Below are 72089 nucleotides of genomic sequence, written 5' to 3'. Positions count from 1 at the left end.
TACCTTTTCCTTCCAGTTTTTGAGAATCTTTTCCCTGAGTTCTGTTTCATGATGAAGGAGTTCCTCTTTCCTCCTTTTCTTGCTCTCTATTTTCCTTCGCTTCATTTCCTCCTTGAGCCTTGTTTCCTCCTCTAACTGTTTACGTCGTTCCTCCTCTAGTTCAATCTCCCTCTGAGCTAAGTCATTGGAAACCTTTATATTCTGAAAAATTAACAGCATATATGATAGGATTATTCTTTTAGAACTCATATAACTTTAACAAAATGTTTTGGTTTTTTTTAATGATTTTTTAACTCTGAGGACCACAGAAATCCTGTTACAACTTGTTCAAATTGTGTGAAATTTCAACATTATATAATTATACCTACATTCTACATTATTCCTTTTAGTAATACATATTTGCAAAAGCAGAAAAGCAGTAATTTCTGAAACATCAGGCTTATTTTAACCTATAAATCACTGTTTTGAAATAATGTAAAAAACAAAATTCCTTCCATCCATATACCCATTATTGCTACATACTTCAGCTCAAATATCTGTTTTTGAAACTTAATACATGTACATTTGAGAAAATGAAAGGACAGACTTATAACAGCTGATCACCTTAATTCTAGTAAAAAGTTCTCCTAGTAGGCGGATAGACTCCAGTTTCCTCTGAGCAAGGAGGAAGCGCCTTTCCTCTGTTTGAATTTTGATCTGATATTTCCTCTCTTCCTCCAGCCTTTTCCTCTCCAGAGCTTTCTGCCTCCTCTTTTCCTCTCTCTCTTTTCTTCTGTTCTCCCTCTTCTCCATTTTCTCTAAATGTTTCCTCCTCTTTTCTTTTTCCTCATCTTCTTTTTTTCTCCTGAAGGAACAACATACACATCTAGAAAATAATTGCAGCTTGGCCTTTGATACATAGAGAAAATCAAGTCACTTTTATTCAGTTTCTTAACTGTACAAATACAATTACACATTATGCACTAGTCAGACAGAGAACTTTTTCTGTGGTGGGAATGAGAATGTTGGTCACTGTGCAACTGAATGCTGGAAGTTAATGAAGAAAAAGTAGAAACATGGATATTTTTAGTCTTAAGACTTTTATGTATCTTTTAAGAAAAATATGTACATGCATATACACGTCTCATTAAAATTTTCACTAAATCCAAATAAAGTGTAAACAAACTTTTCTTCCTGTACTCTCCTTTCTTCCTCTTCTCTCTCCTTCCGAACTTTCTCTTCTCTCTCTCTTTCCAGTTGTTCTAACTTTTCACGTTCTATCCTACGTTTCTTTATTGATTTGTCTGACAAATGCTTTGTTTTGTCAAAGTCCACCTGCAAAGATAAAAAGAAGATATACAGTGCTGACATCCATATTTTGAAGAATACTCACAAAATACCTCTAGCTAGTCCTTGAAATGCAACATACAATTTAAAATAAAACACAGCTAAGTTTGGGTTCCCTTTAAAAACATGATTGAAACCGTTTTCTAACCTTAATGTTGGCTGTATATGCTTTCTTTTCATCATCTTCCATTATATACAATAACTTCATTCCTCGTAATGAATCCATGGCTTTCATAAAGCTGATGTAGTCTTTATACTGAACATAAACGTCAAAAGTAATGCCCGTGTTAAAACTGAAAGTCTGCAGTCCACTAGACTTCAGAGTGGTCATCTCTTTCCTATAGGGGTCCAACATGGGAATATCCATGCAGCGCACCTCACCAAAGTTTTCAAACACTCTCTTCACGATTTGTTCACTAGGTTTGTCCTTCTGTCTGTTTGTGAACCACTTTGTAGGCAAGTCTCTCAAATGCACTGTGTCAGGTCTCTCTCCAGGTTTCATTTCATTCATGTTTTTGGCATCCCTGAAAAATGAGTCCCAGTCATGCTGACATGGGTGACTGACCTTGGCCTCAGCAGCCTTGACCTTGAGCACCTCTGGGAAGCCACTGAGTTTAATTGTCTTGGAGTCGAGACATTGTACTATAGCTTTGATTTGTAATTTTGTATCTGCTTCTCCTTCCATCCTCACGAACTCCATGGTGCTCTTGATAATCTTTAGTGATATGAAAGTATGGGGTTTGGCCATGTGTTTGATTTTTTCCATCACTTCCCAATTTGATATAGATTTTCCTGTGAAAACAAAGGATTGTAAATTCATTAAAGGCATTTCATCATCAATTTATATAGTACTGTGTGTGTGTGTGTGGTGTCTTTAATTATTTTATTATATACTAATTTCAGCACCTTGTGTGCAGTCTAAAAAGTACTATGATTCCACAGTACAAGAACTACCATACTTCAGTCATTCCTCTATATAAAGAATTGATTTATGCATAGGGCTGTATCAATATATCGATATATCGATACGTATCGATATTCAAGAAAAATATCGTATCGAAAAATGACTTCCAATACGTATCGGACAGACAGTTTTTCTTCTAACTATATTAAAAAGATGGGAATTTCAATCACCAAAGATTATATTTCACCTTTTTGAATTAAAACTGTTCAATAATTATATAATTTGTAAGGAAATAAGTTCACATAACACAGTTTTTATAATTATTACAAAATACAAAGAGAACTTTATTTGAACATGTTGATTTTTCTGTCATTAAAAGTTTAATTTGAAGTGTTATTTGTAATGACAATGAGACAAGAACATTAAAATGGAAAATAAAACACTTAGTTTTTATGAAATTCATGCATTAAAATGATTTAGAAGCCTTTTCTGATGGACTTGTTTTAGAATCCAATATATCGCATATCGCTTTAAAAAATATTGTATCGTATCGTATCGAAATTTTTGGCTCAATACACAGCCGTATTTATGCAATACATGTGTCCTATTAATGCACTGGTGATATATTTTGGAAATAAACTTAAGTCATTCACATTCACATATTATATTTCTAGTTTATGACCTACCCATCTCTTTCAGTTTTGGCAGCTGTACACATACTGTCAGTTTAGAGATGGGCTTTAAGTACAGTCCCTGGGCTTTAAACAGCTCTACAGCTTCTGAGGTATCACTGCATAAAGTTGTTGTCCCAGCCATTGTTAGGAAATTATTCTGCAACAGTTACATGATATATTATTACATGTATGTTTCATTTGCTTCTTTTGCAAATACAGTTCTGTTTTTTCTGGATAAATAGTGTATTCACAAATTTTGGCAAATTCTGGAAACTGGTACTGTATAATCTTTAATAATTGTATCATTTACAAGTTTACTTCAATATATATAAAAAAGATGAGTCTGGGCGTACAAAGATTTATTTGCAATGCACAGTGAATAGCTCAACTTAAAGTAGAATAAAAACACAAAGAACATACATGTGAATGTACATGTAACCTCCCATATGTGCTAAATTATACAAAGTATACAGACTGCAGTAATACTACTGGTGGGGGTGGGTGGGTTTTGCGAATAGCACAAGTAGCTCGTAGTTATCAATTGCTCAAAGGCGTACTAAAAAAGGCGCTCAAGTTAACATAATGACGTAACAGCATAACATAACTGCCTGAGTAAAAAAGGCGGAAAAACTATTTCCGTAAACCTCATTCATTTACAAGAATTAACATTTTACTTCAATATATATAAAAAAGATGAGTCTGGGCGTACAAAGATTTATTTGCAATGCACAGTGAATAGCTCAACTTAAAGTAGAATAAAAACACAAAGAACATACATGTGAATGTACATGTAACCTCCCAGACCCATGTAAATAATGTGTGAAAGAGGAGAGGGGGACTAAAACCTCAAAAAAAACCCCCAAAACCCCCCTAAAGACTGAAAGGTAGTCCTCTACCAAACTGGTACATTTTTTCGAACTTTTGGTCAGTGGTAGACTCTAAGTAGCGCAGATAGGCGTTGCTCTTCCAGAAGCCCAGTTCCTGTATCAACTCGCCTTGTAATCCTTGCTGGAAGGCCCAAGTGGCCCCTCCCCTTCGAAAGGAGTGCCCAGTTATATCCACTCCAGGCAAGACTCTCCGCAGTCGCGACAGAAACCAACTATAAGACAGGGGTTCGCCGTTTGCCTTCTGTAGGAGGGGTGAGGTGTCAGACGTTAAAGGGTCAATGAAGAGCAGATGAAATAAGCTGCGCAAGGCACTGGCTGGGCACAGTGGGTGACCATGCAAGTCAGGAAGTGTAACTTGAAGTTGGTGCTCTCGGAATTGCAGGGTCTTGGTCCAATTCAGGGATAACAAGAAGCCCTTGGCATGTGGGCTTATATTTTGAATACACAAATCACGGTCTGGAACACAGATAGGTCCCTGAGATAAGAAGTTTCCAGGCCGCAGAAGTCCAAAGAAGGCGATAAGGCATGCCGTCCAAAAGGACAAGTCCTCCTTCAGATCTAAACATAGGGAACTCCTAATCAGTAAGAGATGTCTAGGCTGAATAGGTGTCGCTGCTCCCTGGGCATCACCAAGTTCACGTTTTGCTCCCTTCAGGGTTTGCTGAATGGACCACACTCCATGAATAGGGTCATCTAAATCATTAGCACAATGTAAATGTTTCACAATGTTCAGGTAATTCTTGATGGTACTATACTTAAAGGACTTCACATCCACCAAGTATGCAATGTATAAGATAATCTGCTCAGGTGCTGCTGGTACTCCAGGTAAGTTAACTTTAGCACAAAAGTCCAGATAGCAGGTAAGTTGGGCTTGGTAAGTTTTCTTGGTGCTAACCGCCCATCCCTGGGTCCTCAGGCGACTGGCTGCCATGCGCAGTGCTTGACGAAGCTCGGCCCCATCTGCAATAAATAAAAGCAGATGACATGTGTGAGACCAGTGCTTTTACTGTGAAAGGTACAATGTATGACCCATCAAATGGTAATATTTCATAGAGCTTAGTGAGCATGTAAGGTTCACTTAAACGCGAAATCACATCTGCTATTGTGTTCAGTTTACCCTTTACATAGGATGCATAGACACTAAAGTTATAAAATGCTTGAGTCCAGAATAAGCTTCTGAGCCATTCCATAATAAAAGTATTTCTGCTGGAACCTTTGTTTATGTATGCTTTAGCAGTAGTATTGTCCGTGTACACTATAACTTTTTTGTTCGCAAGCAGAGGTGCCCAACGTTGTAATGCTAGGATTATAGCCACAGTTTCCTTGGTATTAATATGCTTGTCTGCGACTTCTGGCACGTCCAGTGTCCAGTTCACATAAAAGTAATCACCGCTAAAGTAGCCGCCGCCTCCTGCATTGCAAGCATCCGTCATCAAGGAACGAACAGGACGTGTCTCTAAAAAATGCACTGTTCCGTTGAATATGGGGAGGAACGCTATCCACCACTCCAAGTCTTTTCGAAAACAATCCAAAAGTACTTTGTCCGATTGGCGGTGTAAGACATTTTTAGCGTTGATCACACGACGTAGAAAGGTGCGGCCACCTTGTATCACCTGACAAGCCCAGTTTAGTTTACCTATCAAGGACTCAAGTTGACGTTTACTTGCTCGCTTCTTGGTTTGAAAGGTCATCAGGAGGTCTTGAAGCGCTTCCATTTTGTCCTGAGGAAGTGAGAGGGTAAGATCACAAGTGTCTATCTTCACACCAAGAAAAGTCAGTTGTTGGCACGGTCCTTCCACTTTGTTCCAATTGATACAGAACCCTAATTGTCTCAATGTTTTGATTAAAACTTGTAAAGCAAACAAACATTTCTCAAAAGTTTCTTCGATAACTAAAAAATCGTCAATGTACACAATCACTGTAACACCATACTGAAATTTCAAAATTCTACAAACACAGCTAGACAATCTTTGAAAAATGCTAGGACTCTTAGCAGCCCCGAAGGGTAATTTTGCATCATATATATACGTTGCATAACTTTCATTTGAAAATTGCCACTTTAAACCTGTAAATCTGTAATTACTAGGGTGAATGTTGACTGACCTGTAAGCACTTTTAAGGTCAACTTTGGCTAAAAAACAGTTTCTAGAGATCAGTTTACAAGCATGGGTAAGGTCCATATATGTACATGAAGTATCTGAAGTATAGTCATTTAAGCTTTTGCCAATAGGTCGACTAGCATCGTGAATGAGCCTAACCTTGTTAGAGGACTTAGGAATAGCGCCAAGCGCACTAACAATATTCATAGGTTTACCGCATACAACATAATTTCCATGCAAAATCTCATAATTAATTTGTGACTCAACCTGATCATGAAAAACTAAAGAAGATTTATAATTGCTACATTCAACATAAGTATCAAGGTCTATAACATTGTCAACAATATGAAAACCCTCCTTTACGCCCTGCAAGATGAATTCTCTATCAAAGTCATCAGGGGGGATAAGTTTTTCCCAGGCCGATAGCTGCAGGTCGTGGGATGGAGGGTTGCCTATGCGTTTTTGAGTTGGCTTGCGTAGCAAGCTAATCCCTGTTGACATAGCCGTTTCAGAGCTGTAAAATTTTTCACACATTCATAAAGGTGATCCATACGCCAAATATGATAGTTCTAGCAAAAAATGCTCTTGTTTGAGTGATTTTATAAAATTAGGAGGTAAAAACTGCATAAGATATCAGACTGTTACATTTTTTATGTCTTCATGCTTTTAAAGAGATTATTGTTTAAATATCTGTAAGATGTACAATTACTGCGTATGAATATGTTCAAGCATGTTAGGCGGATCTAATCTTCTCATCTGAAGTTTGTTTATAATTGACCTAGAATACCCCCTAACACAAACACCTGATGCTCTCATTAATTGCAGCTAGTGTGCTTGAAAAATCTATTTTTAGAATCCAGATTTGCTGTGGGAATCTTTAAACTAATTACCCCATAACACTGACCACTGCAGCTAGTGTGCTTAAATAATACATTATGGAATCCAAGATTTGCAGTGCTGCTTATCACAATAATATGTACGGAAGCCCATTAGTGCCAACCTGTACAAAGGAAAAGCAATTTTGTAATACACTTTATTTTTTAACCGAACATGGAGACATATAATAATCAATCTCTTAAGATGCAAAATAAACTGAATATAAGGTATGGTGTCCAGATGTATGAAAAAGCTCAATGAACTCGAGCAAGTCAACTCACAGGCCCTTCAGGCCTTTGATTTGGATCTGTCGTTGTTTTTCCTGCCAAGCCATGCTTCACTGCTGGATGATTAGGCCCATAGCAAATAAAACAATTGTGGGCTAGCCTACAGTCTGAACGCACACAGTTGTCTTGGTTAAAACGACGGCATATTTCTCGTCCATTCGGTAAGAATGGTCCTCGTCCGCGTTTGTTGGGTGCTAACGTTGTTGGCTGGTGAACTGGCTTCTCCGCTGTAGCTGTTTTGTCCACTTGCTGTCTATACATGTGCGAAACTGTCTGTGTGGTAGAGTTGTCCCGCTTAGGTATTAGATTAAACTCTCGAAGTTGAGCGCACGGAGTGTTCCATAAGTAAGAGTACTTTGACTGATTTTCACGGTATTCTCTATCATACAGCAAAACGCTTGGCCACACATAATTAGCAGCTAATCTGAAGACAGACTGGGTGTAGCGTAAGTAGTCTTGAGACTGTCTTAAAGTACAGGTACCATCTGCTATCATCTCAAATAGAATTTGGAGGCTTGCGTACCCCCACTGCTCTACCGTTACATCTCCTAGGGATAGCTTTTTCTCTCCTACGTTCAATTTGACTCCATTGCCCATATCAATCGTTTTCGATTCGTCTAACAAGTCTCTCGTTCCAGTCCAAACGTAATCTTGAATTTTCCTAGCTTTCTTAGACGTAATAGAATTACCTTGAAATTCCTGTGGAACTTCCCGAGTCCAAGTCCTCGTTTCCGTTTCTAGTGGGGCTTGCAGCAGTGCCTCTACGGGACGGGGGGTTGCAGCACGCATCTCGGTTTCCTTTTGTATTTGAGTCTGCAAGTCGCGGTATTTATTCTCCAGTTTCATCTGCTGTAGCTTTCTCTCGAGATCTTGGCACTTTGATTCGAGGTCCGCTATATCACGCGGGGAAGCAATTTTTTCGTGTTGACCGTCCTGACCTTTTGCTGCTGGCGAGGGTCGAACTGGCGTGGTATCGATATCGGTCGTTTCGTTTTCCTTCAAGGACTTCATGATTTCTAACATTTTAGCCCCTGCGTTTGCCCTTCGTTCTCTGTCTACCATTTCACTCTGTATGAAAACGCAACTGCGATGTTTTTGCGAATAGCACAAGTAGCTCGTAGTTATCAATTGCTCAAAGGCGTACTAAAAAAGGCGCTCAAGTTAACATAATGACGTAACAGCATAACATAACTGCCTGAGTAAAAAAGGCGGAAAAACTATTTCCGTAAACCTCATTCATTTACAAGAATTAACATATAAAATTTATGTGAGCAGCGGGTGGTCTTGCTGTTTAAGATGAAAATGAAACATTTTACAAAATAAAATGGATTAACAGTAAGCATATCCATCTTCAACTCATCTTTCCTCAACCTCAATCCATCATTTAAAATATTTAAACAATCTAGGGAAATGATACCCAGAGTACTGTATGTATTAACATGATTAAGAAGAATATTCTATGGTCAAAATGTTAATCGCCTTGACAAATAATTCATTCCCTGTGTTAGCGTTGTCGCAAAATAATAAGCTCCAAATAATTCTAATCCAATTTAGATTAAATAAATATATATATTTCATATATGGCAAGTGCAATTCGCCATATGATAGAACTTAAATAGAATGTTATTCACTCATTTTTGAAGCTAGATCTCACCCGACACCAGTAGGAAAAGTGAGTGTCATCTTGAAATTAAACACCTATAATAAAAATCTGCAACATTGTTCCACTTCACCAAAAAGATTTTTTTCTTCAAAACACCACAGACTTGCAAGTAAATTTCATTGTCTACATTCGGCCTGCTGGTGATTTTAGTATATACCAAATGGAAAGAAAAGAAAATATTTTAATCCGTACATACATTATTTTATCGAACTTCCATCAGATCTCTTTCTGGCATCTTGTTTTTTAAATTATTCTTAGAAGTAATTTAAAATCTTTGAGTCCTTGGTCAATCTGCAATCAAACCGGACACAATAATAGCACTGTAAATAGAAAGACTGCAGGTAGACCTATAATATTCCGGAAAAATTAAGTGAAAGATTGGCAGTCTCTGAAACATAACAAAAACCGGAAAATGATATCAGAAATTGATATATATGTATGTTAAACTCGGAATTCATGTATTTTTATATACCCGTAATGGAAGATTTTTACCCTGTCCGTCTGTTTGTGTTTGTCCGAAAAAAAACTTTGAACTCTGTTCATAACTTTTGAGTAGATGGATATAAATGTTCATGTCTAATAAAAATTCTTCGAAGGAGTTCAACAATTTGGAACAATTTTTGGAATCATTTTATTAGATGTGATGACTCAATTAATACATTTATAGAACCAAGAATTTCCATTATCTCTGAAAAATACAAAAAATCGTGTAAAATGTTTATAGAATTATATTTAAAACAGACACTCTATAGATATATTAGGAAAAAAAATGTTATGATTGAACCCTCTTGAATATTAAATTTTGCATGAAGTTCTCCTCCTTCTTTTTCTTCGTTTTCTTCTTATAACTATTAATGTACATGACACCATTGTTAAAGCACATGTTCAAAAGGTTAAAATCATGCTAATGAAGGCCTCGTTAAAATCTGGATAAAATCATTAATTTCTAAAAGGAGTAGGAGCTGAGGGTAAGATGAAAATGTTCACCTAAAAACATCGTTTATCAAAGTGTGACACATCTGTTTCATATTTGGATATCTAACAACCAAGCTCTATGATAAACGCGATGACTTTATATCTTTTTTTATCGTCAACTTCCCTTACTTATGCAGCACTATATCTTCATTACCTGCATACGGACTTTATATATCTCAGTTGCACCTCGATACGCAATATCATGTTCTACGTATGAAAAATTTCTAAAACGAGGTAAATTATTGACAAACAAATTGATGAAACAAGACTATTAGCAGTCTCGGTTAAAGGCATCATTTCGTGAGTTCTATTGTCGATCAGTACAATGACCTTGTCAGCAAATACAATTTATCATTGAGTAAATGCTGACTGACGTTTAATTGTTAGTCCATTATTAATACACTGAATTGACGAACGGATTTTTCCGCTATTTCCCGTTCATGACAAGGAGCACACGGCGGGTGTGACCGGATCCCACTTCTGGTGTTTTGGAGGTCCGTGTTTGCTCTGCTCCAATTTTGTATTGTTTTATGGACTTTTGATCTTGAATATTGTTCTTTTAAATTTTCTATATACATACCGGGTATGTTATGCGCATCAAGGCGCATCTTCGCTAGCCAAGAAGCCTCAAGGGCTTGTGAAGAGAAGTGAATCATTCAGCAACATTACAAACTCTTTGCTAGCTAAGATGACCGAGGCGCAGCATTTTTTATTGTATTTTTTGATATTTATTATTAATGTTTTGCCCTGTCCGTCCATTTGTTTGTTTGTCTGGCCGCAAAAATTTTAATCTTGCCAATAAATTCTGAGTGGTGGGGCTGTGGCTTTCATATTCCACAAGTGTAACAATTTGTGAAAGACCTGTATACTTAAGGTAGGATTCTTCTCATACAAAACTGTATTTCTTGTACTTAAAAATTAATGAAATTTTCACAGAATCAAGAAGACAGTCTTACTAAGTGATGGTATTAGTTAGATTAGTTTTGACCTTTTTATATTAGAGTCAAGGTCAGATCAAGGTCATAACCTTTTTTCCCTGGTCATAAGAATAAAAATAACTACACCCAATCAAGAGATAGGGTCTTCTATTGCAAAAGATTAATTTTTTTTCTTTTTGCATAAAAAGATATTACCATATAGGGTCTATAAGATGATGTTACCAAATTGACACAAATAGTTTAACAAACATGGATTTTGGCCATTCCGACATTCTCTATTTTTCTTAAATGTTTAGGACATTTAAGTTATTTTTATACACGTTATATGCGCACTATATTTAACTTTTTCTTATTTTAACATATGGCCATGGTAAAGCAGTCATATAGAGATACAAAATGATACAAAAACAGAAAGTTTTGACCGTTTAGTAAGAGAGTAAAAACACTTCCCATGGATTTTTGGCTCATATCTGTACTTAGAGTCGAAATTTTTAAAAGCTAACATAATTGTAGTTTGTATTGAAATTCATATTCATTTGATATATTTTAAAACTTTAGTTCCTTATTATTTATTTAGCTAACATTTGACAAATTCTTCTAGTCTTTGATTGTGTAAAAATTATAACTAAATTAGCAGTTCTATAATAATTTCGAGAGACAGAAAAGAAGATAATTTCATACACCACCATTCCGCCAAAAATATAGTCCCTGCTAGTTTTCAAACACAATTGACCATTTCTATTTAAAGTTGTACAATTGTGATGAGGAAAGAAAAATATGGTCTTTTAAATCTCTTTCACCTAAATATATAAGACATATAAGCAAATATACATTAAATATTTCATCTACTCAGAAACCAGAGAAGAATCCTACCTTAATTCACATGTGCATACATTGTGACAGGATCTGTTAATGGTTATAGATATGTTTTACCTTTTGACCTTGCTTTTAGAGTTTGACCCACAAACTTAAACCTTGGCCATACGTTTGGAACAGTAAGGTCTAGGGCTTTAATTCGTATTTTACAGGTGTAGTCCTTGTGACAAGACTTTTCTTTTGGGTATCAACAATTTTGACCTTGAAATTTGACCTTCTGTTGAAAAAAAATTCCCCTTAGCCATAGCTTTTGAACAGTTGGTTTTAGGGCGTTTATATTTCACTTGAATAATTTATTATAAGGTCTTTCCTTGGGTACCAAAAGTCCCCCCCCCTTCCACACCGCTAATTTTTACCCTGTGACCTTGAAGTTTGACCCACTTTAACGAAACTTAATTTTGGTCATAACTTTTTTAAGATTGGCTCTTGGGCTTTCATATTTTAAATATATGTTTATTGACACCTCATATGTTTTGGTAACAACATTTTAATTTAATGTTAGACTTGCATTTGAGAAACTTCAACACTTGCCGAAAGCTGCCATACGGGGCATCGGTGTTTCACAAGCACATCTGGTTCTATATGGAAGAGAGACAGGTGAATGGCAAGAAGGATAGATTTATATGTTTTGACCCCAAAAAAATCATTGTACAGTTGGACGATAAAATGTTAATATTCCCGAGATTAATCAGTGTGCAAAACGGACCTTTTAGATTATATAACTGTTCACAATTGATTTATCATGATATTTAATTTTTCATGTCCCCGTAATTATAACTTTTGAGTGGGTTGGGCTATGGCTTTGATATTTCACGTATTCCTTGTATTCACTGCTTTAAAATGGCAAATTACATTTCAAATTTTTTGCTTGCAGCTAAAATACCTAAGAATTTGGATCAAATATTTTATCTTGACATTAAAGTTTGACTTGCTTTAAATAAAATTCAGAATTCGGTGAATTAATTCGATCATTGGTTCCAGAATTTTTTTGTTTAGAAAAAGGAAAGGCAGCTAAAATACCTAAGAATTTGGAAGACACTGCTAAAACTGTATTAAGGTAGATCGATACTACGTTTACTGCACTCTGCTACTTCTTTTGTGCCTATTATGACGTCACGTTGTGTCTGTGACGAAATACATCGACCGGGTATAGATTACAACTGACCGGGTATAGATTTGCAACTGTCCCCGCCTTCACGTGACAGACTTTAACCAATCGTAAGCCAGGATTTCACGGAAAAATCAACAGAGGTATATAGCTCCCCGAGACCGAAGATTTTACCCTTTTAGTCCTTCTGTCTGTCTTTGGCATATTTACTGTAGCTTTTGTTGATTTAAGAGAGAGAGAGAGAGATTCAGAATTGTTTTCCCAGTTTTATACATGGAATGACTTCAAATGTTATACAAACAGTAAAGTGTTCAAATCATACGGTATAATTAATACATAATCTATATGCAGCAATAAATCATAACATACTTAGTAACAATAAATAAATATACCTCAAATCAGAAAACGATCCCAAAGAATATGAAATATAAGGTTCCTATTTCTTCTGCATGGAAATAGTTTCCTGATAAATTGATATATATCACAACCTTTTGTATGCAATTCTATTTTGTGAAATCAAACAAGTAAAATAAGGCCAAAAAAATTAATCAATAGTTACTCAGGCCAAAAAAAAAATCAGAATTCAATGCAGCTGGCAGGCTTTTTTTTTTTTTTTTTTTTTTTTTTTTCAGGTTTAACACCTTTTTTAAAACCATTTGTTCAATAAAATAATATCTACCAATTCTTAATTTTGTTCTCTGAAATTGGTTGTAATATGTATTCAACTTTAAATAATGTTACTCCAAACATTTATTTAAAAGTTAATTAATAAAATCCTGAAAATTCGGAAGAAATGTATTGTTTTTCTAATAAAAACGTCTATCTTAGCATTTATGAAAAGGGGAATAACTAGATTTTCTTTTTCAACTTGGAAAAATAGAAAATTGATTTATTTCCCTTTTCAAACTGTTGATTAATTTTTTTTTTTTTGGCCTAAGATAACAGATACCTTAATTTGTGTGATCTAATGTACAGATCCTGAAATGCAGAACAAATTAAGGTGAAATATCCCTCTGCTCCAAATTTCACAATTTTTTTTATTTCAAACTTGATTTTCGTCATCAGTAGCACTTGATTCCAGTGAAAAATTGTTTGAAGTATGAAGCATCGCTTACTTTTTCAGAAATTAATATTATTTCTAATCATGATGTGAAGAATAATATGGTAAATAGATAGATCAATATTTTCTTTTATCTCAAGATAAAATATTAATTATGAGGTATGTATGAAAACAATAATGTCATACCTATCTAATTCACCTTAGTTAGAGTACATAATGAAGTGTTACTTTTAAGTCAAAATATCACATTATTTTCTGTGCTTGCAAATAAAATGCATCTATTTACAAGAGTTTTCTTTCCTTCATCGTTCTTGAAAATATTTTTAGTAAAAAAAAGAACTAATAAATTGATGATAAAAAATTCTGCATCTGAAATTTCTGTAACAATTGAAAGATTATATGTAAAAAGATAGAAATATCTCAATTGTCACAGCTTAAAGGTATTGAGTATAAATGTTTTAGGTACAATATTAAAGGTAATTACTAAAAATGTTGGAAACAGAAAATAGAAATCATCATTTGTACCATAGATCAGAATTGAATGAGTTGACTTTGAACTAGTCCTGATTTATAAACTCTGACAAGAAAATTCCTTGAATAACAGAATTACATGGAATAAATTCCTCCGAAAGTTATCTCTCTTATCAGAGGGATATTGCACCTTAAAGAGTAATGTGTGAGATCAAGAAGCATGCATCCTCCCCGTTTTACGATACCTGCTGTAAGGAAAAGATAATTTGTGTTAAGAAAGATAACTCAAGTTTACAGGATGGGAGAATTCATCTCCATATTACACGTCCCTTCATCAGGAGACTAATAAATGCAGGTACATTGGTTCATTGTTCCATTATGTTAAGTCCAAAATATTCTTAAAAATTCATCCTGGATATACATATTTCACTAGATGAATGCAGTATCTATGTAGGAAAAAAATATGATCATGGATCCAATTTAAATGCAAAATTTGTGGCAATAATCATCTAAACACTTTAAAAAAAATTTGAAATTACATTTATTAAATATTAATGTCTTGAAAATCATATTAGGATTAACGAAATTTAACTACATATATTGTATCAACTTGTAGAAACAATAATTTCACTATCTGTTATTCTTTTGTTTTTCAACATGGATTAAATCCAAATCAGAATTATTTTCATGCATGATTTATACATGTATATATATAAATTTTATTTAATAAACATCTATAATAATTATTTTCTTCTCTGTACATGTAATATACATGTAGTCATTAACTTCAACATAAAGTTTGAATCATGTTTGATAGAGCCTTTTGCATAGTAAATCATTTCCAGACAAAACTTCTACATTCAATACAAACAGCAGATCTTTGATACCACTGCATGTTTATCACTTAAAGTACAATTTGGTAAACCTTACTTCTACCACATACACCCATTTTCAGTAGGAATGACTTTGTAGAAATACAAGTATTTTTAAACATGATAAAGTGAGAAAAACTGATTACATACACTAATGAATAAAACAAAATGTATGTAACACAGTTACACATATACCTTAAATCTTAAAGTAAAAAATTCTAGAAAATGTTTAACAAATAACGTTATACTTATTATTTTATCCACAAATTATGAATTTCATAGCTAAACAAGTTATACGGTATAATGTAGGTTGGGTCAGTTAACGCTAAATACAAACTTCACAGCGATTTATAAAAATGAGTTTACTGTTCCAAACCAGGTTATACCATATACTAGTAACTTAGCTATTAAAAAATTCATTCCTTATAATTCAATTTTCTACCATTCAGTTTTACTGTGTAACAAAAAAAAGAAGACAATTTCACATCAAATCTGACATAAAATTATGCAAAATTTGAACATGTTAAATGTTACATCAAGCAGATTAATACAATTTTGACAAAAGTCATTGTAACATCTCCAACACATATTATACAATACATGTATAAACTAATTTTTCAGCCAATCAAAAAGTGTGTTACAACCAGAAAAAAATTATTTACATGTAACAGTATGATCATGCTTGTGAGCAGTGAAATTGAGGTAGATGAAACTGGTGTGCATTTGGTTATCTATGGAAAAAGAACTACCGGTATACTCTGAAAGAAAAAATGTGTTGCAATAAACATTATAGAGATCCTATTGCAGCTGCAGCTTTTAGACATTTTACATGTGTATCAGTAAGACACACAAAAGTATTTTCACAGTAATTTTAGAGTAACATGATATTTTAATTTCAATAGGATTAGGAAGAGAAAGTGATGCACAGATGTTAAAATATGTAATATTTGTAAATGGAAAAATCATCTCTACTCAAGAGGTATGTGGTTAAAAAAATCTCTGATAGTCATAAACAATAAAGCAAACTTTGTGACAGTCACTGGGAAGTGATAAACAGCTTTTAACATTGAAAGAAATCATCTGACATTTTTTGCTTAATAAAACAACTAACAACATGAACAAATTTTGTGTTGCATAAATTATGGAAATTCCAGAGGGTTGTTTTTATCAGGGGTGGAAATTTTGATGCCATGTATTTTCCACAAGTGCCTTGTTTTACTGTCTGCTCTTGAATAGAATTTGCCACAGACATTGCACTCAAAATGAGGAATGTCTCCACAGTTGTAGCGTTCGTGTCTCATCTGAGATTTCTTGCTGCTGAATCCTGAACCACATTTACTGCACCGGAATACCTTGCCCTTGCTGTGAAGCAGATTCGGAGAAATCTTTTTATTCCTATGTTTACCAGCGGAAACTTTTTCTGTTATTGGACTTTCTGAGACTTCTAGAGGATCTATTTCTTCCGTTTCTTGGAGAATGGAATCTGTTTCAGCAGTGCCGTCTCTCTCCGCTTCTGTTTCAGCAAAGCTGTGTACTGGCTTATAATCCGAGGCGTACATAGCTTGGAATTCATCTGTATCCTCACTGTCCCCATCCAAATTAAACTGATTTTGATCCACAGAATTTCCTTCATTTTCATTTGAATGGGGAAAACAAACTTGTGTGTCATTCTCAATACCACTTACATCTTTTTCAAACTCATTTTGCAGATCTTGCAAGTGAACAATTCTCCTCGGATTTTGCTTTCTCTTTGGTCGACTTGAGTACCTTGGTGGGTTTGTATCTACTTTTTCACACGGTTCCTCTTTACACACATATATCACTTCAGGAGCAGGGAATTCCTCGTCTTGCAGTGATATGAAGGAATTTTGATCCATCTCACTGGGTATCGGATCATTGTTAAAATGGTGGTCATCGGAGGTATCAAGACCATTAAATTCCTCTCCACCTTCTGACTTCAATTCATCTCTGTCTGAATGACTGCTATTTGTATTTTGTAGAGAAATAAATTCTATCTCTTCCTCTTTTTCTTGAGAATGGGTAGAAAGACTGGCTTCAGCTTCTTGGTCAATTTCATTTGAGGGATAAATAGGAATGTAGTTTTGCTGTCTAGGAAACCTTGGTACAGTAGAAGAATTTCTATGGTGCTGTTTCCTTAAAAGCTTTTGTCTTTTGGAATGCCTAAACTTTGCTTTTTGCTCCAGAGGTATATTAGCTGTTCTTTTCTGTCTGTGTTTGAAATTATGTGAAGGCAAAACTTTGTGGATTTTAACGACTTCCTGATTGTCAGAATTAAGAGTGGACAAACATATAATGGCGTCTACTTCCACATCCCCACAAGCCTGGTAATGCTCCTCACATATCTGTAAGATCACAGACTGCAGTAGATGACACACATCCTCTTTAGGACGTTCTTTGTAATCATCCATGGTCAGACTTTGAGCATTTATCTATAAAGAAAAAAAAGATTTCTTTATATAAGAATATGGCTAAGGAATCGAAGTATTTATGAAAATTTAGCTCGAATTTCCTCAGCATATTTCTAGATTATCTCGTTTATTTCAAGTGAATGACTTCAAAATCCTATATAAAATTCAGCTGAATTTACGACAATAGTTTATTGTGTTAAAATAACAAAAACAATTATCATATTATTTGCCATTAAAACGTAGTATCATAAAAAGTACCTTGGTCAGTTACTTTACCATGAACGCCTTCATCTTGAAATTCCCCGGATGAGCAGATGAGCAAGTAATCGATTACTATTGCGTGCTCGCAATGAAAGATATTTATACGCTGCGTGGCGTCAACATGTCCGCAAAAATTCAAGCCTCGTGTTTCACATAATTTTCCCGAAAGAATTTTGCGCCACGTGCATGAATACATGTATTTGCTTGTTGATTTATCATTTTTCTTCATTATTACATGTGTGCGTTTCTGTAAGAAAATGTACATTGTAAGTCTGTATAACAAGTATTTGAGGACAGAAAATACCAAAACATGAAAATTGAAGAAAATTGTCAAAACGCCTTGAACAAAAATTAATCCTTAATTTTTCACGTGTGTATACATGGTGTATAGGCGTGCCTTTATACATATGTTACAGTAAATATTCAAACTTATTTAGTGAAAAAAAAGGTTTTTCTATTTTGAACCATTAAAATTGTGTAGGTGGGAAATTCTAAAAGTAAAGTTTCATCTTGAATTACCAATTTCAATATGAAAATTTTTCAAGAGACAGCGTGGGATAAATAAATGCAAAGAAGCGTTTTATGAATATCTAATAAAATAAGAAATAAAATTAAGCGATTTAAGTTTTTTAAAATAAAAAGTACCGTATTTAAATAACAAAAATTCCAGAAAATGTAAGCAGTGTAATTTTTTTTTGGTCATGTGTGTAAAAATTTATAAATATATAAAAGTTTATTTCAAATATTATTTATTCACATGTGACGTGCTAACTGATGTAAGCATTGAATGTACTGTGCATCTGTTCATATTTATGATTCATGTTTTAAATTATCTCACCAAAACACAGTCAGTAAATATGTGTAAAAAGTATTGCAAAATTCAGTGAATACGTATATAAATCAGTAAATACATTTCCTAAGCTTGTATATATGTACATAAATGTCCTGATTACAAAGATTTACTGTAACATATATATACAATGTGTATATATGTCAGTGTATCTCAGTGAGGCATATATTGGGAGTTCCAATTTTACCACCTTAACCCGATTTCACAAGACAACAACAGAAAGTGTGGTGAGCCTTTAAATAAACATTTTCAACAATAAACAGAACTTTTATGTTTCGAAAAAGGAGGCGAGCCCCCCCCCCCTTTTCTTTCGATGAGTACGCATTTGCCTATATGGTGAAACTTGGCTCTTTTCGGGAAAAATAAGGTACGCAGGGGCGTAGCAACCGGGGGGGGGGGGGGGGGGCATTTTTTTTCCCAGCCTTACTTATACTATAGGAAATGTTAAAATTGAAAGTCTTGTTGGCCCCTACTTTTAGTGATGTACCGAAAATGTACTATTAGAATTGGTACTAAAAGTAGTTGACACTGAGAAAAAGTCCCCCCCCCCCCCCCACGAAATAGGATTTTCACGTTTTGGCAACTTTTTCCTTTTTTTTTTTATTTTTTTTTTTTTTTTTTTTTTATTTTTTTATTTTTTTTTTTTTTTTAATTATTTAAAAAAAAAATTTACCCGGGGGGGGGGGGGCCCCCCCCCCCCCCCACTTTCAAAAACGATGCTACGCCACTGGTACGTACTAAACCATATACACCAGTTAAAGCAGAAAGAAAGGGGCCAGCCCAATAGATCATCAGTACCTGTAGCTAATTAAGTCAATCCGAAGAAACATTATCTTCCATTGTTCCAGAACAATTTCTTATTGAGTTCTAAGAATTGTCAACACAAGCACTTGACCTAAAAGAACACACTTGTTGTAAAGCTTCAAACTGACCGCAAATAAATAATGTTTGTTTGCCCTCTCGCGCCTCAGGGTAAAATTATTAGGTTGGTAGGTAGTTGGTAATTTTTTTTTTCAGACAACTTCAACACATTTGTTGATGGGATAAAAGGAAGAAAAAATATCGTGTCTTGGAATGTTAAAAAAAAGAGAGTTCTTGGTAGGGCCATATTTAGTCAGTTGGTCGGGAAAGGGCAACAGAATACATTTTTTTTAATCTTACATGCAGGGAGATTTTGTGTCCAATCACTTGTTTGTTAAAAACAAGGGAACATAAAATGGGAAAGAAATTTAACGAGAATTAATAGTGTCGTTATTCAGTATTATTTTCACTATTATTTTTTATACCCAATCACTTGTTTTTAAAATTTTCTTGACAAATAATAAGAAAAAACTTTATACACTTTTCAGGGAAAAAATAGCAGGAACATTTTGTAGATATAATTAACTTTTTTCATACACCTAGTTATCAAGCGAAGAAACAGTGGAAAGTTGATAACCTGGGTTAATTAGTATAGTTTATAGCAGTTCTACCAGTTAAAATAAGCATGTAAGGCTAATTTCACCCTTTTCGTCGACAAAAACAAAACCTCACCTAGAGCTGGAATTCACTTTGCTACACGTAAAGTTTTCTAGGGTAATTATTCAGAATATACGTGGGTTTATCCTTCTTTAATCACAGCAGCTATAATATGGTCCATTGCATTCAATATATTGCTAAGATCAGGATGAAAGATCGAGTACAAATATCGTTTAATCGATGCTGATATAAATTATAATATGCATTTGTAGTGTGATCCTATTTAAAACAAAGAAATTCACTTTTGAATATTGAATAACAACAACCTCTGTTTCCTACCAAATTGGCTTCTACATTTCTCAGTTGAAAATGGCAATGCTTACCTTGCTTCAGTTATCAATCATAAAGCCTCGACCCCCACCACCACCTCCACAACCACAAGCCACCCCCAGTCATTGACTTCATTTATTGAATTTTATTTTTATCTCTAACGATGGGCATTAATTGTGCTCCTTAATAAGTTGTTCTGTTTTTATATTCCCATGAAGCAGAATTTATTATTATTATTATATTATATATATATTTATAAATATTATATTATATTTATTATTATTATTGCATATTTTACTAGAAAAATTACATTAATGGTAACCTTACAAGAAAACTTAAAGATAAACCGATGACCGTCAACTTTCCTAATTTATGTAACAAAATACCCCCATCACGTGCATGTGGGGTTTATGTCTCAGTTGATATGGTACGCAAGAACATGTTCTACGCACGAACAATATCTAAAAAAAAATCTAATGACAAATAAGTTGATGAAACAAAAACGCCAACAATCTCTTTTAACTATATAACTATTTAATTTTTTTCGGTCATCACACGTATTAAAACATATACTGAATTGCCTACGGATTTTTTCGATTTCTCCGATCACGAATAGGAGCACATGGCGGGTGTGACTGATCGACGCTGCTTTCATCTTCATGTCACTTGATCCTAGCTCTGGTGTTTTTAGAGGTCCATGTTTGCTCTGCTATCGATTGCTTTCAGTGGACTTTTGAACTTGATTACGTTTCGTTATCTCCATATTTTATTTTTAAAAATATGACCTTTCGATAGATATTGGCTTTTGAAAAACTTTTTTTTAAATTAACTTTTAAATGATTGGCACTGAGACATTTTCACAGTTGTTTTCCATGTAACAATATTTAGGATGCTAAAAATCTTGATTTTATACTTTTGAAATCATTAACCTTTGACATAACTTCTGAATATTTGGATCTAGGGCTTTTTTTATTGCACAGGTGTATTCCTTGTAGCAGGATCTTTTCCATAAGTCTCGATATTTTTGAGCTCATGACCTCGGAGTCTTCCTTCTTTTGAATTTTCAACTCCGAGTTCATGAGCTCGAATTGCACCTTCTTTAAAATATTCGAATCCCACTGCGGTCCTTCAGATGAGGCAGTATATACCGGCAAGTCATATCGTCTCCGTATGAGTGAAAAATTCTAAAGAGGGACATTAAACAATATACAATCAATCAATCAATCTTTTGAATATTTTAAACAATGAACATTCTTACTGAATAATAGTTATAAGGACTTTCATATATTACAAGTATATTACTCGTGGAAAACATTTTTCGGGTAACAAAGTTTTGATCCATTGACCCCGGAGTGTGACCTGCATAAGAGAAAGTTTAACCTTTACCATAAACTACCAGATGCAAGCATCACTATTTCACAAATACATCTTGTTTGTGATACAATGCCTTAAATTTTATTTTGACCCGAAATCGAAAAATCGAGGGCATAAATTATAAATGTAATGTCTGGTCTATTCTTGCCAATCTGTTTGCCTGTCCGCAAAACTATATTTGCCCATAACTTTTGAGTTGCTGTTGCTAAAACTTTAATCTTTCTTATAACACTTGAGCTTTTCCTGCCAGGGGTTCTTTTTTTTTAATCTACCACGCAGTTTGACGTGATAAGACTCTTCCTTTGATACCATTGTTTTTTCGTGCCATTTCCATGTGTATCTTAGAGTAAGATCTACTTTTTGAAATACTTTAACTCGAACATATTTTCTTTGATACCAAAGATAGTAAATATTACTATTGTATGATGTTTTAATTGTTGACCTTGACCTCTGACTTTGACCCGTACACATTTAAGAAATTTAAACCATGGCCAGTTGTGTTTCTCAAAACTCTTCTCGTTTTCCATATTTCCCATAATTTAATCATTTATTAATGTAGAGAGAATATTGCAAAATAGATCTGTAAAATGTTATGGTCAAAGAGCGAGATGATTAAATTTTTGCTTTAAATGCCAAATCTTTTCAGACATTTTGTAACGAATAGACTCTTTACTCATTAGATATTGATTTAGGAAGGGCACCTACATGATTGATTGGCAAGATCAAAGGTCATATAATAATTTCTTGGAGAAATAATATATGAAAACTTCAAATTAATCAATTTTCTAAATAAATTAATTGTGTTATTAATTACAAATTGGTGAAAAATTTCATGTGACTATGTTATTTTTGAAATACATAAAACATATCATTATATGTGTTTCATTAAAAACTCAAACGCCTCCACGGAGTTAACAATAGATAGAGCAGAATAGAGGAAACACAAATTTTTATCACTTTATTTTACATCATTAAATAAAAATCAACTTTAAAATTATTCCTTCCCCATTAACACGCGTGCATGTGTAGCAATGAAAAGCTTCAACATTTACTAGCAGCTGATTTTGTATCCACCTTATAATTATGAGAAAGTCTGTGAGACATACAGCAAAAAAGCCGTTCCTGCAAAAATTTAATTCAGACCGCCGAAATATGGCTGAAATATTGCGGACTCGGTGTAAAACAATAATCAATTAAACAATAAATCAAAGATACAGATCAGGCACATTTTATATGGCTTTTATGATTGTCAATTTTGCAGTCTTTAACGTTTGAATCACCCATTGGACAGCGTTCTTTATCATGAATTCTACATTTAAATACATGTCTATTCTTATTCTGTATTATATACATGTAAATGTTATAGGTGACATTTCCTTAATACATCGATAGAAGTTATATTATGTATATCACAATTTAATGGCTAGCTTCATTGCATTTCATTATTTACATAATTAACCAAGTTTACAGTCATGTATACATGTATATATAAAAAGTCCCGGATTTTGTGCAATACAACTACTGTACCAATTAATGTGATTTTAAGCATTTATACATGTAGCAAAGAAAAAATATAATCTGTATTCTCTGGAGAACAAAAAAAATGTTACTGTCCGTCATCTTGAACGGAATCATCGTCACTGCACGAGTAGGACGAAATCTTTTCGGAATGCACTTCGACGTGTTGGTTTTTCCATGAAATACTCTTGCACGTGCCGCGCGTGTACATTATCACATTGTGGCGTTTTCGGGGAGTTTTCCTCGAATTGTCGATATACTCGGATGTTTCAACGTTGGGATTGGTTTCTTCCAGTTCATAAAACACATCCTGCAAATCTGGGACGCCCACAACATGAACGATTTTATCGTCTGACACCCTTCGAATCGCTATCGGTAGTTCCTTCCCGTCTACTATTTTCATCGTGGTTTTAACCTCAAAATCAGCCACCGAGTTTCTCTCTGAAACATGGACCTGGGCTTCGGCCTTGTGCCCCTTTTTGACATTGATTTTTGTGTCAACTGTCCAAGATGTAGTCGTCTCGAAAGTCTCGCTTTCGGTTTCGGTGACGGATAACTCACCACTTAGACCAGCACCCACCGTAACTAGATCCCCGGGAACACTTATTTCGATGTTACATTCCCCTCCCTTTGTATAGCACTCTTGAAACTCGACAGTCGTGGAATTTGTAGTTTCCCTCGTCGAGCTAAAATTGTACTCTTGGTCCAATGGTGTCTTGTTTTCGTAGTCGGACTTGTATAAAATTACATCTTTTGAAATTTTCGGACTTCCTTTGGAACCATCTTCCCCGGAAACGGAAATTTCGGCCGGAGTTCCATCTACTGCATCCGGTCTCTCTTCAAATCTTGTCGTCTCGTGTTTGAACTCGATATATCCCCAACGCACGTCAATGTAATATTTTGAACGCCTGCTGAAGATTCGACTCAAAATGCTTCTTCTTGCTGTGAATCTTTTCCATGCATATTCCTCGAACAGATCTTGTAAGTTAACCCTAAAATCATGTCCAGAAGGCATTGTGGAACTGTTAAAAACAGAAAATAGTATAACTGTATTAATTATGTTGATATGAAATAATAATTGTTAATAAAAGAATTACATGTAAGTACATGATGTACATTTTCATTCGTTAAAATATAATTAATTCATCATAGGAATATACGGGTATAAATGGTGTAAATTTCAAAATCAAACTGTGATTAACAATTTTTATTGTAGACTTTACTTTTTGAAGTCTAACTAATACCATTTTTAAAATAACTTATTTCATATTTAACTTTGAAAGCTTATTTTGAATTCGATGGGAAAAATCGTCATATGCATCTAAATTCCTTTCAAATTCCATCATCTGTGTTCTGAATACAAAACGAGTGGGTCAGACGGATGCATAAAGTCTGTTCAATAGTTTACACTGTCTAAATAAACATTTTCATTTGGTTTAGATCCCCCTAATTCTTCGCAGAATCCTTGATGCTAATGCTCGGTGATCGATATAGCAGTCATCAGTGGAAAGTGTCAGTAAAAACAAAAACTCATTAACTAAATTGATGAAAGGGGGAGAAAGTTTGTATCCTCGATGATAAGAAATATCTCTATTCCGTCTGCATATAAATCAACGGATAAAACTCATTTTTACTGGATTTGACTGGAGGGGGTATAGCAAACACACGGTGCACGTGACATAAAAGACATGAAAAAACTTGCATTACTCAGAAAAAAAATTGAGCTGGTCATGCAAAAGAAATTTAACACTTTACGTAGTATAGATATTTATACTGCATTCGTTATTTTTTAAAAGTAAAGTAAGACTTTTAAATTTCTTGAACATGTTGAATGCGAGTTCTAGTGAAAAGCATTCTAGCGAGTAGTGGCTCTTTAATTTGCGTTAAATAAAGTCTGCTCTTTCTAAGATGTTTACGTAGATAGGTAAATGTAGGTATTTATTGTAGGTATTCGAGGGTTATTCGTTATCTAGATCATCTAATTTTCCCGGGGGAGTCATTCTTGGCGAAAAGAATGTTAATATACCTGAGTCTTAATCGTTTACACGCAAGCAATAGCACCTGGACGCTGAAATAACATACAGTCATTGAGTTAATAAACGGCCCCCTCTGGATCTCTAAATCGAATAGACAATCTCTTGTTTAAGTCGTGTAATCTTCTCTGTAAACGTCTTGTCTTACTTTAAATCTTATCAAATTTAAAAAACATTTTTGTATTTTTTAAACGTCTGTTTAAATATTTTTGCAAACAGCGATAATTCTAAAGCTTATAAATCAAGTTGAATGGGATTTGCAGCATTAAACAAACAAAACTTTTAAAGAAATTTTGTAACAAGTTAAAATATCTAACACCAGTGAGTTAAATATAAATTGCCTTGCGAGATCGTGTGGAAAACAGAATCCCCCGCACGCGCCAATACTAATTTTGGTTAGTTGAAAGAACACGGCTGTTTCCGCTTTAAACATTTTGAATAATTAATGGTTCGATTTTTTATATCAGCAGATATAAAAAACATGAACGTTATTAATTCTGGATCTACATCGCGTACAGTTGCCATGCTACCTTTCTTTTGATAATCGACATCGAGATTTTTATTTTATCCGGTTAAACTCCATCATGTAAACTGGTTTTGTTTGATCATCTGAAGAAAATTTTATATAAGTTGTAGATCTGCATTTTATTATGAAAGAGCGTTTAAGTGTCTTTTATTAAAATTCCCGATATCCTAACAATAGATCAACAACAGATCTTTGTCACAATGTCGGGAGATAAGCAGATCGATGTTTATATGATTATTCCAAGGCGACCTTTGTCGGGTCCTACTTTTAAAGATAGGCATTTCTATCATCGAATTTGAAATGTTAATAGCAGAACTGTGTAAAAATATTTTTATAAACTGTGAAATAATGGCCTGAGCTTATCATAGGGATGACATTGAGTGCGGATGAAATTCGATATGGATATTTGAAGTCGCAAAGTCCGTGCGGTATTTATATATCATTCGCTTCCTTCCTAAATATGAACTTATTTCAGTAAAAGGTTGAAAATTTGCATTATATTTCCTGGATTTTCTTCTACAATAATTTGGAAATAGATAGTTATTTTTTTCAAAAATATATTTAGTAAAAGGATCTGCGAATTGTTATTACTGACAGAATGATCTACTTTCTCAAAATGGCGGAATCTGTCAAATCCATGTAGGGTAATAATTCTTCCCAGTTCTTTCACTTATATTTGAAAAAATTCTATTCTTTATTCCAAGTTTTAAAAATAAAAGTTTTCCTTCAGAGAAAAAATATTATTTTATAAATTTTCATATTTTTTTGCATCCTTTACCAAATTATTCTTTTTAATCAGTTCAGTATTTTAGTTATCGTAACTTTACAAAAACAGAAAAAAACATTGACTAAAATATTATTACTTACACTTTGTTCATAAAATCCAACGAGCAAAAAAATATATAATCTTGATCACTCAGAAATTTTCATTACGCCATTACGGGCGTTGGCGATGAAGTGAAGCCTGCATTCATTGGACGAAAAATCACGTGACGTCTAGTAAGTAATAAAACTTGTATATGTGCATACATGTTTTACCTTTGTTGCAAATATTAAATGTTTCTTTCTATTAAATGGAATTTTTCTAAGTTCATTTAAATCCAATTTTTCTGGATTGATCATATTTGCTAAATCCAAAGATCCCTGCGTATCGTGGAGTTCGAGATCCGAAGCTTTCAGTCAGTTTCGAGTTTAGAGAATTAGATTAGTATTGAACAGTGCCTGGAACATGGGTGATGATGCTGATATCACGCGCTGTCCTGGGGAAAATTACATTGATCACTATCATATTGCATTTTGTAGCTGATATGAAACCTTTCCATGCAGATATCTCTTACAGAAGTGTGAATGCATGTTCTTGTCTGCAATTAAAATCTACAGGATGTTAATAAAATAGTAGTAAATATGAGTTAAGATGCTGCACATGCGGAGTCGAAACCGGGTAGGAGAGGGGTATAAAAGTTTTATAATAAAACCGTCAAAATTAGAGCTTTTTCAAAAAATCCTCTTAACCCTGGACATTAAGCATTGAGCCCCGCCCTCAACAAAATTGTGAATTCCATGGTCCCATGGTCATGGGTTCTAAAGTATGAGCGGAACTTTAATGATCATAATTTATTTATAGTGAAAAAGTCCTCTCTTCCATGTATATTTAGCAGATAAACTACATATGCGACCGGTAATGATTAGCAAAAGTGCCTTTTCCTTATTTGTGAAAATTTTGATCCGAGATCAGATGTTCTGAAGTGGAAGCGAATCTGTAACAGCTGTCAAATGACTATATAGTATTGGATATGTTCTCTCTTTCCTGTATATTTAGGAGATAAACTAGGTAAGAGGTATAATGATAAATAATTGAAGACGACTCTTCCACAATTTATTGTGTTTGCGGTCCCAGCCAGGGGTACCGGTTTGGAGAGGCAGAGACTCTTATAATAAATTGATATCTAATATTAATGAAATTATTTCTCTACTGTATGCGGTTGAGGAAGTGGCATTTTTTCCCCAGTTAAATTATTAATTAATAAATTTTATTTCCGTCTTTCTTAGGATAGACTAATATTTCCAATGTGGCCAAGGACATATTAATAATTATTAGTTTCTTTGCTGAAAAAAACAGCCATAAACACATAAAATAAAGCCAAAAAAAAACTTCTGAGGTTCTATAAAGCTGATTATCTTTATATATACATAAACTGAAGAAAACAAAAACTAAGAAGGGGTCCACCTCACTGGGGGGAGGGGGTATAATTCATTTCGTAAAGTTCCTCCTACCACGCTTGATCTTCTTCTTAACAAAAGATCTTATTAGGTAAATGACAGGCGTCACGAGAAAAGGACGCCAAAGTATTCAAGGTAATCGTAAATAATCAAATAGTTTGTAAATCCCAACTTGCAATTCAGTTTCAGATATGGTATTCAGGTATGTAGGTACATGAAGGTAATTCCGACCACATACATGTAGCATATGTAACTCCGAACATTAGCTGTGTTAACTTTGAATTATACAGTCATATATATTTCTCAAGAAAGGCCTTGGTATCCTCTCACACCCTCTAATCTTTATTCCAATCATTTTCAAAAGTAATTTTCGTCTTTCCATGCATGTGATGTTCCGATTTCAGTAGCAATGTCAAGCACATTACGTTGGCAGTCCTCGTTCATTAACGTTAAACATGCTTAATTTGTCAACGAGGAAAAAAATGGACATTCCTTAAGCCGGTCACACCTTTATTCAGCCCCATTGGAAGTTCTGTTTTCCTTACATTTCTCACGCCGATGAAAAACCAGTTGCTTACTGCATTTTTGTCCATCCTGTATCAGTAGAACATGTAGTATATCCTTTTAAATCAAGAGTGTTCCCGAGATTTTCACAAAACATAACCTGACCTCATTTTCGACATTGTCGAACAATATGTCACGATGAACAACTAATCATCAACTGATAAATATCCAGTAAAATCTGTAAAGCGTTCACACAGAGGCTTAAGAAAACGGAAGCAATTGTCATCATGACATAATGGTTTTAATTGCCACTTACTGCGTTTTTTCCTCACTTGTAGCATTATCAAAAATTGAAATGACAATAGACGAGTAAATCTCTCCCCCTGCATTTTCAAACATCCCTTTCTATGGTAAATGCCAAAGTGTTTCATTCATTAATATTTAAAATATTTTTGATTTCAAAACAATTCAAAAAGTGTATATACTTATATCATTTGTAATTTTCACTCACTTTCACTTATAAATAAATAAAATATGAAGAAATTTTACTAACTCTTGGACCAGCACTCGAATATTGTATACTATAAATAATGTGAGTAATTCTGATATTGTAAACTTCGTATTTCCGAGCATTGATTCTTCAGAATTTACTCCAATGTCCACTTGTACTACACAAGATACATGTATTAAACTTGCAAGCCTATCATCTTTCTGTTTTCTGCTATATCTATATAATTATATTGCCGTGCTCTTAAAAAGATGCACAAGAAATGTAAAGTCTAGACCTTAATTCGGAAGTATGGAGGAGTATCGGTTTTTTTCACAATGCTGTTAATAATTTTATTTTCATTTCTTTTTTGAATTCTTGATTCTTTATATTTTTGATTTTTTCATTTTCAATATATCTTTTTTTTATATTAATTTTTTTTATTTGTGTGTCATTTTGCCAAACTTCATACCATATTTTTTGGTACAATTATAAATGGAAATGAAAGATGGAATTCGGAAACAGAATTAAAACAGTCAAGATGAGTAACCCGATTAACCTTAGCTATTTATGAATTTTAAACGAAAGGGATGCCACGCGACCTTTTATTTGCATTACGTGCATATACTAACCTTTTATTAACGTGCATTACTAACGTAAAAAGCCTGCGCAAACTATCGACGAAAAATTAAAATATTTTCTGCGAACATGAAGAAAAATTTATAGATGTAATTTTAGAAAATAATATTAAATCAGTTTGTGTCTTCTTTTTTTTTTTTACATTTTCAGGCACTAATGCAACTATTTCATTTATTTCATTTGTGTTGGGGGGGGGTAAAAATTTTCGTGACAAGCCCCCTCTCCCGACAACGAAAAATTCAGACGTTGCTTTTGCGCGGGTTGCACACCGAGAAATTAAATTTGATTTCAACTTACTGGTATAACTGGCACAATTATAGGGAATAACAAACGGAAATCACAAAGTTTAATTTATGCATTTTGTAAAAACTGCTCCCCCTCCGCATGCGGTTCCTATATTTTTAAAGATATGATTTAATTCCCTGCATCTTTTTATAACCCGTTTATGGTTAAGAATCTTCTATGAATTTTAATATCGTCCTCAGAATCTTCAAGATACCCATTCTTTGTTTCAAATATTCTGCGAACAACTACGTTAAAATACATTGCAGGAACAATAATTGTTGTCCCCCTCCACTCTTCCCTCTCCCTCCGTTCCTCCTCTCTCCCCATTCTCTCCTTAAACTTTCTCCCTAGCTGTTCCTCACTTCCTCCCTCCCTCTCCCCTCTGTCTGTCCTCCCTCTCTCTTTCCATACACACACTCTCCTCCTACTCTCTCTTACCCCAATCTCCCTCCCTCTCCACCTCCTCACTCCCTCTCTCCTCACCCAGTGTCTCTCCTCTCTCCTCACCCTGTGTTTCTCCTCTCACTCTCTCTACTCTCTCCGTCTCTCCCCAATCCCACCTCTCCTCACTCTCTTTCTCTTCACCTCACTCTCTCTTCTATCCCCCTCCTCTTTCCCTCTCGATCCTCAATCCCTCCCTCCTCTCTCTCTCTCTCTCTCTCTGAGGAGAGTAGAATGATGGATTAGGAAAATCTTGAGGAGAGAATAGCTCTATCCCCTTTCGACCATTTCGGGAGAAAGCTAATCTCATCCACTTTATCTCCCCACTTCTCACTTTCTATCTCTTTCCCCACGTTCTCATTCTCTCTTTAATTTTTGATTGCTGTCTGATTTAGCCATTCCGTATTGTTGTGAAATAAACTATACATATGCGTGATACATGGATGTTCATTTTCTTTTTACAATTAAAAATAATTGAAAAGAACTCATTGTACAATAAAGAGAAAAAATCTATTTGTTATTTTAAAAGAAAATATTTAATTTTTATTCTTGATCGTTTTAATTTTAAATTGATTTAATGAGATTGTTTATTTATGCAAAAAATGGAAGTAATTTAAGATTATAAGGGCGATAACTTCACACAACAGAAAATACTCCTTCGCAGATCATACAATGTAGTCAGATCATTGCGTTGTTTGTTTGAAATGAAGAAAAAATGTTTTACACTTGAAGAACAAAATGAAATGTGTATGCTTTCTAACATGCAAGGAACATTATATACATGTATATGTCAGCTTGAATACCAATTGAATATTATTTTGTTGTATACAGTTATAAAAAGTACATGTACAGCTGATGTCCTAAATTATCCACGAGAGAGAGTCTATAAAAGGTCTATAAATATATTCATTTTTTGACCAAGTATGCAATTGGGGTTTCTACCCCTTTTCCACTGTATGCATCCAGCGTACTTTTAATTCTGTATCTTTATCTTTGCCCCGTTCTTATGTATCATGACTTTCTCGTTGTTCCTTGGTATGTAATAACATTTTCATCACATGTAAATGTTCATTGGGCACTTTATTAAAGCGCATACTACAGGTATTAATAAACCTAAGTATAACCTTTATTTAAACATAGATTTGAATGCATGGATAGTGTTAAATGATTAACTGTTTGGTCATCGGTGTAATTTGAGTAAATGTTCACCGTAGTACAGGCGCAGTCATGCCTCTAGGAGAATACAATCACTCGGCTAAGCAATACAACTATTCAATAAAAAAATGCCAAGTATAAAACATGCAAAACGTGCGGTATGAAATTGTTATATAATTGCTTCTGTCGCCCATATCACCTTCCTTGATCTTATAAAGTTTGTACATGTAAATAGTAAACACTTGAAACAAACATTTAGTTCAAATTCTGAAGGAAGAATTCGAGTTATGTAAAGGACCGGTAGTAAAAGGGAAGGGGGATGTTAGAAATTCCTTAAGAAGCTAATTTAAAAGACAATTTTAGTGTTTTTTGTCATACATGTATAATATAATAATACAACTCCTCTTAATCTTATACATGTGCCACTGAATGAAATTAATTGAGACTTTTACAGAATCTTTGATACATAGTGCCATTAATTGTGACCCCCTATTTTATATTTTGATATGACGCATATTTTGGGTTTCCCATAGCAAAACATGGACACTGCCGTTCTTTCTATAATACTGAAAAAGTATCCATCTCTTATCCGCAACTCCTCCTTTACCACTAAATAAAATTTAATACTTTCACAGATTATATATTACATAATGCTGTTCTGCACTTCCCATTTTACTTTTTGATCTGACGCTTATTTCGGGTCTCCCAGAGCAGAAATATAGACTTTATTGCCATTATAATCATATGGGAGGCGGGGTCTCATTTAGTGAGCCCAGTGCTCACAGTATACATATACCTCTTGTTCAAATGCAGAGTCGGTACTAAATAAATTGGTTATTTTCCCCTAGCAAAAGAATTGTAGGGGATAATAGTAACAAAACTGTGTGTGTTAGTTTGTGGGTGAGTTAATTCTGTGCATAATAGAAGTGATGTAAATTGCACAGAATCGATGTTAAATGCTGCCTTGAATTATAGATACATGTATTTCAATTTTTGATGTCTGAAACGCGATTGAATCAAATTGACGTGTGTATTTTACTGCACAGAAAAGTCCAAAACTTTTATATGATAAAGTAATATAATAACAAATAGAAATATCTTTTTAAATTAGGTTTTCTGAACTGTATTTTAAAAAGACATGTGATATTGCAAACCACAAACATTATTAGAAGAAAAACAATACTTGTTTTTGCCTTCAATTCGACATTCACATATATCGACGACGTTTAATAAATAACAATAGTCCAGTGAACTTGAAATAAAAGACACCAAAAAGTCTGCCACATTTGTTTCACATTGATGTTCTACTGACAATGGACAGTAAGGACCAACTAATATTTACTGCAGGACAAAGGAGACGACTTCAGATCTCCAAACTTATCTTTCTATTCCCGTGAGCTATATAATACGATCAACTTTTAAAATTAAACCGAGGTAGGCTATTGGCAGGAAAGTTTATGTCACAGGGATTTACCTCGCGTAAAAGAAACAGTTCATTTCTCTGCCGTTTTCATATCAATTGTAAGGCATTTGTTTTATGCTTAATATAACTGCAAAATATTCTGTTTTTCTGATCAATAAATATGCTCACGCCAGGTGTGACTGGTTAACAGGGGATGTTAACTCCTCCTCGGCACTTGATCCCACCTTTGAAAATTCCAGGGTTCTGTGTTCGCATATTTATTAAGATCGTTCACTGTTCTTTATCTTCGTCTTTTTTGTTAGGATGTATTATTATTCTACGGGATATATTATTTTTCTACGGGATATATTATTATTCTGCGGGATATATTATTATCCCGGTTTCATACATTACATATTGTACAATTAAGGTACATTGCTGCTCTGATAAGAGAGATAACTCTTAATGACACAAATGTCTATTACTGTAAACGAGGAAATTTTGACGATGTGCTAATTTTGACTATATTGACGATTTTCCTTTTCTCGTCAAAATTTACACTCGTCAAACTTCAAATCATATATATAGCGTCACAACAGACATTGACCATTGTACAACATGACCGCTTAATTTTCTCGGCTTTCCCCTATATATTTAAACTAGATCAAATTTACTGTTAATTTCTTTTGTAATAAGTTATGAAAACACAGTGATATATAATCACATTTTTTTTAAACCATTGAATCTAAACTAGTGTATCAAATACAGCATGCGTAACTTAACGTAATTATCACGCCGTGTTTGACCTAGTTTGTCACCTCAGGCAACTGACCGCATATAATGAAAACAAATTACAAGAGGGCAATTATTTAATCAAATACACACTTGTACAATTAAACACTGTAGATACAAAAATTAAAATTTTAGATTCTACTCTTTGTTTCCCCTGTGAATTCAAGAGAGATTAAATATTTCGTCAAAATTAACACTAATTTTCTTACAAAAAATCAATTTTTCATGTCCTTTATAAATTTGTCAAGTTTAAGTGCCTTTTTTGTCAAATTTTGCCCCGCAAGCCATGCTATAATTATTTGTATTTTATTCAGCATATACATTTCCTTTGGAAAATCATAAAAGTTAAAAAAAAATTTCATATGAATGAGCAGAGGGTTTATGAACCTTAAATCTCACAGCATTGAACAACAAACAATTTTAAACCACTCATTCCCAGGCAATTTATTTACATTTTTTGAAATAATGTAACAATAGAAAAATATAAATTGTTTGTATCAATGGACACATTTTGTAAGTTGTGACCGACACAAACATATATTAAGTATATACAGAGTGTGAAGTCTACGAAAGAGGCAAATACACCGGTATGTCAATTCATTATCACACTGTGGTACACCCTTTGGATATCCGACTTTTATTTAAAAGTTTTTAAGCACGTCGCATTGATTTTGCTGAAAAAGAAATTAGAATTTTTAGAAATAAAGTGATACTAAAATGTATCGGCCTAATCTTAGTACAATGTAACAAAGTTAATAAATCAAGATCCTTAATTCTGAACAAGTCTTCAGTTTGTTAAGTTTTTTTTTACTGAATTTAGGAGACGGGAATTAAAAATGTGTATGTCACAATGCCTATAAAGAATCCTTTAATTTTTCATATTTTCTGCAGTGTTTCCATTATTGTTTTATCAGCTTTTTTTCCAAATATGTCCAAGTCTTATAAACGGATTGGCTTTCTACAACAATATTTTTCAGCTACATGTATCAAGTAGTGTAATTATGCCACTCGTCATTAAAAGTTTACCTGTAAAGGCCTTCGAACTCCAAGAATTCGAAGAGGTTTGAAGTGGGAGTCCTCAACCTCTTGTAATGCTTTGAATGCCTGAAAATAATGCATATTTTTTTTAAATTAAATCTTTACGTTGGGTAGCTCCAATAATCTATCATAATTGATTGACTACATATAAAAATGATTATTTGAAATTTTCCTTTTTCGTATTGCATTATAAAGCTAAAAATATATAAATTTTTTAGTCACACTTCTTCATATAAAATGATTTTATTCAAAGAAATTGCATGAGTCGATACATTAGTTGGAAGTCTAAAATTTACTCACTTTACGAGTAACCCTGACTGGGCATTTAAATACTATCCACTGCACAGTTTCGTAACAGGGAGGTGTGGTCAAGGACCCCTTATACGTGTAGAATCTATGGTCATACGGTAGAACATCTATGGGTGATATTCCACATTCTACGTGAACTTCGTGGGGTATTTTCCCATTTTTCGAAATACACTTATCTCGAATGGTTTCCTCAGATGGTCGTTGTCCACACTGTAGGTCTAAAAAACAAGTCTAAGTATGCATTGCATTCTATGTACATGCTATTCATCCACGTAGCATCGTTTTTGAAAGTGGGGGGCCAGCCAGAGAAATTTTTTTTCTTACTTACTTGAAAAAGTTGACAAGCGAAAAAAAGGAAAATTGCCCAAACTTTAGTACAACGCATCAGTATATTACACGAATTGCAAATGCACGTTACAATTTAGACCTTTTTGTTAAAAGAACTGAAGAGGTAGATTTCAAAACAAGAGGCCCATGGGTAACATCACTCACCTGAGCATATTGGCTAGAAAGAGGCACAAATCGGTTAAGTATTGAAAAGTAGGGCTTGAATTTTAAACTATTTGAGAATACTTCCATATCAATAACTGTTACAATGGCTTTACGTTCTTGAACAGTTTTTTACCAATATATTCCTAGTAAAAATTTCATTCCCATTGTGGCCCTTCCCTAACCCTGGAATCATGATTTGAACAAATGTGAATCTACATAACCTAATGATGCTTCCATATCAGTATAACTAAACTATGGCCTTTCCATTCGAAGAGGATTGTTCCTATAGATTATCATAAAAAACTTTGATCGTTTATTGTTGTCCAACCCTAACCCCACTCCAAGCATGATTTGAACAAGCTTAATTCTAAACTACCTGAGGAAAATTCCATTCTAATATGACCAACAATGGCTTTGCTGTACTCCAAAGGAAGACTTTTTAAAGATTTTTCCTATTATATATTCCTATGTAATACTTTGTTTTTACATTGTGGCCCCGCCCTTCTCGGGAGGTCATGATTTGAACAAAAATGATTCTAAACTACCCGAGGATGCTTCCACATAAATTTTATTTTTCTTGGCCCAGAGGTTCTTGAGAAGATTTTAAAAGTTTGATTTTTGTTGTGGCTCTACCCTATCCCGGGGGTCCTGATTTGAACAAACTTGATTCTACACTACCTGAGGATGCTTCCACATAAGTTTTATCTTTCCTGGACCAGAGGTTGTTGAGAAGATTTTTAGAAAATTTCCTATAAATTCCTATGTATATTTTGATTTTCCATTGCAGTTCCGCCCTACCCCTGGGGAAAATTGAATAAATCTGATTCCACACTGCCTGAGGATGCTACCACATAAGTTTTCTCTTTTCTAGCCCAGTGGTTCTTCAGAAGATGATTTTTAAAAGCCTTTTCCTATGTATTTCTATGTTAAACCTTGATCCCCCATAGGGGATCCACTCTACCTCCGGGGGGGGGGGGGGTCATGATTTGAACAAACTTGAATCTACACTACCTGAGGATGCTTCCACATGAGTTTCATCTTTCCTGGCCCAGTGGTTCTTGAGAAGAAGATTTTTGAAAGATGTTATTAATTGTTCACTAATTCATACCGGAACTTATCTCCCCTTGGAAGAGAGCGTGACCTTCATTTGAACAAACTTAAATCCCATTCACCTAAGGATACTTTGCGGCAAGTTTGGTTGAAATTGGCCTAGTGGTTCTTAAGAAGAAGATAAAAATGTGAAAAGTTTACAACAACGGCGACGACAACAACAACGACGACAGACAACGGACAAATTTTGATCAGAAAAGCTCACTTAAGCCTTCGGCTCAGGCGAGCTTAAAAACCAGTTCGTTACTGTGCTATATTGAAACATATTTACATGTATTGTGACAATTGTACATATATTAAAAGACACCATTCTGCTATATTACAAGATGCCATAAGGCTAAAAGGACTTACAATAATATATTGTAAGTCACTGGTACGTATGACTTACATTTCCATGTAAATTTAGGTTCTGGTTCATGTGAAGGTTTATGCTCCTGTAGGACTTACAATAATACATTACAAGACACCGCGGTACCTTACAAAACTTACACTTGTAGGTAGGTTTGGGTTCCGCTTCATGTGATGGGTTATGCTCCTGCAACTTTTTGTAGTATTTCTCCATTATGTCACTCAATGTTTGAGCAAACCGTACTTTGCAATGCCCACGCTGTTCACAAAAAAAGGTACCATTGTAGATAAACTTAATAGTATTCAATATTTAAATGTATTCTAAGAAATTTTGTACTATAAAACTTAAAAAATAATTGAAAACAACTACATTACTGTTAATTACAGTGATTAATACAAGAAATACATAAAGATGTCTATTTTACCCCTTTATAACACTTTTCAGTGTACTGTTGAACGTAATCTCTATAATGTCTTCGTGAGCAATTTCTTCTGTATGAATATTTATGAGCCTAAACAAAACATGCATGTATGAAAAAAGTATAAAGTTTTTGTTTACATGTATTTCATTGCAAAGTAATTAACACAGTTCATAATTATCTTCAAAATTATATGTATATTAAATCGATAGAAATAATTTACATTTTAATTATTTGCTCCAATAATATCTGTTGTAATATTTACATACATCCCGTCTCTTTCTTCTATCCTCTTCCAAAAAATCCTGTTTAACCTCGTCACTATACATGTAGTCCTGTCCACTCTGCCCATGATATTCATTTCCATATTCATTTCCATATTCCTTAAAAAAGTACATTTTTTCATATCATCCCTACAATTCTATTAAATACATGTGTATAATTTAGGAACGTTGGTAGACGTGTTGAACCTCCAATTAAGACTAACTGTAAATAAAAAGTAACACGTATTTAAAGATATAATTTAAAAACATATGATCTAATTCATTCCACACATTTCAATTAATCATAACTGTTCAAGAAGCCTTAATTTTATTATAACTGTATGTACAGTTCGATTTCTTGAAGGTCCCAGTAGTCAAAGTAAGGAATTTACATTTCTAATATACACGTACAATGTCATCCAAACGGACATGATAGTTTTCATAGTCTGAACTAAAATCATCGTCAGTGTCCACGTCACTTTCATCTTCTCCCTCACTATCATCTTCATTGTCATCACCATTTGCTTTTTTCACCTAGTTAATTAGATTTACATGTATAAACATTAACAACTTTTCGTTTGTTCAGTGAAGCATTTCATCATCTTTGCAGTAAATTATCATTTAAAGGCATGTAAAGTGTGATTTTTATAACAAATTTGGTTTCAAAATATAAATCGCATTTATTTCTTTGAGGCAGGCTCCCTCATTACCAAAGCATATATTTATTATGAACTTACATGTACGGGTAATCAAAAAGTTCATATTTGCTTTCAATATTTGGTTACAGTGATGATTATATTTTAAAGTAGTCCTCTCCGATTTTAATGCATATCTGCCACCGTTCTGTTCATGCGCGAATCACGTGATATAGGCTCTCTCATTATCAAAAAGCAAATTTTTCTGAGTTTTACATTTCTTTTCATGCAAGTTAATTTTTATAACAAGTACACATTTAATTTGTCAAAAATGGTCAAATCTCGGCAACAGAATGGGTGCATAAGAATATCCTTTCCAAATATGAGCCTGGTGACCATCAAAACCCAAATCTTCTGTCTCGGGAGAGACGTTTATTCAAGGTGGAGAGAATCATCAATGGGTGCCTCCTTTTTATCAGAATATCTAATATGTTTAAAATCTAAAGTTAAGTAAACGATATGTAAGTATTTAACAATTATATAATTGTTAAGATTTTCAACTATTTTTCAAACTGTAAATTGGAGGTCTTTGATAACAAATTGCTTAATTAAAAACACGTCTCTTTTTTTAACTTGCTTTCACTGGGCAACATAACAAATATCAATTTTAACCATCTGCATGCCTAGCTGCAGATCTGGTCTGCAAAAATATATTATATCTGAAAAAACTGTATATTTATGCTGTTTCTTACCTCAATTGCAAAAAAGGAAAGATTTCAAAAACTTCCTGATCCTCAATCAAGTACTCTCGTTTGACGTAAGGAAAAAAATGGCAGTATAAGTAAGCGAAATGTTCGATGATTACAATATCAGGGTCAGGAGGACTATTAACAACAATTTTGAGGAATGTTTGGTTGTGGAAACATTGGTTCAAAGAATATATTAACTGGAACAAACGGTTATAATATATTAACAGTTTTAAGAACATAGAAATAAATCAAGAAAGCTTATTTTTTTGTGCAAAATACTTAATACAGTTTTTTCTGTAGCTCTCCGGTCTATCAATATATTTTTTCGGACAGCTACAGATCTACAGCTACTGCATGCCTTCCTTCACGAAAACGATCAATCCAATCATTGTGTGACATCATCTGTATTAATTAATAAATTATTACTTGTGTACATTGAATATTAAATTAGCACAATTCTATGTTTATTATGTATAAAATATACCTATTGCTATTTTGTTAGCGTAATACTTATTGTTCTATTGATTGTGCGCAAACGTCATTTTTATGTTAATAAGCCTTTTGAGTGACAATTTTGAGGAGTGCTGATTTTCATACAGAAGACAGTGAACGTGTTTAGATGAGAGAGCGGTCTATATTTGACCTGTAAGCATTGTTATCATTGTCATGGATGTTTTATTGTTGTAATTAATAAACTGTTAAAACTGAAATCGATTCCTGTTAATTGATTCTGGGACTATTGGGCAACCGCCCGTTACAATTGATTGAATTTATAGGAAGTCTTTCGTCTTAATAAACTGTGAACAAATTATTATACGCTACTGCAAAGGAATTTCCAAGATATACCACACATTTTAACAGTCGGTCGTTGAACCAGTACGACTGAAACAACCATTTTTTGTGATCTACATAGTGACGCCATTTTCACATTGTGACGTCACAAACAAGGAGCACAAACTTGACTCAACATACGCTGTTTATAGAACTTTTGTATGGCTATGTGTGTACCAATTTTTTTTGCAATCTAAAATGTGGTTTTGTAGATATATCGAGATAGTTCGTGAACTTTTTGTTTAACCCTCGCATAAGTTCATTGAAGTCATTAAGTGTACACGAGTACGTACTTGTAACATAACCCCGATGACCACCAATCCATCCTTTGCGGGTTTTGCAAATTTTATATCTGGAAATATGCTGTCATAAAATACCATGTGGGCCTGAAAGTAACAGGCAGTTCGTAAAGAAAAACATTCTGGGAAAACGTAATACTAAATAGCAACATAAGTTCAAGAATATATCAACTGAGGAAGTACCGGTAATATAATATATTTGACATATGAAAGGCAATCTAATGCTTGTTTGTTTTTGATCAGATTTCTTCGTCTTTCATAAAATTACAAATTTAACATTTTTCTTGTCTCACATGTCTCAAACCAAGTATACATACAAACAAAGAAAGAAAAAGAAAATGATTGTAGCAAGTGAAACGAGGGGTCAACAGCTTCCTTTCTGTTGCCAAATTTTATGTGTTGGCAGATTAAGATGCTCAATGGCCCTAAGTGCCATTTTTGTGCAAAATGAGTGAAAAATTCTCGAGCGGGACGTTAAACAATATAATCAATCAATCAGAAGGTGCTGGCACAAAAAGACCCCTCAATGTCCAAAGGCCGTAAATGCTGAGTATAGTTTCCAACGGCAAGTGGTACGATTGAAAAAATTTTAAGCGACTTTTAACAAATATACAAAGAAAGAAAAATAAAAAAAATATGATTGTAGCAAGTGAGAGTATTTTTTTGCAAATTCTGTTTTGTGCTTTATATTGTATGTATATTTATTTATATATGCTAAATCTACGTTCGTGATTTACCTCCATAGGATAAAACGTGTTGTCAATCGAGTGTTCAGAACCTTTGTCCGTCTTCCTGCCAAGATGAACGTGCAGCTGGGCAAAGATGTACTTCTTGTGAGCGGGTCGACCAGGCACATGGGTAAGGATGATATTGTTATCGTTATCAAATTTGTCCACAATGACGTTAAAGTCTGGTGCATGACCTTCGAATGAAAACATGTTTTGTTATGTATGGAATTCTTATTAACATAATTATTTGGAAAATATTGACAAAATAAAGTTCTAAAGAAAGTTGTATTCCTTTAAAAGATGTTTTCAAAACATAAACTTATTATGAGTATTTGATCTTCAAAATGCAACCTAGCAGAATACAAAAAAGAAAGCAATGATTTAGTCCCTAGGACTGTTTATTCGTTTAATGGAAAGTAAAAATAAAGAAATTAATTTAACAAGACTGAATGATTCTGGTTTTGAATTGTGCAACTCATTAAAGCGTTACAAATCAATGTAAGAAAAATGTTTTCTGACTTCGAAAAACGGCATGATTTCCTGCTTTTTATTTGACCTCCGAAATATGGCTGACTGAAATATTGCCACCGACCCGGATTAACAACCACGATCAATCAATCAAACTTAATCTGTTCATTGGGGGAAAATACAAATGTCTGAATCTAACCGTTATTAAAGGTTGTGGCGGGCACTCTTTTACTGATATTCCTAAGAGCAAATCTTATGTTTTTTCGGGACTTGGACTTCCTCGTGTTTAGATTAATGGGAGACTGTCGTCTTGTTGAGCCACATGTTGTCCAACATTCATGTATTCTGCACCAATCTTCTGGCCCTGTAAAACAATTATCAAATATTGGTATAAAATTGTTAATGAAATGTGCCTGCTAAGAATTAACTTTTCCTGTTCTTAGTATTTTTATATTTCAAAATTCTGGTTATAGCAATGGTTATTCTTGGTGAAAACATATGAAGGGAACGGGAAGTATTCAAGCTCAAAAGTCCGTAAAACAATACAAAGTAGGAGCAGTGCAAACACAGACCTCCAAAACATCTGAGGTGGGACCCGGTGCCAAGGAGGAGTGAGCATTACTGCAGACTGTCACATCCGCCGTGTGCTCCTTGTCAAGATCGGGAAATGGAGGAAAATCCGTCGTCTATTCACGGTGTAAATAATGGACTAACAATTAGTATGAAAAACTTCAGTGATCATTTGAATCAATGATAAATTGTACATGTATATGTATTTGCTGACAAGGTCGTTGTATCAACCATAGAACATACGAAATGATGACTTTAAACGAGACTGCTGATATCCTTGTTTCGTCAACTTCTTTGTCAATAATTTACCTCGTTGGATGAAAGATTTTTCTGCTAACTAGTTTACAATTTGGGTATCCTACAAAAAGGAGCACCAGGGTTTCTAGCCAGTTAAAATTTTATCAAGAGTTCATCGACATTTTTTTTTGTTGCTGATAAAATTACAAGAAATTCCACTGCTCTGCCATCACAGAGGAAGGAACCTGGAAGAGCGGTTGTTTCTTATTCCCTTGACTGGGAAGGCAAACTTTAAATTTGCTATTTGTTAAGGAATGTTGGTAAATTAACAGTTACACTTATTTTTCATTACGAATTGTGAATTTGTTGGCTTTATATAAAGTCTTCGAACAAAGTGTGAAATATGCTTACATGTATTATTGGTCTATGACGTTTTCTGAAAGCGTGTTGACATTTTCAAAAGTCTGCATATTGATGAGATATAACAAATTTGCATACAACGTATGCTATTTACATGTAGTTGTCGCAATACACACTATATAATAATTCACTTTTAAATTATGATTTCATCAAAAATATCCAGGAAATCTTTTTAATTGAAATAATACTAGCAGTTTCGCCATTTTTGGCATGGCGCTCGGCTTTTTAAAATATTTTTTCGTAATACACTTTTAAATTAATTTACTGCATATTATGATTTTATTTTTAAATAGCAATTTCAGAATGAAAAACAACCAAGCATGCATTTACCTTACGGCAACTTTAAAACTGGCTAATAAACCCCCCAAATATGCTTGTCAAATGTAGGTGACGACCTATACATGTAGTTTCAAAACCTTGATTTGTTAAAATCTGAGGAAAGATACTCCCATTAATTTATTCCAAAATCTTTAACATTATTACTTTTCTGCCGTTTATAAATCAAACACAAAACTCTAATACTTCATTAAATTAAATCGAGACAAATATTTCTGTATAGATATGGATACATGTACTTGTCTTAAGCTTTTTAATAGAGAACAGACTGAAGGTTCATATCAACAATAACAAGGGGTCCAGGGGCCACATCGCTCACCTGAGCAAATCGTCTAGGACAAAAACGCAAATCAGATCAGAACTGAAAAGTTTACTGAAAGGGGGGGGGGGGGGGGGGCTTGAATTTAATACTACTTTAGAATGTCTTCATATTAACACAGCATATGACTTTGCTGTTCTTGATAAAAAGATTTTTTAAAAACATTTTCTTCTAATCATTGCTTTGAAGTACTTGAGAAGACGATTTTTAAACTTTGATCAGCCATTGTGGCCCCACCCTACTCCGGGGGTCATGATTTGAAAAAACTTGAATCTACACTACCTGACGATGCTTCCACATGAGTTTCATCTTTTCTGGCCCAGTGGTTCTTGAGCAGATTTTTAAAGATTTTCCCTATATACTCTTATGTAAACTTTTGATCGGCCATTGTGGCCCCACCCTACCCCCAGGGGTCATGTTTTGAATAAACTTAAATCTACACTACCTGACGATGCTTCCACATGAGTTTCATCTTTCCTGGCCCAGTGGTTCTTGAGAAGAAGATTTTTAAAGATTTTCCCTATATACTCCTATGTAAAACGTTGATCGGCCCTTGTGGCCCCACCCTACCCCCGGGGGTTATGATTTGAACAAATTTGAATCTACACTATCTGAGGATGCTTCCACATGAGTTTGATCCTTCCTGGCCCAGTGGTTCTTGAAAAGAAGATTTTTAAAGATTTTTTACCTATACACTCTTATGTAAAACTTTGATCGGCCATTGTGGCCCCACCCTACCCCCGGGGGTCATGATTTGAACAAATTTAAATCTACACTATCTGAGGATGCTTCCACACGAGTTTCATCTTTCCTGGCCCAGTGGTTCTTGAGAAGAAGATTTTTAAAGATTTTCCCTATATACTCCTATGTAAAACGTTGATCGGCCCTTGTGGCCCCACCCTACCCCCGGGGGTTATGATTTGAACAAATTTGAATCTACGCTACCTGAGGATGCTTCCACATGAGTTTCAACTTTCTTGGCCCAGTGGTTCTTGAGAAGAAGATTTTTTAAAAATGCCATTAATTTTTCACTAATTCATAATTATCTCCCCTTGGAAGAGGGCGTGGCCCTTGATTTGAACAAATTTGAATCCCCTTTACCTAAGGATACTTTGTGGCAAGTTTGGTTGAAATTGGCCCAGTGGTTCTTGAGAAGAAAATGAAAATGTGAAAAGTTTACAACGACGACAACAACGACGACAACGACAGACGACGGACAAATTTTGATCAGAAAAGCTCACTTGAGCCTTCGGCTCAGGTGAGCTCAAAAGTCATTAAACATTTTTTTATGCGAAAAATATTTAGCATCTAAATAATTTTGTATTGATTATATCAAATGCATAAAATATTTACATGCTCACAAGAGAATAAAATTAGCCTGCTAAATATTTTTCGCATAAAAAAATGTTTAACGACTAATTATTGTTGATATAAACCTTCAATCTATTACATGTTATTATCTAAAAATGGCATTTCTAGATCTTAATTTACTACTGGAATGTGTGTAACTTTATAGTTCACATTTCCATAAAATATATTTTATGAGCTTGATAGTAAAACAGATTATTTTAATAGTATGTCCGAATTCTAAGAGATAATTTGTAATTAACATCATGCTCGATTTAAGATATTAATCTTTATTTTTTGCACAAATTACAAGTTAATGTATTCTTCAGGAAGTTTTAAAGAGAAAAGTCATGTTTAAAACAAAATATATTATATAAATTAGAACAAGTCATTCATAAGTCTTCTACTTCTAATGAACAAGAGGGAGTAAAGTTAAGAATTCTCTTCATCCCTCCTTCTTCTGTTAGAGTCCATCAATTTTTTTTAAAGACAGTTATATATAAAGACATTTAGACTTTAAACGGTTATTACACACAGGAAAATGTTACATTTTCAAAGAAATATACCGTAACTATCGTGGTGTCTTGATATGCATGAAATGTTATCAAAAGAACGTTAAGGTTCATAAACCCTCTGCTCACTCATATAAAATGTTGCTTGAACCTCAATGATTTTCCAAAAGAAATATATTTTATGAGTAAATTGCAAACAATTATAGCATAGCTTGTGGGGCAAAATTGGACAAAAAAGACACATCAGCTTGACAAATCTATAAAGGAATAATAGACATTTATATCATTAAGAGTTATCTCTCTTATCAGAATATCAATGAGCCTTAACATTGAAGTCCGTTAATTTTATTAAATTACAATTCAGAATCGCACCAAATATTCCTGGATTTCAGATAAATTTCCTTTGGATTGATAAATACAGGTATTACCGATTTATATTGGAATTTTAAAAAAGCAATGAAGCACCGCATTTACACAATGAGATATTTTTGGGGAAAAATACTTACAATGTATTTATAATAGCCTCAGGTCTTTTACAAAGCTTTGCTCGTTTTTTTGAACCACAATACACATATCAAATATAAAGTATAAAGTTTTCTGAATAAGGTATGGATAAACAAAAATTTTGTTTTAATTTAAAAATTTAAGTGTTTAACCCAATATACATGAAAAAAAAACCCGACTTTCTACATATCATATGTTTTATTGTTGCAACTGAGTCTAGATTTTGCCAAATGCCAATTTCATGTGGCTTCATTGATTTTAGGCAGAATATTGATCTTTGGACTTATGTTTACTAGTATTAAATTTCTAGCGTATTTCTTTTAAGATACCTACAGTTATATACTTGATTTTTGTTAAAATATAAAAAAAAAATTCAAGCTTGCACAATATATTTGAAGATGTTGATGATTTTACATACACATGGATCTATAGTGATGATTTATAGATAAAGAACAGATAAAGTTCGCATTCATTTCTTCCCACATCGAATATTATTTTCTCGAAATGACTGTGTAACGAAATGACTGTGTAACGAATTTATCCGCTGAAGACCTTTTTCAACATAAAAAAAAATATTTGTGCATATTATGAAAATATTAGTTTTAATCCAATAACAATCAACATAAAATATCGTTACGGTAACAAGAAATTTAACTAAACTACCTACGTTAACCGTTTCTTAGCCGCCATTTTTATTTACAATAACAACGCTTCGAACGGAATCGCGTGCAATATTTTCATATTACGCCTCGACGGAAACGTAATATGGAAACGGAGACGTAATACGGAAAATTTCAGGGCGTCATGTGATTAGCTTTTATCCAATCAGTAATCGACAAATTTGTCTGAAGCGGGATAATCATATATACTACTTATTCTTCTTTATAATAACAAAAATAGTAATTCAAACTATATATCATTAGAATTGCAGTACTCAACAATCAGATTGAGTACTCAAGTGATATATCTACTTATTTACCATAAGAAAGGACTGTCGAAATAAGTCAGACTTTTATTTATTACACACTGAATTTTCAACGGATTTTTACGTTAAATATAACCATTTCATGACAAGGAGAGCACGGCGGATATGACCGGGATGCTTACTCCTCTATGGCACCTGATCTCTGATGTTTTATAGGCCTGTTTTTGCTCTGCTCCCGTTGTATATAGTCACAATATACTTTGCACTTGAATACTCTTCTTAATGCCATATCCACCTGTCTAAATATTTATATGATTTAATTTTTTTTAAGCTAAAGATTATTAGTTTTTTTTGCAATATAGATGGTAGATTTCAGACACCTGAAAATCTTTTATTAGGTTAGTTTGTAATACAATATTGAAGCAAATTTGCTGCATTTTTGCACTGAGAATTTTAATTTGCCGTTAAATGTGCTATCAATTATGTATGTAAAAAAAACCTTATGTTCAATTAGACTAAAATAAAGTATTAAATTGTTTCAGAAGAAAGGTTTTTGTACAATCAAATATAATAGTATACTCAACAAAAAAAGAAACGCATAGTCAGATTAAACATGATAATCTTAGTTTTCAGTTTACTCCTTATTTTTTTATCAGTGATTTTAGAGGGTTTTGATAAAAATCAAACATGTCCTGTGTTGCGAGTAGAAAAGTGAAGTTTATGTCATGGTCGACGCCTCCAAATTCTTGGGGCATACCGTCTAAAACATCCATATGTCCTTTGCAACGTCTAAGAGCAACGGGATTTCCTATGTACGGATGTTGTGCACAAATACCAGTTCCTCGCAGTCTCTTGAGAACAGTCTATGCACTTTGATGCTGATTTTTCATCCAGCAATTGTAGCAGCAGTTTTTACAGCAGTTCTGAATCGCGTGAGGTATTGAAAAAAAGGGGGGGGGTCTGACAGTCCTGCCTGGGTGTGGTAACCTGCGGATAGCCAATTCTTGGTCTTCCTAAGTTAGTTTAACGGCAGCAAAGCCAATTGATGTGTTCCAAATGCAGTTGCAACTTCCTGTTGCGTAGCTCCATTTAGTATCATCATTAGCCTGGTTGTATTCATCTTTGTTTCGGCGTTGCATTGCAGCATCAGCACTGATATCAAATCTTAAATATGGGTTTAATAGGAGTTATAATAGTTTCTCTAAATCCAAAATATCAACGAAAATAGACATCCGATTGAGAAGAAATCATGAAAAACAATACTTTCATAAACACGTTTAATCAAGGGAGATAATTCAACACTTGGGTTTTAAAACCCCATGTTGTCCTTTAAATAGGTCACAGGTATCCAATAATATAAAATATAGTTCTTCCATAGAGTTGGGTATTGCGAAGGAAATCCATATTGCGATATATTGCAATATTTTACTTTGAATATTGCAATATATTGCAATATATTGTAGATTAATTATCATTAATAAATTTGAGCAGAATGTTTGAAATGCTGTCAAGTTCAAAGACTATTTGAATTTATCTTTAAGTTTAAAAGCGAGAGGAGGGATAAGACATTAATTGCACACCAAATTAACACTTTACTTTTAATCAAATTCCAGGTAAAATAGTAAAACAAGATGAACTCTCTTGGAGAATTATCACATTGAAATAATTTTTTCACAGATTATGTCTTTTTTCATTGAATTCTTTTTTTTTGAGGGGGGGGGGGGGTAATGAAGTAGCATAAAATGTTATTAAAGATTAAAACAATATACATATTAGGCCTATATGAAAATAATTTTATTGTGGTTACAAAATAAAATTTAAAAAACCAGAAAGAAATTGTGACCTGTTTTCGTGCGTTTTGGCAATTTAGTCTAACCCGACCTAATTTCACATCAAGACGTACAATCAGGAAATGGCCTGTTTTAATATATACATGCTCCTGCTATAGCATAAGGTGTTTAAAATGGCATGAAAGTTATTAAAAATAATTAAAACAACACTGCTACAAGTGAAAACATGGATGACCATTTACTTTTAATATGTACATGTATATTGAACTTGACATTTCACCGCGATGTCGATCGTGTAGATTCAATGTGAGATTTTGAGAACCGCAATGCATATGGTATACACCCTGTAAAAATGTTTTATATATTTTCTTCCTTATAAATTTTATTTGAAAGTCTTATTGATTAGTAATTTTATTTCAAAGTAAGATATTCAAAACTGCAACAGTGAATTAAAAGCTTCCACCATGTCCACCCCCTCTCTCTCTCCTCTCTCTCCCGAACGAAACTGACGAAGAATTCTTTCAACGAGAAAGAAAAAGACTTAGAAGTTTCCAGTTTTATTTTAACAGTTTCTACAATAAAGGAGGTTTATATATATTTTTATAAATATCGTGAAATACCGGTATCTGATTTTCATATCGCGATATATTATCGTGGTGGATAATACCGCAATATACCGATATACCGGTAATATTGCACACCCCTAAAAGTTATGGGCAAGGTTAATGTTTCTACGGACAAACAGACAGACGGACGGACAGGGCAAAAACTAAATACCCCGGAAACTTTGTTTACGGGAGCATAAAAAACATTGGATATGCTAGATATAATGTTCCATTGTTAAAATGAGAAATGTTCTACGGACCCAATTTAACGATAGAATTCGTTCCATGTATTCACAATGTAGCAAAATAAACACGAGCGATAATTAGTACTCAATGCATTCATTACGAACAATCCAGAGAATTCCGAACGTAAATAGTGTAATTTTGAAGCGAGAAAAAACGTTGAGAAAATTAGTTGAATTTTCGTCTTTCTTTGGATTATATTTTGGGTTTAAATACATATTAAAGCAACCTCAAAAAGGTTTGTAACAATTAATTTGAAAGTAATTTTTATTGCAAATTATTTTGTATACTTCAAAATCGTTTCGGAGCGACTCTGCAATTTTTTGCTACACTGCGAGTATATAGGAGGTATTCTAACTGTGGTGAGGGCTTTTCTCGAGACACAGTTAGATTATTCTAACTAGGGATATGCATATATCAAAATATTTGTTACATATCCATCTTCCTCTTCATATTTATTTTAAATATTTAAGTGCATAATTTACAACTTATTAATCGCTTCATATTGCTAACAATATCTTAACAATTTAGAATCCAAACTACTTGGCAACGGTTTCAACAAATAAGATCATAAATCTTAGAAAAATCCCGGGGTTACATGGGCTCTAATTATCATAATAATTGGGACTAACGATATGAACCATTTCACAATTGAATTGATTACATACGTATCAAAATCCTTAAACCAGAAGTCTCTGTCGAGACTGTAGCTCTACTGGTTTGTACTTATAACAAAGGCTAAGAAAAGAAGCCATTGCAATCAGACCAAAACTGTAGAAGGAGTGATGTTTTAAAGGAATTTCACGGACATTTCTATTTTTAGTACTAATGGCAACATCATTCATCAAAATCAAAAACCGATGCACTATTTAATGTATCTTAGTGTAGTCTACTTGTGTGCCAAGTTAAATTGAAATCAGACCAAAACTGTAGAAGGAGTAGTGTTTTAAAGGAATTTCACAGAAAATTCTATTTTTAGTAACCACGGCAACACCATTCATTGAAATCAAAAACCGATGCACAGAATTATGTGTCTTAGTGTAGTCTACTTGTGTGCCAAGTTACATTGAAATCGGACCAAAACTGTAGGAGGAGTAGCATTTTGAAAAATTGTTTACAGACAGACAGACAGACGGACGGACGACAGACACCTTACTATTGCATAAGCTCTTCTGGTCTCTGACCAGTAGAGCTAAAAACCGATGCACAGAATTATGTATCTTAGTATAGTCTACTTGTGTGCCAAATTATATTGTAATCGGACCAAAACTGTAGGAGGAGTAGCATTTTAAAAGAATTTCTCAGAAATTTCTATTTTTAGTAACCATGGCAACACCGTTCATCGAAAGCGAAAACCAATGCACAGAATTATGTATCTTAGTGTAGTCTACTTGTGTGCCAAGTTATATTGAAATTAGACCAAAACTGTAGGAGTAGTAGCATTTAGAAAGAATTTCACAGAAATTTCTATTTTTAGTAACCACGGCAACACCGTTAATCGAAATCAAAAACCCATGCACAGAATTATGTATCTTAGTGTAGTCTACTTGTGTGCCAAGTCATATTGAAATTGGACAAAAACTGTGGGAGGAGTAGCATTTCGAAAGAATTTCAGAGAAATTTCTATTTTTAGTAACCACGGCAACACCATTCATCGAAATCATAAACCGATGCACAAAATTATGTATCTTGGTGTAGTCTACTTGTGTGCCAGGTTATATTGAAATCGGATCAAAACTGTAGGAGGAGTAGCATTTTGAAAAATTGTTGACAGACAGACAGACGGACGGACGACGGACGCATTACTATCGCATAAGCTCTTCTGGTCTCTGACCAGTAGAGCTAAAAATAATATATTTGAAAAGATTCAATAAACGAAAGATTTTAATACAGATTCTATATTGCGTGATTAAATATTTAAGTTTAACTGAAAGAATATTGAAGAGAAAACCGTTTGTTATTATCGAAACAAAATTACTATATGTGGGGCGTTCCTTGCACTTGCACATTTCAGGGTTCAAATATACACATCAAACTATTTTGTTCAACAAAGGACGTGACACACGCTAAATTCTCAGGGGATTTCTTTTAAAATTGTTACATAAATATTAAGATTGCCCAATGGGGTTTTTTTTTACACATCAAAGGATATGGAACAGGATACGTGAAAGCAGTTTTGATTTTTTAAAAAAGCAACAAAATGTGCTTTAATTTTCAAATTCCATAAACAGCTATATTATGCATATATATTATATTATTGATTGAAATTAAAATTTTAAACATCTGAATACATGTGATGTATCAATATTTATTGGCTTCATATGTTACGCCTATGGCACGCAGGCGAAAATTAACCATCAAAATACTAATAAAGGAGTGATGGAGAAATTATAAAAGAGTGGAGGACAATGCGCAAACAATCGTAATATATATGGTCGATAAAATGACCTTGTCAGCAAATACAATTTATAATTTAGTCAACTGCTGACTGACGTTTTTCCTACTAATTGTTTATTAGTCCATTATTTATACGCTGAATTGACGACGGATTTTTCTGTTATTTCCCGATCGTGACAAGGAGCACACGGCGGCACGCTCGGCACTCAGAGCCATTGAGCAGTGGGTCTTTTTTTTCCGTGCTAGCACCTTCTGTGACACGGGTAGAGTTGGGTATTGCGAAGGAAATCCATATTGCGATATATTGCAATATTTTACTTTGAATATTGCAATATATTGCAATATATTGTAGATTAATTATCATTAATAAATTTGAGCAGAATGTTTGAAATGCTGTCAAGTTCAAAGACTATTTGAATTTATCTTTAAGTTTAAAAGCGAGAGGAGGGATAAGACATTAATTGCACACCAAATTAACACTTTACTTTTAATCAAATTCCAGGTAAAATAGTAAAACAAGATGAACTCTCTTGGAGAATTATCACATTGAAATAATTTTTTCACAGATTATGTCTTTTTTCATTGAATTCTTTTTTTTTTGAGGGGGGGGGGGGGTAATGAAGTAGCATAAAATGTTATTAAAGATTAAAACAATATACATATTAGGCCTATATGAAAATAATTTTATTGTGGTTACAAAATAAAATTTAAAAAACCAGAAAGAAATTGTGACCTGTTTTCGTGCGTTTTGGCAATTTAGTCTAACCCGACCTAATTTCACATCAAGACGTACAATCAGGAAATGGCCTGTTTTAATATATACATGCTCCTGCTATAGCATAAGGTGTTTAAAATGGCATGAAAGTTATTAAAAATAATTAAAACAACACTGCTACAAGTGAAAACATGGATGACCATTTACTTTTAATATGTACATGTATATTGAACTTGACATTTCACCGCGATGTCGATCGTGTAGATTCAATGTGAGATTTTGAGAACCGCAATGCATATGGTATACACCCTGTAAAAATGTTTTATATATTTTCTTCCTTTTAAATTTTATTTGAAAGTCTTATTAATTAGTAATTTTATTTCAAAGTAAGATATTCAAAACTGCAACAGTGAATTAAAAGCTTCCACCCCTCTCTCTTTCTCTCTCCCGAACGAAACTGACGAAGAATTCTTTCAACGAGAAAGAAAAAGACTTAGAACTTTCCAGTTTTATTTTAACAGTTTCTACAATAAAGGAGGTTTATATATATTTTTATAAATATCGTGAAATACCGGTATCTGATTTTCATATCGCGATATATTATCGTGGTGGATAATACCGCAATATACCGATATACCGGTAATATTGCACACCCCTAGACACGGGACCTAGATTTTTACACGGTTTCATCCGAATGACCGGTCTCCGCGTCCCACAGTGGGATTCGAACCCGCGACGAAAGAATTGATTGATTGTATACTGTTTAACGTCCCTCTCCAGAATATTTCACTGATATGGAGACGTCACCATTGCCGGTGAAGGGCTGCAAATTTAGGCCTATGCTCGGCACTTACGGCCTTTGAGCAGGGAGGGATCTTTATCGAGCCACGCCTGCTGTGACACGGGGCCTCGGTTTATACGGTCTCATCCGAAGGACCGCCCCATTTAGTCGCCTTTTACGACAAGCAAGGGGGCTACTGAGGACCGAATTGACTCCTTACTTCGCGGCTCTAGAGCAGACGCTCTAACCACTGCGCCACGCAGAGTGCTTTGTTTATTTTTTTTTTTTTTTTACAATTTCATGAACATCGAATTAATTTTAATTTAAATTATTGTTAATAGATCTATACAGAGGAAAAGATGTGAGGTGTATTTGCTTTTAGGGGTGAATGTCATCCGCGATTGAACTTATAGACGTGATTGACTTTCTACGGTCAACAACAATATCTTAGAGCATCTCTTTTCTCCGAATCTTTTTCTTTTATTGAAAATATTTGAATGCACTTCATTTCTCTACAGCCTGTTTAAACATTTACTAGATCTGTGGCCAGTTTACCATAACTAAACCTTACAAAATGTTGGGGAAAGATACCCCCTCCCTTCTGGCGTCGGTTTTACCTCAATTGTTTTGGGATGTCATATAAAATTTACAATAACATTTCATAGACCAGACGAATTGAAAAAGTTGTATTCGGAACTTTCGTTAAGAAAATCATTTGACAATTGGGTCAAAATTAGACTGTTTTTCAAGTATCTGGGAAAAGAATGTTCAACTTTCTTTTGCGTTATCGTATTAGTTCATCATATTTATTCTATGTAATAAGTCATTTTCTTTTTACATGTTTCTTAACAAAAATTAATGAGATTTCAATTAGCGATGACTTAAATGAAATGGCAAAAAATTGCAAAAATAGAGAAACTGTTTTTAATACATATTAAACAGATTCAATGTATCGCATAAGTTAACATTAATTTATGGGGGAATAAACTTGTGCTAGTGTTACAATTTATTTAAGTACAAGATACTTGCTAATGGATTAATTTGAATTTTTTGGCACATTTTCACTTCTACATCCGTATAAAAATTGCACACAAATCACACTTCTTACGTAACGAGGTTTTATTCTTTGCTATAAAAGGAGGGGATTTAGGTTGTTTCTTTATTCCGCTGGCATGGCATCACGGGTCTTACTAGTCACGTTTATACTCGGTTTATTTTACACAGATACAGTGTATGGCGCAGGCTACCTTTCTAAAAGACCGCAGTCTAAGCAGATGTGTTATTATGAGGAACTGAAAGACGCTCATTTCAGCTACAATAGAAGTGATTCCAACTGCGAAAGTAAGATTTATTAAAGCAATATGAGCTGCAATTTTGATGTCAGATTTTTTTTTGCTATTGCAAAATTGTAATTAATTTTTTAAAGAAGAGGGAAAAAGAACATTTATAATCTTCTGATGTTCATATTTGCGATAGAACTTTACTTCAGCTATGACTGTATGACTGAAGCAAAATTACATTATTGTCATTCTGTACAATTATATTGATTTCTTAGATAATATACTAAACAAAAAAAGAAACGCATATTGTTTTACTCGTCAAAGAAATTTTTAAAATGTACATGGAACAATAGGGGTGTGCAATATTACCGGTATATCGGTATATTGCGGTATTATCCACCACGATAATATATCGCGATATGAAAATCAGATACCGGTATTTCACGATATTTATAAAAATATATATAAACCTCCTTTATTGTAGAAACTGTTAAAATAAAACTGGAAAGTTCTAAGTCTTTTTCTTTCTCGTTGAAAGAATTCTTCGTCAGTTTCGTTCGGGAGAGAGAAAGAGAGAGGGGTGGAAGCTTTTAATTCACTGTTGCAGTTTTGAATATCTTACTTTGAAATAAAATTACTAATTAATAAGACTTTCAAATAAAATTTAAAAGGAAGAAAATATATAAAACATTTTTACAGGGTGTATACCATATGCATTGCGGTTCTCAAAATCTCACATTGAATCTACACGATCGACATCGCGGTGAAATGTCAAGTTCAATATACATGTACATATTAAAAGTAAATGGTCATCCATGTTTTCACTTGTAGCAGTGTTGTTTTAATTATTTTTAATAACTTTCATGCCATTTTAAACACCTTATGATATAGCAGGAGCATGTATATATTAAAACAGGCCATTTCCTGATTGTACGTCTTGATGTGAAATTAGGTCGGGTTAGACTAAATTGCCAAAACGCACGAAAACAGGTCACAATTTCTTTCTGGTTTTTAAATTTTATTTTGTAACCACAATAAAATTATTTTCATATAGGCCTAATATGTATATTGTTTTAATCTTTAATAACATTTTATGCTACTTCATTACCCCCCCCCCCCTCAAAAAAAAAAGAATTCAATGAAAAAAGACATAATCTGTGAAAAAATTATTTCAATGTGATAATTCTCCAAGAGAGTTCATCTTGTTTTACTATTTTACCTGGAATTTGATTAAAAGTAAAGTGTTAATTTGGTGTGCAATTAATGTCTTATCCCTCCTCTCGCTTTTAAACTTAAAGATAAATTCAAATAGTCTTTGAACTTGACAGCATTTCAAACATTCTGCTCAAATTTATTAATGATAATTAATCTACAATATATTGCAATATATTGCAATATTCAAAGTAAAATATTGCAATATATCGCAATATGGATTTCCTTCGCAATACCCAACTCTAATAACTTTTGACAGGATGGGACTATGGCTTTCATATTTCACAGGTGTATTTCTTGTGACAGGGCCTTTCCTTGGGGTACCACCAAATTTGACCTGTTGATCTTGGAGTTGGACACACTTTTACACCAAAATTCCAAACTTTTGAACTGTTGATTCTACGACTTTTATTTTTGACATATATATTCTTTGTGACAAGACCTTCCATTGGATACCAACAACTTTTTACCTTGGAGTTTGACCTACTTTTAAAGAACTTTTACCTTGGCCATAACTTTTAAATAGTAAGGGCCAGGGGCACGTTTTACAAAAGAACTTACGCCTAAGACTAAAAACTTGAGTTGATAATAAAAGTTTGCAAAATTAATTATTCAGTTTGAAATTTCTTTCTACATTTCTTTTTAAAAGTTTAAAATCATCAACAATGTAATGCAAATAAGAAAATTAGAAGCAGAATGAATTATGGTCTTAGTCTTAGGTTCTTTCGTAAAATGGGCCCCTGGGCGTTCAAACTTCACATATGTAATCCTTGTGACAAGACTTTTCATTGAATACCAACAACTATTACCATAGATTTTGACCACAGGCTTTTGGATCGCTTGTAAAAAAAATTGTGTGTAAAAAAAAAAATAAAGGTACTGATCATGAACTCTTACACCGGGTACCAAATTGCGCTTATAAAATATTTTTTATTCACATGCTCTAAAGTTCTACTTTCTATTTAAATGTATTCATAGATAAACATTCTTCATTCCTACCAAAGCTCATTCCGAAATTCCGTATTTTTCTCGAGATATTCTGAAATCAATCTCAAAAATGACCTTTCTTTTACTCGACATTAGCTTGGGCCCCTAGCCTTCACATGTAAACAGACGGTGTTTGAAGTAGTGCAGCGAAGAGTTGCATAGTATTTGCAAGATCTTTCAACATTTTAAAGTTGATTTCTTACTCCGGATTGTAAGGTTAAGTCCGTATTAATTCCTTTCGCGAAAAATTAACTTGAAAACGTCTGCATCAACAACAACACCGCCATGTTGATTATGAATGTAAAAGAAGCTATGGTCGAACGATTTATTCCCGGAATGCATTATATACCGTTCGATTCTCAAAACAATTAGACCGCTAAAATGTTGTTTGTGACTAAGTAAGATCATATGATCAAATTAGAGAAAATCCATGTAAAGCTCGAATGCAAATGAGAAAATATTCATTGAGCTTAGAATAAACTCCGGGGAAAATTTGTCCCGTCGTTCCAGCTTAAAAATTAGTGTAGCCCTCCAAAGGCCCAAGCTGATGTCGAGTCATCGTCGCAAACTACGGCCAAAATGTACGCTCCTCTCCCCTCTGGCCGTGGTTGAACGAGTAGAGAATTCTTCGTAGCTCATTAAGATATTGACCAATGCGAGTAAGGCATAGTCGGATGATGAACTTTATCGCGACCTTTCAATATCCAATCGCAGATTTCGATTGCGATGGAAACAAAACCTGCCACTGACTGAATATGTCGTCACAATAGAGAGGCGTAAATATTCAAGATTACGACACTTTTTGTGATCAAGCAGCCACGGGTAGGAGAGAGCTATATGCGGACTCCGGATCGTGGCTTGAGACGATGATGTCGAGTAAAAAAATTTAGGTCAATTTTGGAATTGATTTCAGAATATCTTGAGAAGTATAAGGAATTACGGAATGAAATTTGGTAGTAATGAAATTTGTTTATATATGAATAGATATGGATAAAAAGTAAAATTGTAAAGCATTTGATTTAAAAGAATTTTATTGGCGAAAGTTGGTACCCTATGAAAAGAGGCGAAAAGAGTTCCATACCTTTATTTTTTTTTTTTCAACACCTCAATTTTTTTTCTAAGCGATCTTAAGGCCTGTGATTTTGACGTACTTTTTAAAACTTTATTTTGGCAATAACTTTTGAACGGTTAGGGCTTTCATACTTCCCATATGTAATCTCTGTGTCAAGTCCTTTCCTAAGAAACCAATAACCTTGGCTCTTTGACATTGACCCGGAGCTTGACCTACCATTGAAAACGTTAACCTTGTTCATAACTTTTGAACAGGTGGTGCGAGGATTTATATTTCACATTTGTATATCTTGTGCAAAGGCCTTACAGGTTTGATTTGCATACGAGAAAACTTAACCTTTGCTATGTTGCCGTACGGGGACACAAATCCCACTTTCACTATTTGTTAAGATAAATAATCACGCGAAGTTTAAGCGCTAGCGTGGCGAGGTGGAAGCCTTTTCTCTCGTTGTGTATCAGTCGAAAATGAACAAGAGGCTCATGGGCATTATAGGTCACCTGAGGATCATGCAACAACTTTCCAGTGATTGAATTTGGTTCATATTTTAAGCCAGATGCTATGGCATTCACAATTTTGAAAGAGGCGCCATTGCTCATCATAAGCATACACTTTTTTCAACATTTATTTCCCCGACTTATACACTTAGCAGTTGCTTCGTTTGGTTACTTAATACCCATAGGCAGGGTAGGAGAACAAAAATGCATTTCAGCTAATCAGTAATATTCAGCAATAATGAGTAGTGTCCCTACCACACATAAACCCCTTACCCTAGGTCCACATATTGCACAATTTTTAAAAAGCCACCCTTGCTTATCAAAAATGTTTGAATAATATAAAGGAGCAGATTTCAAACAATTAATTCATTTTCAGTATATAAGTAGAGCCCCCCCCCCATGGCACCCCTGACCCTGGGGCCTTGAAATTCACAATTCTAGAGAAAGGGCCCTTGCTCATCATAACTACATAGGTAGTTCATCTGCTTAATACCCAGGAACAGAGAAAACAATTTTCAAAAATTTAATGTATTTTCACTATATAATCATTCTAAAGCCCCGCCCTTCCACCAGAACCCCTGAAACCCATAACCATGAAATTCACACTTTTGATAGAAGCATTCTTGCTTATCATAACTATGTAATTAGTTAGTTAATTTGATACCTAGGAGCAGAGAAGATTTTCAGAAAAAATAATTTATTTTCACTATATAATCAATAGAGGCCCCCCAAACACTAGAAACCCTGACCCTTGGGCCATAAAATTCACAATTTTGGAAGAGGCATTCTTGCCCGTCAGAACTATGTACTTAGTTAGTTTATTTAATATCTGGGAGCAGAGAAGAAGACTTTCAAAGAATTAATTCACTTTGACTATATAATCAATAGAGCCCCGCCGCACACCAGAACCCCTGACCCTGGGGCCATAAAATTCACAATTTTGAAAGAGGCACTCTTGCTCATCATATATACTTAGTTTATTAAATACCAAGTGGCAGAGATGAAGATTTTCAAAGAAATAATGCATTTTCACTATATAATCTAAATAGCCCCGCCCTAGCACTACTATCCCTGAACCTGGGGCCATGAATTTCACAATTTTGTTAGAGGCACTCAGTGCTCATTACATTTATGCCAACAGTTTGACTGCTTGATGTCCAGGAGTAAAGAAGAAGACTTTTAAAGATTGCACTAATTTTAGTGATTTTGGCCCCACCCCCAGGGGGGGGGGGCAGGGGCCATAATTCATAATTTTTCTTCTTCACCCATAGATGCTACATGCCAAAAGTGGTTAAAATTGGTTCAGCGGTTTCAGAGAAGAAGCTGAAAATGTTCAAATGTTAACGCACGACGAACGAAAACGGATAGCAATAGGTCACCTTATGTAGACAAACAAATTTGTTGTACAGCATATAGCTATGCTTCATTTATGGAGATAAATATATATAACATTATTTACTTTCATTGTTGGAAAAAAAATAATTCATCAAATTATATAAAAATAATCCAAGCTGAACTCCTCTACTTACATCAACTAAATTAGCATTAATTCACATGGCTATTTCAATCTCAAATGTTCTACAAGTAACAAGTATTTATTCCATAAAAAAAAAAATTAAATCCGGAAACTGTAAAGAATTTTTTTTATCACAAATACAATTTATCAAGAATGCATTTTTAGTACAAGTTATAGTAACAATGATGTCCAACCATAAACACACTCTTAGCATGCATTTCATAGGCGTAGTCACAGGGGGGGCAGCGGGGGCACTAGCCCCCCCACTTTCAGAAGTGGGGGGGGGGGCAAGAGTATGTCTGTGCCCCCCCACTTATTGAAGAACAAAATCACAGCTATGTTGAAATTATGAAATTATATTTTAAACCTCATTTTATCAAATTTATTTTATTTTCAGCAACGTCTGAGTAAGCGTTTCTCTTGAAGTAATAGTAATGTAATACAAATAAAGTAAGTAAATCTTTTAAGACCTCTTGTATACGAATGTTTGGGATAGGTCCGTGCGGGTCAAAGAATTGAATTGAATAAAGCGAACAGTCAAAAAGGGTAATAAATTTGACGTTTCTGTTTCACTCAGCATCTGTTATCTAACAAAATTAAATGAGAAGCACAAGCTGACCCTTGTACTGACATCTAAAAGTCATTATTTATTTGCTGTATCTCATTTCTTGTTTAACGCGTAGGCCATGCAGTAAGATTTGTCAACCTCTGGATTTTTTTGTTTTGTTTTATTTGCCGATTCATTAGTCATTACACATGTGTGCTTGGAGTCTGATCATCTCTTACAATCATGCAGTAAGTTTTTATGATTATTTTGTTTTGTGTTATTAGCAAAATGATTAAATTGATACAGAATTAATACAGTCAGAGATAAAACTGTTGTATAAGACAATTTATTCATGCTATTCTAGAGTTAACAAAGTGAAATGTTAACGTTACTGTAACTGAAACAAAAATCAACGAAAGCTAAATCTATTTGAACACCTGGAATTTTATTTTAGAACAATGAATGATCTTGACAATTTATTGTCAGCAATGAAGAAAAACGATGAGGATTCTGTGGTAAGCATACGTTTGAAACATTTGCGTAGAGTCCAGGATGAATCGTGTCAATCTGATTATGAAAGACTCTAATCAGATAAATTAGCATCAGTGTTAATTCCATCGGAAATAAATGTAGATGAAGGTGGCCAACAAGCCCTGAAATGCACGGGAAATGGAAATTGCTTATATAATAGTGCGTCACTTGTACTCTGTGGAGATGAGCACTTGTCCACAAGTCTACGTATTTTAACTGCTTGTGAACTCTTCAGCAATGGACAATTGTACACAGACCACCCTGCTTTAGAAACTGTCATCAAGAACCCAGAATTTATGTCCAGGAATTTAAGTGATGCAAGAGCAATGATTTATCCTACAGCTGAGATTAGCAGTGAAAATGAAACCAATGTGAGAAATGTTGCACTTTCTACATGTAAAGATAAGGCATGGTCTGGTTTAATACATATCATGGCATTGGCCACAGTTCTCCAACGCCCTGTATACTCTGTTTATCCTGAGGTTAATATGGGAATCAGGCCACTTTTCAACAATGTATTTAACCCATTACGTTCAAATGAAGTAGATGTAGGGCACATTGAGAATATGTATATCATGTGGACTAGAGATGGAAATTTTGATACACGTGATGGTGCTTTGTTTGAACCAAATCATTTTGTACCTCTCGTAAAGAAACACACATCGGTACATCAAAAAAGAAAACTGTCAGAAAGTCCAAAGAAATCAAAAGGAAAGGTTAAGCAACAGAAATCCATAAGTTCTTTCTTTCAGAAGAAGAATAAAACACTCGAGAAACAAACCGAAGTGACGAAACTTTCAAAATTTACAGCATGTAAAGAAAAATCAATCATACACAATGAGACAGAAAAAATGGACATTAAATCTGATCAGAGTGACAAAACAAGCACGCTGAATGAAGAAAAGAAATGTCAAGTCAAAGAAGATCAGGATTCTGCCATAGAGGACAGCAACAAGGAAAGTGCCCAAAAAAGTATGGAAGGGGAAATAGTACAAGAAGAAAAACAGAATTTAGTTGACACAGAAAATACAGAGTTAATCGATTCATTGACTGATGCAAGTTGCTCTAAAAAAACAGTACTCACAGAAGACTGCGCAGACATATGCTGTACTTTACCCACTCCATTTCAACCACGTGATAAAGACATACTACAGCAAACAAAAGTCACAATGAAAAGAAAGAATAAAACCATAACAAGAGCTGTTCAAGGAAACTGGTTTGATGATTTTCCTTGGCTTACACTTTGCACAAGCAGAAAGAATGTTTTCTGCTTTTTCTGCAGAGAAGCTGTTAAAAAAAATGTTTTGATGCTGAGTAAAAATGCGGAATTGGCCTTTTCTAAAAATGGCTTTTCAAACTGGAAAAAAGCCGTGAATCGTTTCAGGGAACATGAAATGTCATCAGCTCATAAAGAAGCTGAATCAAATATTAGGAGATTGCAAAGTGGTGCCATGGCTGTAAGTGAGCAGGTAGAGAAAAAGGAAAAGGAAGACCAGAAGAAAAGACGATTAGCACTCTCATGTCAGTTGTCTTCCTTGAAATTTTTATTACGACAGGGCCTTGCAGTCAGAGGACACAGCGAATCTGAAGGTCACCTTATTCAGCTACTTAAATTGCGAGCTGAAGATAACCCAACTATCTTGTCATGGATTGAACAAGGAAAATATATTTCTCCAGAAATTGTTAATGAACAAATTTCTCTGATTGGACTGGAAATTTTGAGATCATTGCTTGATGACGTAAAACAGGCAAAATGGTTTTCTATTATGGCAGACGAGACTATGGATGTTGCATACAAAGAACAGTTAGTTGTATGTGTCAGATGGGTTGATGACAACTTCGATATTCATGAAGATATGTTAGGTCTTTTCGAAATTCATTCGCAAACAAGTGACTTTATAGCTTTGGCAGTGAAAGATGTTCTTATGAGAAGTGGTTTGCCATTAGAATTATGTCGGGGTCAGGCATATGATGGTGCGCCAAATATGTCGGGACACTTAACAGGTGTAGCAAAACAAATCCAGAACCAGTATCCATCTGCCATTAGCGTCCACTGTCTTGCTCACTGTATTAATCTTAGTGTTCAAGATGTTACAAAAAAATGTTTCGCAATACGTTATTCAATGGACTTGGTCACTGAAATTGAAAAACTTATTTGTTTATCTCCAAAGAGAAAACATCTCTTCATGCAAAAGAAATTGCAGGAAACAAATCTTAGTTCACCAAACCTCAGACCAATTTGTCCAACTCGATGGACTGTTAGAACATATGCTATAGAATCTGTAGTTCAGAACTACAAAGTTCTACAAGACTTTTTGGATGACATACATACTAATACTAATGATGAATACTCCAGACGAGCTGGTGGACAACTGGCTATGATGGAAAAGTTTTCAACATATTTTGGATTGAAATTATCACACTTAATATTTGCTGCATCTGAGCAGCTATCTATTTCGATCCAGGGAAAAAATACTTCAGCACAGGATGCTATCAAAGCCTCAAAGGCCACTGTATCCTACTTTGAGCGCCAGAGAAATGACTCTGTTTTTTCTGACTTTTATGATGCAGTTTGTGCAGAGGCAAAAGACCTGACAGACGAACCATCACTTCCAAGATATAGGCGTGCTCCTAAAAGATTAGATGATGGATCAAATCCCCATAGATATGATAACCCAAAGGATTACTTTAGACATCAGTTCTATGAAGCATTAGAACACGCTGTAGGTACTCTGAAAAACAGATTCGAACAAAAAAACATGACCATTGTCAAAGAAATTGAAACACTTTTGTTAAATGCAGCAAATGGAGAGTTCTTTTCTTTGTCGGAAGAGCTGACCATGCTTTACAAAGAAGATATTTCTTTCCAAAGGCTTGAGCAGCAGCTCAAAATGCTGCCCGATATTTTCAAAGTTGACAGTGAAAATAAAATTAAAAAAGTTACCTTGATAGATACAATTTGTCAACATATGAAGGAGCCTATCACAAAGAAACTTCTGTCAGAAGTTACGAAGCTTGTACAAATTTACCTTACCATTCCAGTCACAACTGCCACACCAGAAAGATCTTTTTCGTCCTTAAGGAGGATTAAAACCTACCTCCGAAGCACAATGACCCAGGCTAGATTAAATCACTGTATGACTTGTTTTGTTCACAAAGACAGAACAGACCAAGTCAACCTCAACGAAGTAGCAAAGTCATTCATCCAGAAGATTCCAAGTCGGAAACTGTACTTTGGAAACTATTAACTATATCTTTACTAAGACTGTTTTCTTTCAGTTTGGTTTCCAAGAATATAGCATTGAATTATCTAAGGACTCTTCATTTTCGAACCTACATTTTATTTTATAAGTTTAATAAATTTGTTTTGCACCTGAAAAAGTACTCTTTATGTTAACATATATGTACTATAGAATATACTAGTATCCTAGCCAAGATAGCTTCAGTATTGGAGATTCTGATTTCGGTATACCTTTGATGAATGTCAATCAACTTTAAGTGCATTATTTTAAGTCTTCTCATTCAAATTAGACAGGGGCTTGATATAACACGTTTTGCATCTTAATTTCTTCATATTACACATTTTACATCTTTCTTGGATTTGAGCCCCCCCCCCCCCCCCCCCCCCACTTTTAAGTTTGTGACTACGCCTCTGATGCATTTGTTATACTTGTATACATATACATGTATGTTGATTTGTCTTCCTATGACACACACCGTTCACTTTAGCTCAGTCCGTAGAGCGCTTGCCCCGTGATCGGGAGGTCGTGAGTTCGAAGCTCGTCCGCGACTAAACTAAGTCAATGAAAAATGGGTAGTAACTGTTCCTTCGCCATGCGCTTCGCACTGGAAGTAAAAGTTGCGGGTACTTCGAAAGAGACCTTAAAAACCGAGGTCGCATGCTTTGGCACGATAAGGATTCCTCACTGCTCAATGGCTCTGAATGCCGAGTAAAGGTCAAAATTTGAAGCCCTTGATCGTTTTATGATAATTGGACGTAAAACAACATACAATCAATCAATTCTATGACACACTGTAACAATCGTAACGACGGGTGTTAGCTATATATTACAACTTATGTTATATGCATGTGACCAAGAAGGTATAATTTTTGTAAGAATTTACAGTCATAAAATATACCACAGAGTCTAACATATCTGTTTCATGCTTGGATATTTTACTTGAAAAATTCGTTAATGGTAATCTAACAACCAAGTTAACTGATAAACGTGATGACTTACTTTTTCTATCGTCAAATTCCCTTACTTATGCAGCAATATACCTTCATCACCATGCATACGGAGTGTATATATCTCATTTGATTCGATACGCAAGAGCATGTTCTACATGTACGTATGAACAATCAGCAGGGGATGCTCACTCCTCCATGGCACCCGATCCAACCTCTGATGTTTCGGAGGTCCGTGTTTGCTCTGTTCCTATTTTGTATTGTTTTATGGAATTTGATATTAAATAGTATTCGTTATCTCCGTATCTTTTTCACAATTGATATTACACTTCATATGTATATACGTACTATAATGAAAGGAATATTTTGAGCTGACATGAAATATTAACATTTAATGAACTTCACTTTAAAAAAAATTAAAAGTAAGTAATATTTTTAAAAGACTGATATTTAATACAACTTTTTGCTAAATTCCTAGCTTTCATTCTTCAATATCAGTGTCAGAGACATGACATCTTGACCCGTTTTGAATAATCCCCACCATTTTGCCATGCAAATCCCAAGTACCACAAAACAGATGCAATGTGCGACACTTACGACACGTGCACCCTTAAATGTAATATTGAATATAATTTGGACAAAGCATTGATTGGTATACTCCACAAGTTGAATTTCAACAGGTTGGGACCAATCGCCCAAATGGGATATACTAGTCCGTTTGGGGTATAATATCCCAAATGGAATATAAATTTACAGTGCAAATATTGATTTTTTTTTTAATTTTGGCTATAAATATCATAAATCCGCATCAGGACACTTAAAAATGAATAACTTTTGGTTGACAAGTTTTCCTGTATGTCCATTGTTTAGGAGATTGATCCCTCGGAAGTTCCTTAACTTCTTGGGGATCAATCTTACAACCGTTGCAGAAAAACTTGTCAACCAAAAGTTATTCCTTTTTAAGTGTTTTGATGCGGATTTATGATATTAATTGCCAAAATAAAATTTTTTTAATTTTTAAACTGTAAATTTGTAGCCCATTTGGGATATTATATTCCAAACGGACTATTATATCCAATTTGGGCGATTGGTCCCAACCTGTTCAAGTATCTTCTTTTTCTAGCTCAAAGAAATTCAAAGACTCGGATGAAACTTCCCAGCAGGATGATCTTTTTTTTCCACAAATATCTTAAGACTGTTAACTCTCATGAAAGGTATTGCATTTAGTTGCGAGCGCTTCGTTATCATCTGCTTCCTGTAGAAAGGGGTGGTTAAAAGTTATCGGAAATTGCACATACAACTCGCAATTTTTAGCTCTACTGGTCAGAGACCAGAAGAGCTTATGCAATAGTAATGCGTCCGTCGTCCGTCCATCTGTCCGTCCGTCTGTCTAGCTGTCTGTCTGTCTGTCTATAAACAATTTTTCAAAATGCTACTCCTCCTACAGTGTTGGTCCGATTTCAATATAACTTGGCACACAAGTAGACTACACTAAGATACATAATTCTGTGCATCGGTTTTCGATTTCGATGAACGGTGTTGCCATGGTTACTAAAAATATAAATTTCTGTGAAATTCTTTCAAAATGCTACTCCTCCTACAGTTTTGGTCCGATTTCAGTATAACTTGACACACAAGTAGACTATACTAAGATGCATAATTCTGTGCATTGGTTTTTGATTTCAATGAACGGTGTTGCCGTGGTTACTAAAAATAGAAATTTCTGTGAAATTCTTTCAAAATGCTACTCCTTCTACAGTTTTGGTCCGATTTCATTATAACTTGACACACAAGTAGACTAAACTAAACTTAGAAAACTTCATAATTTTGTATATCGGTTTTTGATTTCGATGAAAGGTGTTGCCATGGTTACTAAAAATAGAAATTTCTGTGAAATTCTTTCAAAATGCTACTCCTCCTATAGATTTGGTCCGATTTCAATATAACTTGGCACAGAAGTAGACTACACTAAGATACATAATTCAGTGCATCGGTTTTTGATTTCGATGAACGGTGTTGCCATGGTTACTAAAAATAGAAATTTCTGTGAAATTCTTTCAAAATGCTACTCCTCCTACAGTTTTGGTCCGATTTCAATATAACTTGACACACAAGTAGACTACACTAAGATACATAATTTTGTGCATTGGTTTTTGATTTCCATGAACGGTGTTGCCATGGTTACTAAAAACAGAAATTTCTGTGAAATTCTTTCAAAATGTTACTCCTCCTACAGTTTTGGTCCGATTTCAGTATAACTTGACACACAAGTAGACAATACTAAGATACATAATTCTGTGCATCTGTTTTTATTTTGATGAGTGGCAAGGATCATTTTTCTATTTATTGCTGATTTAAAGTCTCAAGTCCCAACTGCTACTTTTCTCTTCCTTTGTTTGAAGTATAAACCAGTAGAGATACAGTCTCGACAGAGACTTCTGGTTTTCCCTTCTGTTGAGGAACTGGTTTGTTGGGAGGGTTTGTTTAAGATATATCCAACGTTTAATCTGGAATCAGTAGCCTCCACCGCAGGTGCTCGTGGACAGGATTATCCTTACCCCTCCCCCCTCAAACTTTTCATATTAAAAAAAATCTGATTTATTTCTTGATTTCTAATCTCTGACAACTTAATCTATATGTTTCTATTTGAAAATCACATAAATATATCGATCATATGCAAATCCTATACACAGTGGTTTCACGTATATATATAAAGAGAGAAGGTAAGCAACTTAGGTTTGTTTACATCGAGGTACCACCTGGGAAAATCAAAAGATTATTATATTTTAAAATGTTTTACCTTTTTTGTCAGCTATTTTCCACAGTAGAGGCATTATGTCCCTTTCTGGAGAATAAATTCAATTGTCATGTTGAATCGTAAATAGTCCTATAATCCATCATTTATCACTCGCAACTTGCATAATTTTGAAATGACCATACTAGTCGCTACGGAAGTAAATGTTCAGCGACACCTGCGCGATGAACGATAACTCTCCTCTTTATTCCGAAAGTTATTAAAGTCACGGTAAAAGACGACAGTTCCGAAAAAAAAGTTCGGGAAAAAATAATTAGACGCAAAATACGAAGTTAAAAAAACGTTTTTACAAACGAACGAAATACAAACAATGAGATGGGGGACAAACAAGAAATTCCAATATTTAGTTGGCTTCTCAGAAATTTAGAAGAAGGTACAATGGTTCATTTTGTTGATTTAAAGGATATTAAACAAAAATATCCTGGTGAAGTCTCAAGTGTTTCCATTGGCAATTTTGCAAGTAAAAATGTCAAAATTAAAAACGGACGCTGTATGGACAACTGGGCAAAAATGACCAAACGTTACCATGGTTTAAAATGGAAAAAAACTACTGAGACTGACTTTAGCTCATTGCCATCTCATGTACCTGAAGATTTTTTTCTTTTGTCAAAATCATACAATTCTCTCACAATAGGATATTTCAGTGACATCAAAATCAATGGGATGAAAGTGCTAACTGAAATTCTAGTGATGTCAGACTATACATGGAGCTTGCAGGTTATGGGAAAGAAAATTTTGCCTGATATGTTGAGTTTACAAAATACATTTTGTGCAAATATAATATTTAATATTATTAGACAATTATGTTACTATGATGGTGCAAAGACAATTACAAAGTCCAAAGTTAAAGAAAATGTTTTTAAAGAACATGTATCACGTTTCTGATGAAAATTGTGAAAAAGTTCGTTACAGATCAAATAACTGTGTCATCATCCTCCCATTTAAAAATTTCAATCCAGCAAGCAAATCGTGTGTTAAGTCCAAAAATCTGGAAAAGCCTCCACGTGAGAGGGAATCTACAAGGACAGAAAATCAACCAGTAAATGCTGATGTCAATAGAAACCAAAAATTACAAATAAATTCAGCATGTGTTGGTACAAATACTGATGACAGTAGCAAGTTATTATTATGTGAAACAGATAATGATGATATGTCAAAAGTCTTAGCAACTGTTTTCCCTGAATGCAGTGAGATGAAAAAATTTCTACTTTCATAAAAAATGGCCCTGGAGAGAAACCCCCATGGAAGACGGTGGGATAGAGATATTATCCGCCTGTGTCTGACTCTATGGTGTAGAAGTCCAAGAGGCTATAGTGATTTAAGAAATGGCAAATTTTTACTTCTTCCATCAGAAAAATTACTGCAAGATTTTAAAAATTCTGTTAATCAGGAAGCAGGAATTAATAAAGATATCCTCCATTGGATGTCAAATGAGGCCAAACTTAAAAATATTCCTCCTGAGGGTTTTGAAGGGGGATTAATTATTGACGAAATGTCAATACAGTCTGACTTACAATTTAAAAAAAGAAATGAAGAAATATTAGATGTATGTATCTTAGTGTAATCTACTTGTGTGTCAAGTTATACTGAAATCAGACCAAAACTGTAGGAGGAGTAGCATTTTGAAAGTTTTTCAAAGAATTTTCTATTTTTAGTAACCACGGCAAAACCGTTCATCGAAATCAAAAACCGATACAAAAAATTATGTATCTTAGCCTAGTCTATGTGTTTGTCAAATTATATTGAAATCAGACTAAAACTAGGAGGAATAGCATTTTGAGTTTTTCAAAGAAATTTCTATATTTAGTATAAATCATGGCAACACCGTTCATCGATATCAAAAACCGGTATATAGATGTATGTATCTTAGTGTAATCTACTTGTGTGTCAAGTTATTAATATTGAAATCAGACCAAAACTGTAGGAGGAGTAGCATTTTGAAAGTTTTTCAAAGAAATTATTATTTTTAGTAACCACGGCAAAACCGTTCATCGAAATCAAAAACCGGTACACAGAATTATGTATCTTAGTGTAGTCCATCGTCTCGAGCCACAACTGTAGGAGGAGTAGCATTTTGAAAAATTGTTTACAGAGAGACAGACGGACGGACGCCGGACACATTACCATCGCATAAGCTCTTCTGGTCTCTGACCAGTAGAGCTAATAAAGGTACTATGAGCACTGAGCTCAATAAATGTATTTATTGAAGTTATCAAAACACGTGTATCAATCGAACACGTGTTTTGTAGTGTATAGGAAGAGCGTTGGTTAAGTATTTACGGAATACCTGTTCAACAGGTATTCTGTTAAAGCACGCATACTTTAGCGTATGTAAAGGTTAAATCAACTTAAATGCCATTCGAAGGCTCCTTCTTAGTGCAGTCAGATGTCTCAATACAGTGTCCACATGGATATTTATGAGCGGCATATTCTTATGACTGACGAAACACATGGAGGAATTCCTTTGTTACTAGTATTCCAGAGGTCACAGTACACGTTTAATTCATTTGCATTTTTTCTGCTATATACAGCCGAATTTGTCAATAAGAGAAGATTCCGAAATTCAAGAAACCTTCAGCTCAGAAATTTTCATAGAAACTCAAGGAATACGTAGCGGGTAAACTGAAATACGAGGGAAACAAGGATGAAAGACGGCATGAAAGTATCATTGTAATGAGTAAGGAAAGTAAAAGGCCTTGTTTTTAATTCTATGATAAACCATAAAAGTGCTTCCAGACTTGGCTGTCACCTCATCAATCAATACAACAGCGGTACAAACTCCAATTCAAAGTGAAAGTGATAAGTATACTGAGTATATTATTGGTTGATATGTTTGATAAGATAACTGCTTATTAGATAATGATTGAATATTGCAAGTTTTAATCGGCAAAATATTCAAACGAGTCTTAAAATAAATGAATAATAGTTTGTGCAATCGCTATGATTCCTGGGAAAATATTCTGAGAAATGTAAGAACGGCTTTGTATTCATTTCGCAAAATTTATTTTAGTTAAAGATATATTTTAGGACTAGCTAGAATTAAAAAAAAATGGGGACATAGTTTGATGTTGGGTGGTGATACTGCTGCAGCAGATGTCACTGATCGTCTTTTTAAGAAACATGGAAGTCGTAAAATGCTAGAGAGTTATGAACACGAAAATTTACAATCGAAAGTTTCTGAAATAAAAAAGTTGGGTTTATAATTTTTATCTCTTTTTTTTCTTTATAAATTTTATCTCTTTTTTTCTCTAATGTCGAAACTGCACTTACGAAAGCGCTTCTGTACATACCTATATAAGTGTTATTTATCTTAAAAATTATTTATGTTCGTTTGAGTGGAAATGAATAAGAACATAAATGTATTTATTGAAGTTATCAAACACGTGTATCAATCGAACACGTGTTTATTTAGTGTTTAGGAAGAGTGTCGGTCAATGTAGCACATCAGGTCCATTATTCATTGTCTGGTGACCTTACCCTGTGTCCATGATTGTAATTATCTATCATTGGTAATGATTTGCTCAATAATTATGCACACAATGGCAGAGTCGCCCAACCATGGAGCTTGGGCTTGGGGTGTACCAAGTGATTTGGTAGCAGCAAAATCCTTTGTTCGAGGTGTGAAACATGTACTATAGAATCTTTGAAAGTATCATTAATTATATTAAGTGGTATGAGAGGAGTTGCGGATAAGAGATGGGCACCCTTCAATATTACAGAAAGAATGACCATGTCCATGTTTTCCTCTTGGAAACCCAAAGTATGTTTCAGATCGAAAAGTAAAATAGGATGTGCACAATGGCACTATGTAACAGAGATTCTGTGAAAGTCTCATTAAATTTTATTCAGTGGGTGTAAAAGAAGTTGCAGATAAGAGACTGGTATCCCAAAGACGTTCAGACAGACGGACGAACATCCCGATGACTTAGTCTATATACCCTCCCGCTTTTCAACCATATAACGGGAGTTTTTAACGGGTGAGGTTTGGCATTTTATTCAAAAGTATCCAAATAATTTATATGGAATTTTATTTGGTGGACAAAGATTTTCTAAATTTTATAAAGTTCCTGATTTTTACCTCCTTAATAAGTGTGCTCCACGTACCTTTGGTATAATGAGATGTACTGAACTACAACGTAAGAAACAATAATGATCTAATATTAAAAAAAAACTTCAAATAGTGAATAACCCTCACATCGTTAGAAGTGTCCCTTTAAAGGTGGCATGAAGTTTTAGTAAGACTGATAGCCATTTTTCAGTTTGAGATTGGAAGGCCGAACGATGATTAAACCTGAATGGTTCCTGTTTATAAAACGTTAAGAGGGATTATCATAGT

General features: G+C 34.1%; 7 protein-coding genes across 8 annotated transcripts; 1 reads left to right on the top strand and 6 right to left on the bottom strand.

Annotated features, from left to right (window-relative positions):
* Positions 1-3: 3 nt before the first annotated feature.
* On the bottom strand, positions 4-9012 carry LOC134256496 (A-kinase anchor protein 17A-like; the record flags this gene model as incomplete). The annotated part of the gene is made up of 6 exons (XM_062739134.1): positions 8913-9012; positions 2917-3061; positions 1475-2118; positions 1166-1314; positions 604-844; positions 4-201 (listed from the first exon to the last, which is right to left on the bottom strand). Coding segments are annotated over exons 2-6 (1362 nt in total), but the record flags the coding sequence as incomplete, so codon positions are not given.
* On the bottom strand, positions 3247-8300 carry LOC134256489 (uncharacterized). The gene is made up of 2 exons (XM_062739128.1): positions 7743-8300; positions 3247-4751 (listed from the first exon to the last, which is right to left on the bottom strand). Exons 1-2 carry the CDS (start codon positions 8113-8115, stop codon positions 3775-3777), a joined length of 1350 nt encoding a protein of 449 aa, XP_062595112.1. The 5' UTR covers positions 8116-8300; the 3' UTR covers positions 3247-3774.
* Positions 9013-14042: 5030 nt separating the features above from the next.
* On the bottom strand, positions 14043-17764 carry LOC134256488 (zinc finger protein 37-like). Its single transcript, XM_062739126.1, has 2 exons — positions 17704-17764; positions 14043-17466 (listed from the first exon to the last, which is right to left on the bottom strand). The coding sequence occupies exon 2, from the start codon at positions 17443-17445 to the stop codon at positions 16156-16158; it is 1290 nt and encodes a 429-aa protein (XP_062595110.1). The 5' UTR covers positions 17446-17466; positions 17704-17764; the 3' UTR covers positions 14043-16155.
* A 5488-nt stretch (positions 17765-23252) lies between these two features.
* LOC134256487 (uncharacterized) lies at positions 23253-28692 on the bottom strand. Of its 2 annotated transcripts, none has more exons than XM_062739125.1 (2): positions 28524-28692; positions 23253-24258 (listed from the first exon to the last, which is right to left on the bottom strand). In XM_062739125.1, the coding sequence occupies exon 2, from the start codon at positions 24249-24251 to the stop codon at positions 23325-23327; it is 927 nt and encodes a 308-aa protein (XP_062595109.1). In that variant the 5' UTR covers positions 24252-24258; positions 28524-28692; the 3' UTR covers positions 23253-23324. The 2 variants fall into 2 exon arrangements, with proteins under 2 accessions (XP_062595109.1, XP_062595108.1); XM_062739124.1 differs by lacking the exon at positions 28524-28692 and adding an exon at positions 26663-27265.
* Positions 28693-34162: 5470 nt separating this feature from the next.
* Positions 34163-37834, bottom strand: LOC134256494 (nacrein-like protein). Its single transcript, XM_062739133.1, has 6 exons — positions 37706-37834; positions 37443-37529; positions 37159-37276; positions 35059-35285; positions 34747-34824; positions 34163-34394 (listed from the first exon to the last, which is right to left on the bottom strand). The coding sequence occupies exons 1-6, from the start codon at positions 37832-37834 to the stop codon at positions 34362-34364; spliced, it is 672 nt and encodes a 223-aa protein (XP_062595117.1). The 3' UTR covers positions 34163-34361.
* A 261-nt stretch (positions 37835-38095) lies between these two features.
* On the bottom strand, positions 38096-61029 carry LOC134256493 (nacrein-like protein). Its single transcript, XM_062739132.1, has 5 exons — positions 60924-61029; positions 41609-41773; positions 40951-41135; positions 40208-40300; positions 38096-38233 (listed from the first exon to the last, which is right to left on the bottom strand). Exons 1-5 carry the CDS (start codon positions 61027-61029, stop codon positions 38096-38098), a joined length of 687 nt encoding a protein of 228 aa, XP_062595116.1.
* Positions 61030-61075: 46 nt separating this feature from the next.
* On the top strand, positions 61076-63997 carry LOC134256492 (zinc finger MYM-type protein 1-like). The gene has a single exon (XM_062739131.1). The coding sequence runs from the start codon at positions 61076-61078 to the stop codon at positions 63995-63997; it is 2922 nt and encodes a 973-aa protein (XP_062595115.1).
* The last annotated feature ends 8092 nt before the right edge of the window (positions 63998-72089 follow it).

The sequence above is a fragment of the Saccostrea cucullata genome, unplaced genomic scaffold, assembly GCF_032062105.1.
Source record: "Saccostrea cucullata isolate Sc308-1 unplaced genomic scaffold, CSIRO_AGI_Scuc_v1 ctg4367, whole genome shotgun sequence".
In the NCBI taxonomy this organism is placed as follows: domain Eukaryota; kingdom Metazoa; phylum Mollusca; class Bivalvia; order Ostreida; family Ostreidae; genus Saccostrea; species Saccostrea cuccullata.
The sequence above is the reverse complement of the archived record's forward strand: the minus strand, read 5'-3'. Positions and strand labels throughout refer to the sequence as shown.

Excerpts from the sequence above, each read along its gene's own strand:
- LOC134256489 (XM_062739128.1), bottom strand. The coding sequence starts at position 8,115 with ATGGTAGACAGAGAACGAAGGGCAAACGCAGGGGCTAAAATGTTAGAA. Across the intron at positions 4,752-7,742 it reads AGTTCCACAGGAATTTCAAG|ATGGGGCCGAGCTTCGTCAA; the intron begins GTAATTCTATTA and ends TATTTATTGCAG.
- LOC134256488 (XM_062739126.1), bottom strand. The coding sequence starts at position 17,445 with ATGGATGATTACAAAGAACGTCCTAAAGAGGATGTGTGTCATCTACTG.
- LOC134256494 (XM_062739133.1), bottom strand. The coding sequence starts at position 37,834 with ATGTACTTTTTTAAGGAATATGGAAATGAATATGGAAATGAATATCAT. Across the intron at positions 35,286-37,158 it reads ACCCAAACCTACCTACAAGT|ACCTACAGTGTGGACAACGA; the intron begins GTAAGTTTTGTA and ends CTTGTTTTTTAG. Across the intron at positions 34,395-34,746 it reads GAGTTCGAAGGCCTTTACAG|CAAAATCAATGCGACGTGCT; the intron begins GTAAACTTTTAA and ends TTTCTTTTTCAG.
- LOC134256493 (XM_062739132.1), bottom strand. The coding sequence starts at position 61,029 with ATGACAGTTTCTAAAGCAGGGTGGTCTGTGTACAATTGTCCATTGCTG. Across the intron at positions 41,136-41,608 it reads CGCCACAACCTTTAATAACG|GTCATGCACCAGACTTTAAC; the intron begins GTTAGATTCAGA and ends TTTCATTCGAAG. Across the intron at positions 40,301-40,950 it reads ACACGTTTTATCCTATGGAG|GCCCACATGGTATTTTATGA; the intron begins GTAAATCACGAA and ends TGTTACTTTCAG.
- LOC134256492 (XM_062739131.1), top strand. The coding sequence starts at position 61,076 with ATGATTTATCCTACAGCTGAGATTAGCAGTGAAAATGAAACCAATGTG.